This window comes from Myripristis murdjan, chromosome 13 (assembly GCF_902150065.1).
Source record: "Myripristis murdjan chromosome 13, fMyrMur1.1, whole genome shotgun sequence".
Classification (NCBI taxonomy): Eukaryota; Metazoa; Chordata; class Actinopteri; order Holocentriformes; family Holocentridae; genus Myripristis; species Myripristis murdjan.
The window spans coordinates 18,475,059-18,532,558 of record NC_043992.1 but is presented as its reverse complement, the minus strand read 5'-3'; the positions used below and the strand labels follow the sequence as shown (position 1 = coordinate 18,532,558).

Genomic DNA, 57,500 nt, shown 5'->3' with positions numbered 1-57,500 from the left:
CCACGCTCCCTCTCTACCACTACTGACACGAAATGTGGCATTGTATTTTTCTCTTGTCATCTTTAGGTTTCACTTACGCAGTGACATGGTGCCCAGTTGGCACAGGACCGCCCTGTGTCTGCTTTATATTAGCTCTGAGTCACCAGGAGAGCCCTGTTTATATGGCCTAAGACAAGCATGCTTGGGAAGACAGCCAGGAGAAACTTGTTCTTTTTATTATTTTTTTTCGTTTCCCGAAGTTTCTCTTTGGATCTTGTGAGATACACGCTATGTTAGTGTCTGGGGGGAGGTAGCGTAAGCACAAGAGTTGCCACAGTAGGTCATGAGTGTGGAAGGGGTTGGCCTGCGGTTAATATGAGCAAGAGCCTCTTGGCATGTCATCATATGACTTTATTCTTTCTCACATGGTGAGAGCAAGGGGATGTGAACATGTAGAGATTTTTTTTGTTTGTTTTTTTGTGGGAAAAAAAATGCTGTAGCAGTGTCACCATACACACATGATTATACAGCAACCACAGAGCATTTCTATGCAGGTTATATAAATATAGGTAAGGTGTTTTTGTAGGATATTTGGCGTTCATGTAAAAATAAAGTGATAATTTTGTAGTGCGGTTATGAAATGGAAAATTTTTACTGCTGATGTGCTGAATGGGGTTCATAGAAGACAGAGGAATCTATTAATCACATACACTTATGTCCCAAAATTAGACTGCTGACCTTTGTGCTTACAAGCCACCATCTTTCAGTGATTCTGTCAAATCAAAACCAGTTTTTCTTACCTCCCACCAACACATTTACGATTGGTCCTTTAGAGCCTCCTTACACAAGCTCTTGCTAGTTTCACATTCTTGGTGCTTGACTGTCATGATGCATGAAGCTTTGAAGCCAAACTATTTAGGGACAACACATTCATTTCAACCCTGTCTCATAAAATTCCATGAAATGAGCACAAACTCTTAAATACAGATTGCAAGTTGAATCTTGGCAATAGCACAAATTGAATTATGTGACAGATAGTATAAAGTGAATGATGTGATACTGTTTCTGTAGTTCATTACATAAAAAAAGTTCACTCACTGTGGCAACTAAAACAACTTTGGTTAAGGTTAGGGTTAGGTTTATGTAACTGAAAGATTTTGGTTGAGTTTAGGGTAAGGTTTTGATCACGGTTAAATGAGAGACCCTTTTGCTAAAAATTAAGATTTCACTCAGCGGAAAACTTCTTTGCATGGGCTGGGAATTGAACCCAGGTGGTCAAAGTTGAATGCAGATGTATACACCCACCCACCACTCCGATCACAATGCCCTTACTTTCCACCACACTAGCTCAATCTTGTTCATGCAGAGACCATATATTAGGATTTTAAGACATATGTGCTCATGAAATTTCAGGAGACCAGGTTGTTCACTCAATTATATTTACAAGGTCTTTACTGCAGGCATACTTAAAGATAACAACCAAACAACAATGTTCTTGCAGTTCTAGTCCAACAGAAATGTCCTGCCTTTTTCCACATAAAATAACTTCAGCTCAAGAGACTTAACTCAAAAACTTTTTCTGCCCAGGAAATTTGATTGCAACAGACTCTCTACTTTTCTTAGAGTCATAGGCTGGCCTCTTTGGTCCGTCACACCTGCCAAACCTAAAGTCTCTGCAAGACACTTAAGGGAAAAAAATAGCAAGAGTACCAGACTCACAGGAATCCAACCTTGTCCTTTGGACTCCTAGATATATGTGTTTGACCTGATGATGCTAATGCAGCTCAGGTAAACAGGTAGTGTCAGTGTGTCTGCAGTATGGTGTGCATGCTGGGGGTGGAGCAGAGCGGAGCTGACCGTGGTGCTGGACAGGTGAGCTCTGCTTGACATTTGCTGGCCCCTGTCCTTGGTGCTGGAGCCACACAAACCCTCTGGGAAGCCGTGTAAAGCTGCTTACAGCTGAGTTTTTCAGCAACACACTGTTCCATCCTATTGCATGCCTTCTACTTTGAGGTGGATAGAGTATTTAAATATTTTACTCAAGTAGAACCTCAAACTCATTATTCAAGAGACACTTAAAGGAAGTTTCATCCCTCATAGCTTTGCAGGTTTAGGTAGATGTAACCATATGCAATTGGCATCCAACAAATACAAACAATGCACCATTTAACCATTTAATAAGAAGAAGGTGGATAAACACAATATTCATTATCAGAACTGGAAAACACCATTTCCCAAGATCCTCTGTTGCCAGTGGCTGGCAAGGTGTGTACTTGTGTGGCAAGCTCCATAGCGGCAAAGCTATGGAGCTTGGAGATAACACAACACAGCAAAAATGTAACCCAATTTAGGCTGTCCTTTCACTCGACCCTCCATGTGGTCTCTTAGATTGTACTTCTGCAGAATTATGTCATCATATGTCTGACGTGTCAACAGGAACTACAGAAAGTACTGAGCACTGATAGCTGAATTTCAAGTGAAAATGATCTCAGTGTTTTGACTGCTCTAAACCATTCCCTGAACCATGAAGTGATTGTATGCTTTGGCATGATGCTGGTAGATGAGCTGAGAAGGCCTTTATCAGCTAAATGTTTTTTTTTTTTTTCAGCTTAAAGTCCAGAATGTCTAAATGTGTTTGTTCTTGCCAATATAATTGTAAATTTGGTTGTCATGGTGGCTGAAACATCACACCAAGCACCGTTTAGGCCAAGTCCTTGCTACAGTGGCACATGTTTGACCCCATCCTGAATTCTTTCCCCTCTCTCTGCCCAGTCTGTCTGTCTCTACAGTTACTATTTAAAAATGCAAAATGCCCAAAAAAAACTTCAAAAGAAAATAGAACTACAGTCAATTAGAAAAAAATAATAATAATATAACAACTAGAGCAGATGTAAAGGCTTACTTCACACCTCTGCTTGCAGTCGTCAGTGAAGATGCCCTTTTCTGACACGGCCACTTCTCTAAGGACTCTTCTGGTCACAGTGGCCGTCTCCCTAAATGCCAAGGGAGCTGCCCTTCTCACTGGCAAGGCCAGGCAGCCAACAGGCTGATAGGGTAGGGGAATGTTTTCTTCTAGTTGATGCTGTTACAGCCTACAGCTCCAGGCCAACCAAGAATATTTACTGTGCTATTGCAGCAAAATGAGTTCATTCCTGTTGTATACATGTGCTTTTACACAAACGCTGAGTGCTTCTGTCCTTTCCCACAAAACTTTAACCTCTGAAATGCCAAAGGTTGTAACAGCTTACTTCACTCACAGTGGCCTTTGGAGAAGGGGATGGGCTAAAATTCCTCATGGGGACATAATTTTTTGCTAGTTCTATAGTGTCTTTAATCTGGAGATTCTTCCTTGGAGTTTTTCCAAAGGCTTGCAAACTATCACCCCAATTGTTAAGACTGTGTCCAAGTACCTTGTACCTTGTAAACACCATCCAAAATTTGAAAGTCTGAAGTTAAGTAATCTTTATGGAGTGATTGCTATTTCAACTGTGACAGGAAAAGAAGTAACAGAAAAAAAAAAAACAAAAACAAAGTCAAGAGCATTCAGGGCTCCATGAGGCAAATCATTCATTCCCACTGACTCACTGTAAACTGTGGGGCAGCAGGTGCTGAGCTCTTGCTTTTCACAGCCTCCTCATCTGCTTTACTTTTCAGTCAGCCCTATTTGAACTGACCATGTTTTGTTTTTCAGGGTCCAGAAAGCTATCTCAGAGAAATAATAGAGTCATACTATTGCAGAGCTGACCACAATGACCAGGCAGCCAACAGCAAACTAAAGCACCCACAAACTGCTGATGTGAGGAGTGGGTAAAAGGGCAGTTGTGGCAAGAGTACGAAAATATGATATAAGTTTAGTCATTAGGATAAACCCCTTGAGATGAACATGTATAATACAATATCCTACTCAAGGGTATCTGCAAATATATGCAAGCAGAGATTCTCTTATTCTGTTTGATTTTTAGTTGAGAGGAAGTTTAAATAAATCTCTCCCACTTATACTTTTTCATTCAACCTCCTAAATCCCCTTAACCTTTCCTCATTCAGGTTGGTCGGGCGAAATTAACTGCAAGTGTGTAGTCAACCATGAAAAATGCAGGCTGAAGACAGATTAGCATATATGTAGATGGCAGTGGAAAATAAGAACTTAATCAGGGTGACAATGCTCAGTTATGATTTTGGATGGCTGTTTGGCTAATGTCGATAAGGCTACCATTATGTATATTTTAGTATTTCAATTACTGATACGTAACATAATATCCACATCTGGGCAGGTCTGATGCAGATGCAATTCACAATTGGACAGTTTGAGGTGCAACCCTTTGGCAGAGGCTCTGAAATGGATGCAACAGAATTTGTACAAAGTCAAAACAGGGCCAAATGATACAGACAAATTCAAATACTGTACTTTACTGTAATTCAGCATTTAAAACCAGGAAAAGACAACACTAATGTCATATCATGATATCACCATATCCAAAATCCTAGACGATATGCAGTCTAATATCATGATCAATCGATATATTGCCTAGTCCTGTGTCAAAACACAGTAAGAGTGAGATTACTTACAAAAAAGCCACTTAATTATACTGATAGTAATGAAGGTAAATCAGGACTTCCTGCCTTGGGAATGGGAACTTAGTAGTAAAAGCAGGATTTAAAACAAATTCTCCTGTTGGAAAACTCACTAAATGTTTAAAACAATTAGTCTGAAATGTGACCAATTTGACAAAACCTAACTAGAGCAAAACTCAGGTTAGTTTGACCCTCTCCCGGAGTGGCACACAGATTTATTAGCCCAGTCTGACCCAGGATCTCTCTAAAACACCAGTCAGCACTACTGCGCTGTAAATCAGGCTTTGCCCAGCAGGAGCAGAACCACAAATCCAACTGTGTTAAGGGTTAAAGGTCAATGGGGCGGAAGCTCAAAATCAGCCAGCCACTATCAGTATCTTAATCTACTCTGGACATCACTGCTCTCTTTTTAGTTACAGAGCTACTGTTTGATTTTGACAGCTCTGAATATTCAGTATTGGCATAAATGGTAAATATTCAGTGTATTGTAGGAAGCTAGCTCCTTGATTTTTTTCCTCACAGTCGTCTTTGACATATATGTGGGGAGCTAGTCTGCAAACTCTAGGTGTTGGGTAGTAATTTTAGAAATGTATCCTAAATTTCCATGGACCAGCCTCATACTCAAAGGTTATTTCTCCCATGGTTGTTTAGCTGCGGGGGCTCCAAGCCTTAAAGCAGCTAGCTGGCAGAAAAAACACAGTCAGCTTTACTGATAATAGCATGCTATTGGTAAGAATTGAAGTAACTGCTGCTTACTTTGTGTGTTTCTCTTTCCCTACAGTGATTCATTATGCTTATTTCTGAATATCTGTGGAAAGTACCTGCTATAATAAGCAGGGTTTCTGCTGTTTGTTGACATGTTGTAGTTGAAAGTCACGCAAGAGTAGCAATGGTATTGGCCACACAGGAGGGCAAAGCTTTGGAATCAAGAACTGAGGAGCAAATAATGGGAGAAAGAAAGAAAGAAAGAAAGAAAGAAAGAAAGAAAGAAAGAAAGAAAGAAAGAAAGAAAAGAAAAGAAAAGAAAAGAAAATGGCAGAAAGCGAGGGGTTGCGGTGGAGTAAGCTGACCCTTAGTCCTATTTTCTCAGGGAAAGGGTGGGATGGTGTGCTGAGGGCAGCAGTTACATATACTTTGTGTGTGTGTGTGTGTGTGTGTGTGTAGAGAGAGAGAGAGAGAGAGAGAGAGAGAGAGAGAAAGAGAGAAAGAGAATGAGTGTATGTGTGATCACTTTTCTTTCTCTCTTCATCTCTTTATCCACCCACATGCCTCCCATTCAGTTCAGTCAAAGGAAAACAGAACATATCAGCTGTGATTGTCACTGTTGTAATCTAAATGCTCTTTGGACTCATAAATGAGGGAAGATAAAATAAATTTCAGTGTTTTCAATTATGGTTACACATATTTAAAGTATGTTATCTGTCATAAAAATATACTATAAAGGCACCACTACAATAAACGTGGAAAGTCAGTCGTATGTGAGATAACACATAAAGTTCATGTTAAAGGTACCTTACTATGTAAAATCTTCCACTGAATGTAATGTAAGGAGAGGAAAGGACAGTTACAAGAAGAAAGCTAAAGGAAAAAGGTGGTCTGGTGTGCATTTGTGTGTGTATGTGTGTGTGTGTGCATGTGTGTGTGTGTGCGTGTGTGTGTGTGTGTGTGTGTGTAACCCAGACAGCAGGGAGAAAGAGAAGGGGTCTGTTCACTAACGTTGATTGGAAGCAGATGTTGGCGAAAGCCAAGACAGAGAAGAAAATGTTTCGGAAAATTCTCAGGCCTCAGCCTTCCCTTTCTGGGCCCTGGCCCAGGCAGCCAATCACTGCCCAGCGCCCGCTGGTCTGAGGGGTGATTGAAGCATTCCTATTGGTTAAAGATTCAACGTGGGCGTTGGGAGCAGATGTCCTGGGAAAGTTGCTGAATCCCAGTCGTCTCACAGTAAAGAGAAGTGAAAACATTTGCTTGTTCAACTGGACAGTGACCAAAACCTGTTTTAATCCAGCTGTACTCTCTCTCTCTCTCTCTCTCTCTCTCTCTCTCTCTCTCTCTCTCACTCTCTCTCTCTCTCCACAAGAACACATGCATGGCTCTGAATGACACAAATGTGCATATAAACCTATAAATTTCAAATGGAATGTCTTTGAAAGTCATGAAGTTGCCTCACAAGGAGAGAACCTGAAAAAATCTTTCATGAGAAAATGAAGTTGACTTAAATATTCTCTGTCCTTTCTCTGGTCTTTGTTCATCTCATTTGGAGAAGATAATTTAAATGAATGTGGCAGAGAACATCCACACCTTTGCCACCCCTCACCATCCATCTCAACGCCCCTCTTCACCTCTCAGCCCTCCATCCCTCCTCTGCTCCTTTTCACCCCAACCTTCTCTCTCTCCATATTCAACTTTCCATTCCATCTGTCCCTGTCTCTGTCCCCCAACCCCCTCTCCTCTCACCTCTTCTTTTTACCTATCGTCACCATCCTGATTCAGTCACACTCTAGTTCACATGCAGCCTCACCTGCACACAAAGCCCCATCACACTCCTTTATTGTGACAGTCTATTGCCTATTCACAGCAACACCACAGCACAAATCAATCATCTTTCCTAATGGAAAGTCCACATTAACATGAGAGGACACCCCATTTCCGTCCCAGAATGCCAGGTCGACTGGTACCTGAGCTTCAGCCAATGCAGATCTGGCGGCCAGCAGGCACTCTCATTTCAGGTGGGATAGCAAGGTGATGCCGTTAGGTCCAGAGGTGGCTCTGGGAGTCAATGGTGTATTAACTGGGGATGCGACAACAGCAATAAAAATGCAAATTATGAGCCAAAGCAGGGGATGGCCTGGATCTGCCCTTCATAAGCCTAGATAATACAGCCGCCGCACCTGCCAAGACATTTGGTTCAACACATCTCAACCACAACAATGCAATGAATGAGAGGAGGGGGAGAAACAGACGAGGTAAGACTGAATGGGTGGCAAACCTTGAGATCATAAGTGTAAGAAGGATGCATTCTGTCTGTCTAATATTTCATCTGCTCAAAGCTAAATAGCCAATGCAAAGTTTGGCTGGTATTATCTTAAGAAAGTAAGTTAATGTATGCCCTCAATCAAACTGGATCACACCCACAGAAGCTGAAATACACGCATGCTATTTAGCTGCAACAGGGCAAGAAAGGAAGCTTGATTGTTTGGCCAAGACAAGTGATTTTGGGAATGGATATATCCAGAAAATTGAAATCTATCCTTGCTGGTGAATGAGTTTGGTCAGCAGGTCAGTTATATTCATTTCCCAGTGACTTTCTTTGGTTCCACTTAGAATTCATGTATTATTGGAACTTTTCATTGTTGCCATAGTTGCTCAAAGCTGATAACATCCTCAGGCTGCCAGATATTTTGCTTTCTTCAAAAACAGGCAGAGCCAATGTATTATGTGTTGGACTGATATGCTATCAGATGATGGAGAAAATGAAGAGCTGTTTGAGAGAGAGAGGTGAATAGATAGATAGATAGATAGATAGATAGATAGATAGATAGATAAAGATATAGATATAGATATAGCTATGAGGAATGGACAAAAAAGAAAAAAATATGTGTATAGATATGTAAAGTGTATAGATACTTAGATTTTTTTTTTCTTTCATTTATTAGCGGTTTCAGACTGGAGTTTATGTGGTTAATATTATCTAAGATAATGACTAGCTGAATTAACTTCTGGGTGAAATGAAGTGATCCCATATCAGATTTTGATGTTGTCTTGAACATAACCTAATTGTTAAGTCCCTCACCCTAACATTATCTAAACTGATTTTCTCGGACTTAACCTTAACACTAACCTTAACCAACACTGACTGTAACCACTAATCTGAAAAGGGATCAAGTGCTCATGTGAAAAAAACTCATCTGTGAAGAGGGTATAAGGCAACTTCACCTAATACCACTGCATTATAATTACAATAAAATGTACACTATATAATTTTAAAGCACAAGTTAAGTTATTAAACTTGAACAATACCTCACTTAAATTGCAGCTAGTAAATAATTAATCATAGCAGTAATAATAGGTTTCCACCACAGTGGAAAACCAAATACACACAAAGTTGTAATTTTATACATGGAATTTATAGCATGACCTGCTCAATTAAGTTTGGATATTTCATTATGTATACTGAGCCAGAAATAATGGGTCCTGGCCAGTAGCCCTCATGGGTTTGCACCCAAAATCTTTAAGTTTCCTCCTGGCCAGAAGCTGTGGCACTAACCCAAACCAGCTTCTCCTGTCTCTCTATCTCAGTCTCACACTGCAGGATCCATGAGAAGGGTCAGATTTGAGAAAACACCGTGGAAGCAACTGTGTTTATGTTACTCCCTGGACATCACTATTGCCCGGAGTCGATACTGACCCAACCAGACTCTATCATAAAGAACAATGAGATGGAAATGGATCCCCAGGCGATTGTGTCTTAAGTTGAGCCATCAGGGACCTTGGGGACATGTTGGTCATATTTCACAGCCTCCCTGCGTAATGGAACCAGTGAGATGGACTTTCATGCGTCAGAGGGAATCTCTGTCTGTGAGGAAGACTCCGACTTGAATCAGTCTGTGGGGATGTTGTGGAGGGAAAATCCACTTAAAATCAGTTAACTTGCCCTTAGTGAAAAAGAGTTCACAAAAAGGGAAGCCCAAATGACCATCAGAGGTACACTGGGTATAGTAATAAATATTAATAAGATACTGCAAAAAGGAATATGAATAGGAATGCAACCAACAGCATATGTAACCAACAATTTCATCATCACATAAACATGTTAAGTAGAAACATATGTTTAAAATTATGGATTACAGTATCAGGAGGGTGTGCAACATAGCAGTGATAGTGCTGTAAAACTAACTGAGACAACGGGGAAAGACATTAAGAACATATTCAAATATGTATGATAAAATAAGAAACAAAATATCTATATAGGCAAAAAAAAGTTCTGCACCACTTTTTCAGTCTATAATTTCTCCCCTTTATTTATACCCAATAGTGTTGTATCTTATACCGTTGTAAAGCCTGATTCGTCCTCTTTCCAATGAGATACAACTTGTAAGGATCCTGCTTTTCTGGAATGAGTGACACCGGTAATTGTGTGGGAAGCGACCATTTTTTTTTTTTTTTGAGAAAATCCCCTGAAACATGTCCATGGGGGGCTTAGAGAGATAGCACCAAAACAAGGTTCAGTATTTTAGACCTTCTGTTAGTGTTTATTCCCTAAACTTATCACTTTCAAACAAATTAGCAGGAGAATCCATAACATTAAAGATCCAACAAACAGCATGCTTCCACATCACAGTCACATAATACTTAGCCTACATTCTGCATACCATCCTTGACTTCTGTGTCCAAATGATAGTATTTTTTTTTAAAGAAAAACCCCCTGCAATATTTTTTCAATTGATCATTTCTCCCATTTAACAATACCGATTGGTGTTGTCTTTTATACCATTAGAAAACCTGATTAGTCCCCTTTTCAATGAGAAATAAGTTGTAAGGATTGTCAATCGATTGGTATGACCAGGGGCGAGCGGTCATAATAAGCTATAAATGCAGCACATGCCCAAGCCCTTCAATTAAAATCTTTAAAATGTTGGTCTCCTAGTGTGTCCTTTTATAATATATCTTATTTCTATCATTTTGGTTGCAAACCGCTGACTATATACACTTATCTCAATTTGCTAGCGAAATGCTGGAGAGTTGACAGCTTGACGCGCGCATGTGCTCTGTGATACCGAGTATTTACAGTAGTTTTGTAGTGTGTTTCCTGTACGTGGGCTTTTTGAATGGAAAATAAGCTGTCTGCGAATCAGCTTTTCAGAAGACGCACGCGCAACAAGAGTAGCTACGTAGCAAGCTCGCTTGAAATGTTCAGCGGCAACTGCAAGTCATTCACTTGACAGCTAGCTACCGTTAAAGAGCATATTGCAGGTCAAATTTTTTACAAAATTTATACTTAACATTGTGTGAAAATGACCATGTGAAAGGTTAATCCAGGATTTCATATGTTTTACAAGATATTAGGGCACATATTCAGAGGAAAAAGTGGCCGTTTTGAGCAAAACGCCTAAAAACGCTCTTTTTTTCAACATCGCGTCATATGACGTAACAAGAGGGAGTCGGTCTCCTCAGCTCTGCTCCAGCTCAGTGCGCAGCAGTAGGTGGTTTTGAGTCTGAGCGGTCTTGGTCTAATGAGTTGGTCTGTTTTCAGTAGTTTTACATACCATTTATTTATCATCATCATGGTAAATTATTGTGTTTGTGCTGGCTGCACAAACTCCAACCTGTCAAGACGTCAGCTCCACCGTTTTCGAGGAGAGAAACTCAGTGCGACCATAAATGATAGCAAAACACAGTAGATGCTCACACTGAGCCTAAATGAAACAAGTTCACATAAATTAGGTAAATAACATAAATAAACAGGCCCTATTGCGTTTTGCTGTCATTTATGATTGAGCTGAGTTTCTCTCCTCTCCTCCGTTTCACCACGGGGAGAGCTGAGCACTCCGTGTGTCTCCATGGAGCGACGCAGAGCAGAGACAACAACTACACTCGTTACTTTACTGTAAAAGCCTGCTCACACAGGGCAGTCACATTACCTAAAGCGATCGCCCCGGGAATGCACGTCGTCATGTTGAAATACGACAACAGGCATGGTCCAATTGTCAGCATAAATCAATATAGTTCAAATACATTCATCATGTCTTCTTTTTAGCTAAAAGACGTTTTTGTTTCTCTTAATCAGACATGGGATGTTATTTACCTTGACAATTTCAGAGGTAACTTCCTCCTTCTTCAGAAAGCGTCCGACTGACAGCCAGAGCGGCACCTGTCAGATCCGGCAGACCGAGTGCCGCGGACCAGGGGAGCGCGGTGCCGGAGCGGCATGTCCGCTGGTTGCTACTTTAAACCGGGTGGTGGCGCACACCGGCCGGCCCACCTGATGCCAGCCGGCACTGCGCCCACCGGGTCAGGTCTGCCGGATCTGACAGGTGCGCGGCGCACAGAGACTGCCATATATACCTTTCATCATAAATCAACTTTTGTTTATACGCGGCTGCAGCAGCACGACAGCGACAGACGACAAGGCGGGGGCTTTAAAATCAGTTTATCGTTTATCAGGAAGCTGTTTATCTCTCTCTCTCCTGCGGTAACGGTAAAGCACTATACGACGCAGTGTGGAGTTATATGATGCAGTGCGAAATACGACCGATAGAAGCTCATTAGTTTCTTAGGTAAGTATCAATACTCCTGCTGGTATTAGACGATCATTATTAGTTATAGCCTGATACATGATAGCAAACTTTACTGTGCTGTGATGTGAACACAGTGTTAGATAACGCCTGCTAACGTTCATAGATAAATGCATATATATCTACAAGCTAACCCTGGTCACCTGCCCAGTCCTCCGCTGGTTCTCCTCGCAGCACAGCTGAATCTCTCTCTGTCTGTTATTTCTTCTGACTCTGGTCTGTTCCTGGTCTCTTTGACGCCTAACAGGCTCGTAATTATAAGGCTGTGCTCCGTCATATTGATATGAATACACATTCACAGCCTCTCCAGTGTCACAACTAGCATTAAGATCCATTATATTCCTATTGTTCAAACTGACCACACTCCCTCTTCCTACGTCACTTCCGGTTTAGCTTTTTCAGATGCGGAAGTAAAATTCTGCCACAAAAACAACTCCAGAGGTCACTGTAGAATATATATATGCATATTTCAATGAAAATTCAGTTCCCACATCATTTTCCTACACATTTATTCACTGGGGTCTCCAACCTGCAATATGCTCTTTAACGTCATTAGCTGGCTAGCTAGTACGGGAACGTTAACATTAGTTTGTTCTTTCATCTGCATCGTGCCAATCAAAATGGGTGAAAATACAACTTCAGTTGAGTAACCTGGCATGTTTCATCGATTTAGGCTATTGCAGGTGTTATGAAAAAGAGGTGTTCTCTGACATTTATCACTTTGGTGCGTAGCCTGCCTGATGGGCATTTGGGCATGTTTGTGTGTCATTTCATTGACCATGTAGGGTAGCTGGTGACATTGCTGTGTGTTTGCATCACCCTTTGGCACGTCCGAATACTTCCGATCTCATGGTAAATTCCAACATTTTGTTGGTAAAATTGTGAGCATGTTCATGTGTCATTTGCTTGACTCTGTAACTGGTTATCATCCGTCATCATCCATCTGTTCTAATAATTTCCGCTTTCATTTACACTGTAAATTCCAACACATTGTTGTTGGTAACATTGGGGCAAAATGCGCACGCGTGTCTATCAAAATCAAGTTGTCGAGTTGATATAGTGTAGTTAAAAACCATATTATGCGTTTTTATTAATAAATAAATCCCCAAAAAATTTCAAGCTCACGCCCTCACGGGCGGTCACATGAAATTGGGACCACAGCAAGACTACACAAAAACGTCACTGCTCGCCACTGGGTCAGGGTTGCCAGATCCGACTGACAGTTTCCAGCCTAATCAGACCTTAAAATCCGCCCAATTCAATAAAAACCAGCCCAAATCATAACCTCGCCAGGAACCCATGCAAAACCTTAAAACTATTACTTACGCAACAGAAAACCCATCATAAGCATGCAAAGCTTCATATCTGCATTAAATAACCAAATAAAGAATGCACTGAGACAACCAAATACACAAACTGCAAAACGCACCTCTGGCATTGTAGCTTAACCACAATCAAGGAATCAAATACTGCAAAGAAATGTGAGCAACAAAAAATCTGGTAGGCTCTCTCTTTCTCGCACACACACCTCAGACCCAGATTAACAGTGTGGTGCCCTTGGGTGACCACACTTTTTAGATCCCCTCCTCTCACTTCCACTTCCTCAAACGTAAAAAAGTGAAATTTACTATGGATAAAGACCATAGATTTACATGAACTTATTGCTAAAGTACAGTTCTGTTATTGTTCTTTTGTTTTCAGAAACAGAAAGTAAAGGAATGAAAACGTAATAGTGATTTGATATTCAATTAAAAAACACAAACAAAAAGCCATCTTCGTTTTACTGGTCTGAAACGGCAGGCACAAAAATCTAAAGGATTTTTTCCTTTTCCTTCCTTAGTAAAATGGTCTTTGAACATATTTTCTATCATAAATAAACTGTACCATTATTAATGAAATAAACACTGTCTCTCTCTCTTTCTCTCCTCACTGCTCTATACACATCCGTGACATTCAAAGACACGCGGTGCCGTTGTTATGTCTACACAGCAATAAATGATTAAGACAGCGACTTGTCATAGATGCGCTCATGTCAATCAAATTTTCCAAAATAAAACGAGTTTCACAATATTTTAAAAAACCCGCCAAATGTTGACAAAAGCAGCCCAATTTTTAACTACCCGCCCAACGTGATTTTTCCCCCGCCCAACGCAATTAAAAATAGCCCAATTGGGTGGAAAACCGCCCAATCTGGCAACCCTGCACTGGGTATGACCAACATGGCTAAACATGCCCCCCCCGCAACTGAAAACACATTGAATGGGATTTTGCTCTCCTCAAAAAGGGGGGCAGGGGACATGTTTAGCCATGTTGGTCATACCAATCGACTGACAATCCTTACAACTTATTTCTCATTGAAAAGGGGACTAATCAGGCTTTCTAACGGTATAAAAGACAACACCAATCAGTATTGTTAAATGGGAGAAATGATCAACTGAAAAAATATTGCAGGGGATTTTGTCAAAAAAAAAAAAATTGGTCACTCATTCCAGAAATGCAGGGTCCCAATGAGTTGTATCTCATTGGAAAGAGGCCGAATCAGGCTTTACAACGGTATAAGATACAACACTATTGGGTATAAATAAAGGGGAGAAATTATTGACTGAAAAAGCGATGCAGAACTTTTTTTTGCCTTGTTTATATAACAAGAAGGAAAGAAATGAAACATATGAAGAAACCACATGAAATTACAGCATGTATTAAGGATGTGCAAAAAGTGCTTTGTTTCAGTTTTAATTTCCAGACCATCCAGACACTTTTGTTTGACTAATTCCCTCCCCTTTTTCAGACAGCCAGCAACAAGCCACATACAAGTCAAGACTAATGGACAGCCAAGGCACTACAAACAAGAGTCAGTACAATTAACCTAAAACAAATATTTTGTTTTTTGGCATTATTAGGTAGTGAATTAGCTATGCAGCAGGCTATGTAACAAATTAGCACTAATAGTCTCTACTAGAGAGATTAGCTGAGGTTACAAAATAGATGTGTTAACAAGGACCATGATAGGTAGCCAACAAGATGACATTATCTAAACATAAAACTGGTCAGATGTGGCCCCAAAAAAGTACAACACTCAGTTGTCTTAACCTGTATATTTAGAAACCCACTGCTGTCCACAGATATTGTGTACAAGCTTCACTATGGCTACCTGTGGATGTCAACTGAAAGCCAAATTGTAAGTAATATCAAACTGTAAGCTGCATGGAAGTCCCCTTCATTTACATTAGTGATTGCTTTCTTCATGGTTATTTTGCCCTACATACACACACCTTTACACGTTTAGTTAACCTCCACTGGCATGCAAGACTTCACTGACCATTCATGTATGCATGCTCTTGGGGTTGCATGATGACAGAGTTATATAAAGCAAAGCCTATTTTGTGTCTAAGTAAGATAATTAAGACAGGGCTCAACTAAATGTTATTTATATGTACAAAAAGACAGCTCCACTTTCTTTAGCCCAGTCTGCCATGCCTACTTTTGTTTGTTTTCTTCGGATACCCAACCTGCTTGCTGGTGTTACCGTAATAACACCTTATGAAGACAACAGAATCTTCTGAATGTATAAAATACTCAAAGCAGTCCATTACTGCAGTACACCGAGGGAAGGCTCCAGGTAGGACTTATGATTATTTATTGATTTCACCTAATTAATCCACTTCAGAGGTACAGCTCAACATTGGAATGGTGTTCCTATTCTACATCCTCATCCATCTTCCAATCTTCTCTGTCCTGCTAAGACTGCTTGCAGGAGACAGATGTAGTTTGGTAAAACCCTTTAGATAAATATTTAGGTTTGAAATCTGACAGACGATTCTGACTCCAGTGTTGAGAGAGCTGTAAGCTGCTGACAAAAAGAGGTTGTACATTTTGGTGGGAGAGGCAGAAATCTTCTGACATCCTTCTATGATTGTTAGGTGTGACAATTCTCACTTTCTGCACAGACTTTCTCTTTCCTCTAACTCTCTCACCCTCTCTCTCATATATAAATGCTGCTTAGAAGCGGTGGAGACTTTTCTTTGAATGAGACATGAGAGAGAGAGAGAGAGAGAGAGAGAGAGAGAAAGCACAGACAAAATCCCTGTCTGTGCGTGCCAGCTTTGTGTCTGGGTTTGGATGAGAAATAAGCATGAGTGGTATCATAACCGTTTGGATTTGGTTCCAGGTTTGCTGGAACGTGAAGTGTCCAGTCTAGTATTTAAAAACCGTGTTGCTTAGCGATCAGGTCTGGTCTGGATCATGAAGCCAGTCAGCAGGAGGGAGGTGGAACGGGAGAAGAACCACCTGGGTAACCTCGGTCTGCCCTCTGCCAAGAACACCACCAGCAAGTCCAACAGCAAAATGAGCCTGCTTTTGACTGAAGACAGCTCTGTCGAGTCGGCTGTGGGGTTATGTGTATGCATGTGTGGGGTTGTGTGTGAATGTGTGTCTACCCTGTGGTCCTCTATTTATGACAAGACTCATGTTGAGGCACGGTTCTACTCACGTCCACATTAACCACACAAAAACTCAGGGTAATGTTCCTCAGTGCTCTTTTACTTTTTACATTTTACATCATTTAGACTGCTTTGGACGTGATGAACAATTACACTCTTCAGGCTGAATTGTACAATCTCATTTTCGGTGACTACACATTCCTAAAATAGTGCCTGTCTGTGACATGTTCAGTGTTACTGTACAAATTCAGGCAATCCTGCCACTCTCTGAAACTGAAGGCAATGAGGGAAAACAGTGATCTACTGGACCGATGTTTTTGGCCTTATTTCCAGTATGCTGCTGCATCAGGGCCAAACAGCTGTGCTGTTTGGGGCAGCAGGCCATGGCCCTGTATGTTTTCTATCTACAGTGGAATTTATATGAGCCTGGGGTTACAAGCACATGAATGGGCCCCAGTGTGCCGGCTTTGTTTTGACGTCACCCCATCAGTGCACAAGGGACATGCTCATTAAACAGGGACACACCACATCCCAGCATGCATTTCAAAGGGGACCTTTGGAGGGCCAAGCTGTGCCAATTTGAACAAGGGGCATTTTATGTTTGATTAATCTTGTGCTACTTGTGACACTATGAATAACTGACCATTACTGCACCAAATCATCAAATAATTAATATATCAATTTATATGTCCCTGGGTTATGTCTAATTGATCTCATGGATTTTTGGCATATCTGGGTGAGCTTCTTTGAAGCATAAGCAAAGGTGTGAAATAAAAGGAAAGCTTAGCAAACCAATCAAAGCCATAACAAAACATTCATAAAAATCCTACTTATGATCAGATGTGTTCACTGATTTAATATTTTACTCCAAGTGCTGCATCATAAACAACTGATGTGATCTACATGAATTAATGTCACTTCATTGTCAATGATTTTCTTTCCCTGTAGGAATAAAAACAGCCTTATTTTGAGTGATTATATAAAATTAATGCTGCTGCTACTACTAAATATTAACTTGTGTTCCTGAACCACAATGACACAACAAACACAAAAAGATTATCAAATCTTTGTTCACATATATTTTTATAACATAACATTTTGAAGTACATTAAGTACATTTTAGAAATAGAAGCTACAGTTTATAAAACTTTCCAGCAGAAATCATTGATGGGCCAGCATCAGCCTTTTTTCCTCTAGCAGACAGTTCTATTTTTATATATAAAAAAAGAAAAAAATCGCTACATTTATTTTGTCCTGCGCTACCTTTTTAATTCCCATGAAAGCACCAGCTGTCTGCGTCTCTTGACTTTTATAAAATATAAATTATTGAAAAATATTCAAATGTTTGTGAACTAAATACATTAAAAATGATCTCATTAACAAAAATACAGAGACACTATAAAATATACAAAAAAAAAAAAAAAAAAAACAACATCCAAAACAAAACGGTTTTCCTACTGAATCCATTCTGAGATATGCATATGCCACAAACTATCGGTGGTTATATACTGTATTTGACCAAGTAAAGTTCACTAGTAAGACCTGCAATAAACAGTAATCTATGACATGTATCAGTATCTCTAGCTTTTTTTTCTCCTGTCAAAACTTGTTTTCAAATTCTTAGCAGTTTAGGTTACAGAATGTTTCACTTTCATCACATTAAGCCAACAGTACAACATTTTGACCTTTGGAAAAAACAAAACCAAAAAAAGAAAAAGAAAAACAAAACTGGCGTCTGCGGAACTGTCGAGAACTACAAATATGTCTGAATATCTTTGAAGCTTTCTCTAACATAAAACATTCTTAAAACATCTGATAAAAAATAACCTGAAGATTACAAAAAACAAAACAAAACAAAACAAAACAGTGTTTTGAATCCTTGCCTTCAATGTGCATATAAAAGTGGAAGTACAGACTAATTGAGTGGCTGAAGATCCTTCAGTTCCCTATGCAGGATGACCAGCATAGGTGGGTTTGCAAGTCAATGCTTAATGATGAACAGACCAAGCATGTTACCAACTAAACATCATGAACATGTACAATATCTCTTCTCTGCAATGAGTGGGAAACTTGGGCCAGCAAAGGCATGTTTCTTTGTCCTCAAGCTGTGTGCTTTCCAACATATTAACAAAAAGATGAAAGCAAAGTCAACACTTTCCACAGAAAAAATGTGAGAGAATTCTGGTCCCTGTCTTCCAATGTTGTGGACAGTGCCCAAAGAACCGTGGCCGAAGACCTCACATGGGTTTTGGTTATTATTCCTGCTTTGTCTCTTGCTTATTTGTTTAATCTGGGTCTCAATAAAGCATTATGAAATACAATCTGTACAAATAGACATTTCAAAAGCTATTCTCATCCATATGGGTAACATTCAGCCACTGTAAACAATAACATTTGTATTCTAAGATGATATTTCTTGACTTTGGCTTTTCCCATAAGGCCAGTGTAAAGCCACTGTTCCCACTGTTAACTTGGGAGGAAACTGTTGCCATTTTTGCTCAAAATATAACCAGTGAATCTATATATATGTACTTTGAGCAAGCTGCACAAATATGAGTAGAATCATACATAAGACTCTGAGTTACTCGTTACACTCAATGAACCAAGCATTATCTTGTCTATAGATAAGTAATGTACAAACTTAACAAAAGTAAATACAGATGTCTACTACTAGGTTTGGTTATGTCTTTTCATTTGTGACAACGTTGCAGATGAATGCTGTACGCATCCCTGATTGCGGTGGCAAATAAAACCCTCAATGTCCAAACCCACGTACTGCAAACCAACAAGCCACTAAAATCACAAACGTATCGTTTTCTGTCACTCGACAGGACGCCACAGCCGATCATCTACCTGCAGCATCCACAGATTCCTTTAGCTCAACCTGCACCACATCTAGTTTCTCTCTAAATTCTATTTCTTTCTATTCTTTATCCCTTTTCCTGAACTGTACCTTCAAACTTCCTCCAACCAGTATGTACTGCATAACAAATGAAGATAAATCTCTGATGACATTCTTATGTATATGTAAAATCAGTCCCTCAACTACTTCACTTGTGATTTTACTGTATGGACAACAGACAGAACACTATTCAAACACTTGTAAAGCAAACTAAAGAGAACGGTTGGGACACACCTCAAGTGATAAATTGTACTTTTCTTTTTTTTTTTTGATCTGCACATCAGATAAGTCATGCCAAATACTCCTGAAATTCCCTACATAGATTGTCTACATTTTGCTAATACTGGTGTTAAGTAATGTATGCAAAAAAAAAAAATTAAAAAAAGCATCAGTTTCAGTCACAATACATGTCTCTAAGAAGCTGGCAAATATGTGCGCAAAGGTGAAAGCGTCAGTTTCTAAAGCAACGGCTACTTTCAGTTGTCTGCCTCTCAGACACTATTGGTATGAGTAAGTAACAGGTCCTCTAAGCCTACGAGTGCATGGCCAGTGTCTATAGTGTTGTTTGATAACCAAATCAGCAAATTTCAGTTAAAGGTTAACCGAGGAGAACAGATGAACTTAAAGCATTTAACTTTTGGTTTCACCTTCAATACCTTCATTCATGACAAAACAAACAAACAAATGAAAAAAAAAAAAAAAAAAAAAAAAAAAGAACACCAAAGCTGATCTTTCCACTGTATGCCCTTTAGGCTTACACTGGAGTTTTCAACAATGACAATATAATACTGGCACAAGCATATGCTTCTCAGATAACAGATTTAAAAAGAAAAGAAAAAAAAAAAAAACATCAACAATAATTTTTGGTCCAAGCTGAGACTTCTACCATTGCCTAATGTGTGCAGCAAGGCAGAGAAACATTGAGCATGTAAGTATGACATGATATCCTCCACAGTTCATTTTTTTTAATATTTTGGCAACAGTTTTCATTTCTACAACTTTCCGCTCATTCTCTGTTCACCCTACAATGAATCACTCTATTTTCCTCTTTCTCTCTCTGTTCGCTCATACCATTCGTCTCGGCGTCCATCCCTCCCCCTATGCTACTTAGACAGAATGGAACCTGTACTCTACCAGATAGCGCTCTGTCTGCCTTGAGCTGCTAAGTAATACCTGTATATATAACACTCCCATACACACACACACACACACACACACACACACACGTACACACACATCCACCTCCAATACAACAGAGTATGATACACACTTTAGGCATGTGTCTTCTTTTAAAACACAGTCTGACAGGCAAGAGCTCAAAAATGACAAAGACCACAGTTAGTCATTAAAAATGTTTTGGTCCCCCAAAAAAATGGTCCCCCACTCTACCAACAGTTAAGACCACTTTACGAGCCCCAGTCCACACGGCTCCTTAACTTTCGTCCTCACTTCCTTTCTCGTTTCTGTTTTCACTCGTCCGTATCAGGCTTAACGTCCAACATTGCATGCAGCTCCTCAGGAGTGTACCCCAGCAGGCTTTTCAAGTCACAGACAAAGCGGTAGACGTAACGCTTCCCCGATGTCTTGTGGATGATGTTCTTGTCATAGTAGTAGCGCAGGCCACGGCTTAGCTTCTCATAGTTCATCTTGGGCTTGTTTTTCCTTTTGCCCCACCTCCGGGCAACCTAATACAACACAGAGAAAACAGCATCTGGTCAGAAAAAAATTACCTCCATCTTAAGTCATCTGGTCTCATATTGTGTGCTGCAATCTTGTTTTTCTTCAAAAAAGTGAAAAAAAAAATCTGTCATTGGGTTGAGATAATTCCACTTGCATCTAATGCTAATCTGGTTTTGAGAATTTTGTTGAATCAAGTATTATTTAGTGGGCTGATCTGCCTTCTTCTGCCTTGTTTGAACATATTTACATTTGCTCCCACTTATTCCCATTGTTTTTCACTTGGTTTGAGAAAAACAAGATTTTCACACTGACTATGAAACTAATATCGATGTAGACAGTACAGACTGATTGAGATGCAACTTTCTTTTAGCAGTGTAAGGTGTGAAACAATTGAACAGTTCGATTTCAAATGGAGATACCACTTGAAATTCAACACCCTCCCACTAAGAAATATTACCAGAGGAAAACAAGGCATGCAAAGGTCTTGACAAGGTAAAAAGACATCTAGCTCATCTGGCTAACTACTTAGGACCTCCCAGCACATGCACCGGCAGCCCGTGGGGTTGTGACCTCTCACCTCATCTGGGTCAGAAAGCTTGAACTCCCAACCGTCGCCTGTCCAGCTGATGAAGGACTGGCAGGACTTGTCAGTCAGGAGTTCCAGAAGGAACTGCCACAGCTGGATGGGGCCGCTGCCTGCAGAACACATGACAGAGGGAGAGGACATTTGCATTAAAACCAAAGCGATTCACAACATGAGAGCAGGTAGGGTTTCAGCAAAACACATGGTGGTAGATACAGACTACCATGGGGGCTGAACCTGTGACCTTATGATTATGGAACTATCAGTCTCACCACCCAATACACAATCCAGAAATGAGGGGAATATGCAACCCAGAGGTTAAATGAATGCTGAAACTCACTCCTGCATGACAGATGGAGATACAGAAGAGGTGCAAGAGGTACAGAGGAGTTTGTGAGACACATTGGAAAAAAGTCAAATCTAGGTACAGTTAATGTACTGCAGGGATACGAGGACAGAGAGGATGTTATAAAAGTGAAAGGTCAAAAGGAGGAATACATGGGAAGAGTGTATACTTTGACTATGGATAAAAGCTCTAAATCTCCATGCCAGTTATTCACTTAGGTCTGAAGAGAGACAAAGTAAACCTGTTAATCTGGGTCAGACTGAAACACAGCAGTGGAACCAAATGTCCTCCTAAATACAACAGTCCCATTCATCATGTGTTCCCTTGTCTGCCAGTTGCCCTGTGCAGTATGTGAATCTAGAGTCTACAGAGCCTGTGTCTGTATGACTTCCATACTGATGAAATCACTGGTTTAAAATAAGAGGGGCTGCCTTCAGACTTCAGCAACAGTGTGTGTGTGTGTGCGTGTGTCTGTGTGTGTGTGTGTGTCTGTGTGTGCGTGTACCATTGCCCTTGCAACATCCATCCACAGCAAACAATTTAAAATAAGCACAGCAGAGAGCAGTTGCTACATCATCTACATCATTCTGAAATTTATTTAAACATAAAGAGCAATAAATCAAACTGGCAACTGAATTTAAAGTGCAGACAAATAAATTAAAGCTAATTACAGTTAAACTAGTCTAACATGTTATTACACTGCATGAAGAGTTTCTAACATTTAGTGGAAAAAGGAGGGAAAGCAATACAAAGAAAAAAAAAGGTTGGTTTGTCTCTGAACTAGATTCACTGCGGTACACTTTGATCTTGTGGCTTTCAGTATATACACAAACCCACCCAGTCTTTAGTAGGCTTGCGTGTTGAAATCACACCTGCCTATGCAACATGCCGCCTTAGCAAAACTGAAGCTAAGCAAAAGACGCCACTCTCAAATACCTCAGAAAATGTAGCGTGCCCTCATACAAAACAAACAAAAGCTTTCAGGGAAACGCATGTGTAGGCTGTACGCTTGAAACGGAGAACTACATTTCTGCTCCCTCTCCGCTTAAGCTAACAGTATAGCAAAAGGTATATGACAAGAGGCACCCCGACTTTAGCAAAAAACAAGTGGCTCTGCAACACTGGGTCTCTTTCAGACGGAAAGCTTTGACTCACATTCCAAAAAGTCTGCTACTGTAACAGTGAGCCCACATAAGGGCGATACAGTGCCCGTTTACCAGCCCCCGAGCTCTCACGCCAGAATGTATGCAACCCTTCCACAAAAGAAAAAAAAAAGTTTCCAAAAATATGTTAAGAGCCTCCATGCACAATGGGCCTCATTGAAAAAGTGTACAGTGTGGCAAAAGGGTGGGGGGGTGGGGGGCATGCACTCAGAGGCCGTGTTAACGATTTGCCCCATGCCTTGCTAAATGACTTTTAAGAAATTGTAGCTATAGCAAAAAGTAGGATGAGGCTATTGAGAATGGAAATATAATGAAATATCCACTTCTGTGTGGACTTGTATGTGAGAAACTAAAGATTAGAAGACAAAAATCAATAAACCAACAAAGTAAGCATGTTGTCAGACCGCCTGTTGCTAATCTAGACGGAGGTGAGGATGGCGGCCGGCTATGAGAAACTTCAGAGATGACAACTGAAGTGTCACTTATCTCACAGCACGCTTATCAGACTCCTGCTACAGGCGTCTGCCTGTCACCCTGTGACTGGGACAGGAAACCAAGCAGAGGAGGCTGTCATGGTATCAAACATCAATTTGGGATGTTACATAAACCTGTTTCTTTATTTGAGGTTCAGTTTTTAGGCTGAGGTTTTCTCTCTTTTGCGCTCTCTCTCTCTCTCTGTTTTTCCACTCTTGCAATGTTGCACATACGCAGAGCAAGAAAATATGCATCTGTCTTTGAAGGGTAATATGGCTGAGTGAGCTTTCTTTCTCTGGCACACAACAACTAAAATCAGTGGTAGTGAGCAGGCATTTTTCTCTTTCAGGAAAATTAAGGTCTTTAAGTCTACCCTTTTTTTTCTCTCCCCTTTTCCCATTTCTGTTAAAAGCTCAAAGGAAGCATGCTCTCTCCAGTGATAATACATCATTATGCATTAGGCTGGAAACACTCATCAGGCTTTCATACATGAGCCCTCTTTTGAGTCATCTGCCCCGTCATGGTGACTGATAAGGGTCAGACTTCGGATTCATGGCAGTACATAGAGTTAGCCCCATCAGGATGTCAGCGCTGGTATATATGTACCTGCACAGCTTGGCAGGCTATAGATTTGCAAAGGAAAAGGAGGCACGCAAGGATATTTCCATGTACTTAAGAATACTTACGAATGAAATTTTCAAATTTAAAACTGAAATTTCAGGCTAAGAAAATTTCACAGAATTCTTCATCATGGCCAGATCTCAATGAGTGGAAATATTTCTTGTGTTTAGAGTTCATGTCGGATATCTACATAATACTACTTGGATACTTGGATCAGTTATCATACCTTATAAATGACTGTCAATTCATGACTTTATATATATATATATATATATATATATATGTCTCATTCTATGTATGTTACAACACATCAATGACTTTGCCATGAATGACCAAATATGTGTCTTTTGAAGTGACTGGAAGTGACAACCTTGCAGATCAGGAATTAACTTGTGCGTGCCAACTCTGTGTAAGTCACTGTGTGATGACATCTGTGCTATGTGTTCTTTACGATGCTGAGAAATTTGCTTGGAATTCCCCTATTACCATTCTGACAGCCTTGCAGCCTTGTGACGGCAATTTAAACAAGGGTAAAAAAAAAAAAAAAAAAAAAAAAATGGCCCTGAGAGGCAATACAACGTAAAAACTATTTCTATTCATTTGTTCTCAGTGTCCTCTTTTGAAAAGGCAGTGCATGTAAGCAGCAGTCATTTGGCGTTGGACTTGCCCTCCACCTGACTCGAACCAAACCCTCTCCACTCAGCTGCACCACAAGACCACAAAGGCTGAAATATTTACTCTTATGTAACGCACGACTTGAAAAGAATCCGGTTCAAGAGCAAAAGTGTGAATATTTAAAACTGGAAAAGAGTTTACATTATGCGTCTATCATATAGTATCAGTAGCGTTACATATAGTGATATTCTGCCTGGTTCTATAGGTTCAGGTTTACAGACGCACCATTTGGGGGTTAATGTCAGCTTCACCGAATCTGGTAAACTGTCACAAATAGAAACAGCAGGAGTTATTTTTTCATGCGCCCTTTTCAAACCAAAACCCAGACTCTAAAATAGTGCTTTTTTTAGGACACTTTATCAGTGTCTTCACATCTCACTGAACATAGAGAACATACATCAACCTGCTCTTTCAGCATGTTCGAGTATAAAGAGGCCTCACTAGATGAAGAGATCATTTTACTCTGGTGTTATGTGCAGGGGCAGGCATGATTTCTGTGTTGCACCAGCGTTGCTAAGACGACCTGGAAAAAAAATAGGCTGAGATGCGGGCTGCAGATAACAAGGGGGTAGATGAGAAATGAAGACAGAACAAAGGAGGAGAAAAAAGAAGCTACGAGCAAAATCTATTTTGTTTCCTGTAATGTGCATGACTCGGGCCGCCTGGGTGAAAGGTGTTCATTTTGGTGTTCGTTTTTTTTTTTTTTTTTTTTGTGTGTGTGTGTGTGTGTTGAGTGTAAGAGCACAGCACTGAAGTCCTCCCCCACTGGGTCTTTTGCAGAGCAGCGTGTGCTACACCTGCATTGTGTAATATTTGTTTTGGACCTGCTGTTATAAACAAAATCCTGTATCCAATTGTGAAATTATTGTCACATTTGATTATGAATGCAAAAACATTCAGAGGTTATGTTATTGAGGCATGTAAGTATATATCTTTTGCCAAGGTACATGACAATTCAGTTTTCTGAAACTGTCTATGTATTATATGTAAACAGGTACAGTAGGTATACATAAACACATTATTACAAGTAGCACTTTCCCAATCATAGATCCATCTATTAGGCAACAGCTAATTCCTCAAGAAATACATGAGTGACAATCCCCCAATCTGTCTGATCAGATTAAAGGGGAATTCCAATGTTATTTAGAGTTGTAGCTCATTTACTGCCACCTACATCTAGTATACATTTCCTGAAATTATTTTGGAATACATCCAGCATGTATTTACTTGTGTGTGTGTGTGTGTGTGTGTGTGTGTGTGTGTTTGTTTGTTTGTTTTTTTGTCATTTTCTCATCATAGTTTCTAGCTCAGGCAATTTTCAATTCTGTGGAAGTCAGCGAAATGACTTCTTCTGAAAACAGGAAAACAAGCCTTGATAACTCCAACGATGCTGATTGTGTGCAGACAAACCCAGCAGTAATGTAAAGGAAGGGGCAACCTAGCTGACTGCAATAAACAAAAAACTGCAATAAGCCAAAAAAAACAAAACAAAAAAAACCAAAACAAAACAAACAAACAAAAAAAGAAAAACAACAACAACAACAAAAAAAACACCAGCATTAGTAACCTTTAAAGCATGAATCCTGGAAAAGAAAACAAGCATGTCTTGGGGCAAGACACATATGGAGTCTTTTAACCGCTCACGCCTTTCTGTGGTTGTGGAAGTGGCATGAATCACAAGGTGCTGCTGGGCAACGACATAAAGTCACTCACTTATGTATTTATTTATTTATTTATCTATCTATCTGTTCCTCTGCCACCTCTGGAGTGGATTTAGTTGGCTGGGATATGTACAGTTTAAGGTCTAGCTCACTGTGTGTTACACACAAAAAAGTGTTAATATCAAAATCACTGGATAGTTATTTTTAAAAGGAGCCAGGAGTTTGCTTTTCATCTGACTAAAGAGCGGGGCTTCTTGCTGATCCATGGTATATATTTAGGTATTCGTATCACTGTATTTACTGCTGGACATCTCACCTGTGTATCCGGCGAGCGCAGCAGCTGGGATGACAGGTTTGTCCTTGCTGAGGTCTGAGCGCTCCCTCACGTAGTCTTTGAAGGTGCCCTTGGGCTTGTGGCCATGCAGGGCACTGGGGTAGTCCTCGGAGTCGAAGCTATCATAAGAGGGTACCCGCTGTAGGCTGCTGAATGAGGACTGGCTGCTCCAAGACTGAGTCAGCCGGTCACAGCTCTCAAAGCTCTCAATGCTCTCAAAGGAGTCCTGGCCACCCAGTTTTCCTAAGCAGGAGGGAAGGATGGATGCAAGGAGGTCAGGAGGGAATAGGGATGGGAAGATGGACAATGAAAAAAGGTAGAGAAATGAAGAAAGGAAACCGTTACAATGAATACAACTCTGAAGAGTGATTTGAAAGAGCCATGTCAGTTACTAAAAACTCTCTATTTCTGTGGAGCTGCAGCAATGTGTCACTGTTATAGTGTTGCAACTACAAATTACTCGTAGCCTGTAGAGACATACTGTAAATATATGGGAATGTCTGAGAACATGATGTCTTTTAAGCTTTCTTTAAAAAAGCAAGAGTATTCATGACAGTAACATACAAAATACAAGGCATTAACTATAAATAATCTTCCTTCTCACTACGCTTTATAGTGTTATATGCTACCAGATCGCTCTCCATTTCACACTTCATTTCATTTGTTCAACTGCCATTTGGATTTGGCTCTAAATGGGAGATGATCACACAAATCGTCTTGCTATTTTTGGCCTTGGGAAAGATAAGAGGAGTCCTTCAATTGAGCGTCATTAACAAATGACAGATAATACAGCACCTCATTTGATGCTGAAATTATCAGCTGCTGAAATTGAAGCCACATGTGGATATCGGTGGTGCCACAAATACTTTCCCACGTTGGAAGAGCACAATGGTAAGCTCAAAAGCTGGGAATTTATTATGCACATGGATTGGGCCTCGTACCTTGCAGGCGAACGCTGAAGACGCTTGTAGGAGGCCTGCGTCGTGCAACATTATGGTACATGCTATTCATTTGAACAGCTGGGGGTTTGTGAGAAGAAAATCCTAGCTTTATGGCTATAAACGTAAACCACGCTGCTAATTCCTTTCTAAACTATCACTGGGAAAGAAAACAACACCGTGCATTTGGCAAAGCAAATAGTTTCATGAGAAAGCCCCACGCTAGTTGACACCTCTATGCCCTTACCCAGAACCTCAAGGCTGTGTCGAGGAAAACAGGCCAAGAGTGAAAAAAAGAAAAAAAAAAAGGCTCGTTCTCGAAGGTTACGCCACTTGAGCTCTTTTACATAGAGGACAGATGGCTAGAAGAAAATACGCTGTGGCTTTGTTCGTGTTTCACTCTGACAAAAACAATCGAGCTCTCTTTTTTTCCCAACACAGTGAAGAGTGTATGAGGCGGGTTTGCTTGAACCACAAACCGACGAGAGGGCTTGCTTTTCTTCTCTCCTAATACACACACACTGATGTGGCATGACAAGATTTTAAGTAGCATCAGCACAATCACATACAGACACACACATCCAAAGAGACCCTTTTATGTCCAAAAACAGACAAACAGATGCATACACAAACAATTGCATGCACGCACACACACAGCCAGACACATTCAAGCACTTAATCCACAAATAATACTTGTTTAATGCAAAAGAAATATAGTCTGGCTTCCTAGCAGCTCCGACAAGACACCACTGTTTCTCTAAAACCTAATTTTCCACAGTAGTGTGTGCCACCTCACCTCGGCTGATGCGTCCCACACACATGTTGTCATGGGACACCACTTCCTGCTTGACAGAGAAGTAGTCTCCCTGCAGGGGGTTGAGGGGTGTGTCCCGCAGGATGACATTAGGGTATTCACTCTCATATTTAAGTGTCAGCAAATCCTCTGAGCTGATGGGGTGAAGCGTCTGGTAAGACTCTGTGATGAAGCCGGGCTCTGAGTATTCAGATGGAGGGACACACTGAGCATGCTCAATGCCATAGCCTTGGGAAACCAAGGGAAACAAGTGTGAAGGAAAAACGGAAGAGGAAAGCAGGGAACAAGGCAGAGGAAGACATAAAACAAAACTTAAGAAGATGAAGGCCACGGAATTTTTGATGATGCAATATGTTGCCACTCCTTAAGATCAAACGATCTTGTAAGAACTTCTGCATTTATCCATCTTGTGCTGAACTTTTACACAAAGACCACTGCATGAATAGTCCATAACATAACACTTGAGTGTATTACAAACATTTTTTTTTTTTTTTTGACATTTCAGGGACTATGGGTAGTTGAAATCCACATATATATAACCTCAGGAAATCTTACTATGATGCCAGATTGGTACCAATGACACAGGGCTAATAATCACCTAATAGTGAACTTGAAAAACTAATACTGGCATAAATCTATTTTGGCATAACTTAAGCGGATATTGTTACACAGACTGCTCTATGTTGGCGGCTTTCACTAAGAAGAATCATCAAAGAAAGCTCTCTATCCATTGCAATAAGAGACACTAATTTTTATGACTCTAAATCTGAAGGCGCTCTTACTCACAATGCTGACCCACTCCTCTCATGACAGCTCCTCTCATAATAACAACTTTGCATTGACATAAACATATTAGGCATTAAGCTGATGCTCTTATGCAGAGTAGCTTACAATCAGTGCAATGAGTACTTACTGACAAAGTAGTCTGAGGTATAACGGGATTCCTGGAAGTTGGAGGTTAGTCCATTGACGGGGTAATGCTTTGTGTCTTCTTCATGAAAAATAGATAGGAACGAGTGTCAGTGACCTCGTCATTGATTTCATGTATCATGTATCTGCATCCAGCATTATCAAAAATTAATGACCTGCGCTAAATTGTGTCTTCCTGTTTGGCTCCTGTTACTATAGAAAATACCAACCGCGTTCTAAATTGGCCCACACTGTGACATTACACTACAGGGTGAAGTGTTTCAGTAATAACCTACAGCAGGTGAGGTACACACAAAGATGCATGATTAAACTCAACATGAGAGTGTTAAGGTGACTATGTGCAAGTCTGGCTCACGATCTTTGTCACAAGCCATAACATTGCCCTGTTTATCCCACCCCTGTACATTATCTAACAAAGCCAAGAAACACAAGAAACAACCAATTTGAAACATATTAGTTTACATCACTGTCATCAGAGCAACATGAGCTTACCTTTCTGAAGCATCTCTAAATGTTCCCAAAGGATGTCACCCACAAAGTCAGGTGCTAAGTCCAGGAAGCGCTCCTTCCCCAGCGCGCACAGATTGGCCCCATTCATGCAGAATTTATGGAAGTCCACGTTCTTCAAACTGAACTCATTCACTGTCCACGTTAGCCACTCAGCCACATGGCTTTCTGTCCACTGTCTGGGATCTAAACAGGATCATAATTGGTGATTGTTACATTCAGTGTTTACATATGTATGCCATTTGGTGGTAAAATGAGTGTGTTTATTTTTGCAATGCATAGTTCCAGTGGGAATCAAACCTCAGGCCACAGCAATCTAACTGTGATGCTGTACATGCTGAGATGCATATATTTATTCACAAGGTTATTTGATTTTTAAGTTGTCGCTTCCGTAGATCAACATACAACCTGTCCGCATGCTTTGTCAGTTTTTGTTTTTCTTACAGTTGTTTGTAACTAATGAGAATCTCCTGCTAGATGCATGTCTAATACACTGGGAGCAGTAGAAAGTAGAAGACGAAAACAAATCTTCAGTGAAACCACCAACATTCACACTTATGCATGTTCACACCATATCTGTGATGAATGTATCTGCCCATAAAAAGCTATTAAATGCAAGCAGTGCGCAAAAGGTGGATGCAAGCATAGTGACAGTACAGACAAGCTAAAACCAGGGTTTTTCTAGATATAATGATACTACATACACAAATAATGAAACCCCTGCTATTTCCAAACAGCCCAAGGAGGCTCTGCGGTCAGCCTCGATTTAAGAGCATAACTCATTATTTTCCCTGTCTGTCTCTGCGTCTACATTCTCTGGATCCTGCAGTCAGGCAGTCTGCCTGCACTAAAATGTATGTAATGTCAGGCCATTTCTGAAATAAGTGGGTGTTTCCTGGCTGTCAGTGAATCATCCTAACAGATGCCTTCAATAGATATTATACAGCAGGCTGTAATGTGAAATGATCTAATGAATGAGTAACGTGGCAACTGAGGGTTGCTCCGAGGACTCTTGCTTTACAACTGGGAAAGCTGGGATGGGAAGTAATTTGCCCAACAAAGCAGCCAATGGGGACTGACTCAAACTAGTAGATAACAGTCTTACCTTTGGGAATACCCAGCCGCTGCTGTTCCTTTGTGAAGCCACTGAAGGTAGCCTTTAGGGCCTGGGACATCATCTCTTTACTTCCTGGAGTGAGCAGAGGCACATCTCCACACTCCAGATCTGTCATCACAAATGAGAGACAAAGAGAGAAAGAGTCTTTATTATCTACCATGTACATGTCTAATACATATTACATATTACTGTTACTGATATTATTTCAAATTTAATTTTCATCAGCTACCATTACTAATATGCTATTGATATATACTGCTCTTATTATTATTGACAACCAATCACTTTATTTCCTGCATTGTATTTCATGCTGATAAATCTTACTGGAAGGGAAATGTGAGAGACAGACAGCGAGACAGAGAGGGGGAAAAAAGGCCTGTTATTTCTTGTGATGCCGCTATGCACACACACACACGCATACACACACACGCACGCACGCACGCATGCACGCACACACAATTAACACAGCTGTATATACCATATACCCTGACGAAGGCTCTCTGAGTCGAAATGCATTCGTTTATCCATGATTTTTTACTTTACATTAGCAACACTATTGTTCCTAACACAGTGCTGCACTCCCTATTTTTTCCTTCATCAACACAGTTGTATCCGACCGTGATCAACAACTTGGCACAACAATTACATCCCGTCTAGACAGACACCGTCTCGGTATCAAGTCCAATCTATTTAAACAGCAGCTGTCGCACTGTCGGATCCAATCTATTTAAATGCAGTGGTGATTCTGCATGTGCACCGTTTCCTCACACAAGAATGTCTCTTTGTGAGGAAGCGGGTGCATGTTTCCACAAATGGACACGCTTCCTTGAGCTATGTGACTGTAAATAATTCTTAGTATTTGTTTTAACCCACATTTGTTGCCTAAAGAGAATGGTTTACTGGATCAGAACAGGTCGGAAAATGCGAGGTAAGCCATCAATCTACGATACATTGAATGAAAGTGACTTTCAAATTCTTTTTTATGGTTGTTTACACTTCATTGTTATCTGTGGTATTGTTCTATGTAGCAAATCCCGCTCATCTGGTTCTCTAACTGGGTTAAAACAAACACAAAGTATTATTTGCCAATACTATTTGACCTGGGTCTAGAATCAAAACACTCCCCGCACATACGCCCTGGGTGGGAAAGTAGCGCCTGGTGCCCATCAGTGACACCATGACCTCTTCCAGCCCCCCGACAATGTCGCCCCTACACAGTGGACCCACTGTCACCAGACCCAGCATGAGGTCAAATACTAGGTGGGGTCAAGGGTCAAGGGATGAGGTGATGATGTCACTAAGATTGTTGGTGGGTGGTTTCTCGAGTTGGGGGTGGGCTGTCTTGAGATTCCCAAGCACACACTGAGCTCACTGTTCTGTGCTCACAGCCAGTGGGCACCCAGTGGGAAACAGAGCTCCCTTTGATTTGCCTTTAAACAGTGCCTTATGACTCGCGCTCATCTAATTAGATTGACCAGGCTACAGAAGTGTGGGTTAGGGGGCACATCAGTGGAGATGATAAGGGGAGGAGGGGAAAGCCCCCTGAGCTACTAAACTAGAATAGATTCCTAAAAAACTATGCTGTGCAAGGCTCAGAAAATTGCATGTAAATAGAAACAAAGAAGGCCCTATGGACTCTCAATTAACTGATGCTCCTTTTTTCACTGCATTTGGCCACACTGATTTACAAAACAAAGACAGGCATAAATCATAATCTATTAGAGTCGACAATATGACATGATGACATCATCTTGTCTAATTGTCTTGGTGGGCAAAGTATATGGGGTAAAACTTTAACAGACCACAACAGGGCATCTTGGGGGCTTGGCGCGCTGAGACTCTTATCACAAACTCACAAAATCATGAGTTCATATCAGACTTAAGATCTCCACTGCATTTCTTCCCCACTCTCTCTCCCATCTTTCTTGTCATTCTCCACTGCACATTAATTAAAGCAGAACTATCATTAAAAAACAGGTCACAAGAGGCTCGGCCTGGAGGCAACGTGGTGATGAGGAAAAGTTGTGTCACCGCTTCTCTTGCAGCGCCACTCGTTGAGCCCAGATGTTCTGGCATCTCTGCTGGCTGGTGGTTTGATCTGCCAGCAGTACAGTGGGGCGACATACAGTTCATGCCTGTTTTCACCACTCACTGACGTCTCGACCTCGTCTGGAATGCACAGCAGCTGTCCCTTCTTCGCCCATGTAACCGATGTCTGGCTGTTTGCAAAATTAGGCCTCTCAGTGTCTTTTTTTCTGTCTTGTGCACTCTTTTTTTATCTTCTTCTCTCTAAAGAGTGAGACCAGGCAACAGACCAGAGAGCGAGAGCGAGAGAGAGGGCAGACAAGAACTCTTTGCTTTTCCTTGTGATTGAATTAGGCCTATAATAATCTCTCTCCCTCATCCACTGCACTCTCTCATTATAGATTATGTCTTGACTGTACATTAATGCATCACAATTATTATTTTAAGAGTTTGGTAATTCAAACTGGGTCTCAAATAGTGATTTGATTATGCCAAGCAGTTTCGGTAAAAAGTAGGAATGAAACTCTGTGCTGTTTGTTGTCGTTAAGGCATATTAACAAGTTATTCATCCTGCTCAACACTGAATACAAGATAGTGGAGCTCAGAATAAACTCCATTTTACAGTCTACCATAAGATCTCATTTAAACTACTGTCATGCTGTCAATAGTTGAGCATAGAGTGCTTATAAATAAACACTGCAGTTTCATAATGAAAATAAGACCTGAACAAGCTGTCTGGTGTACACTTTGCCTCTGACAGCAGGGCTGCCTTGGCCTCTACTGAACTCATTTGTCTTTTAAGTAGTGTTCGATAGTGTAAAATCTTCAGTGTTGCAAATGGTTGCAAACTGAGATGGGGCTGGGGCTCAGACAGTCTGGGCTTTGATGTGAGGGCAAAGGCAAAATGTGGCGGTTTATTTAATATGGATCGGGTGGAGTTTGTCTGCACTTTCGAACTGTTTGCGCCCCTCCTGCACCACTGCTTTCATCAGCTCTGCCCCAGCCTGTACTTGCCCACACAGACTTGAACCTGCTTTGGCACTAAATCCACCATCAAAGACACTCTACACCCCCTGGCCTGAGAGCTCACACAAGGCTCTAAAAAATCTAAAAGGAGAAATATATGAGCCCTGCTTATACAGCGAATGCAACTATGATATGTAATTTGTATAATTCTGCTTGTTTGCTTGTTTGCTTGTTTTCATTTGCATCCTCTTGTTCAGTTTTGCCTGTTTGTTTGTTCTGTAAAGATCTTTGTGACAAACTTTGTCTGTCTTTGGTCTGAAACCATTTACTGCTCTGTTTTTTGACAAGGCATTTTAACAACAAGAAAATTGCCTTGTAATTTTGAACAATTAGATGACAGTTCTGTTTCTGTTTCTGTTTCTACGAAGACAAACAGCGACCTCAACCAAACATCCCAATGTACTTTCTTGATATTTTAGCACTGATCTGTTATGTGTTTCCGAAAACTGAAATAACTGAAGAGTTGAACATTTATAAATGTGTGAAGTAGATGACATTACTATGTAAAATGGCCTAATGGTAATTTTACCTGTAGTGCAAAGAGTAGTCATATCTCCATGGTGAATGATCCATATGAAAGTTATCTGTGGGAGAGCTAATGTACAGTGAGCATCCATTAGTGAGAGAGGTTAGCTCAAATCTAGACAATCTCTAGTAAATGATGAAGTCCTGATAGGATTTCAATGCCTGGGAGTCCCATTAGCTACAGCACGGTCAGTATGTACTGAGAGCTCCAGCATCCGCAAGCCATCACCTTCCACATTAGTGTGGGTCTGTCCGCAAAATGAGTCCCATCCATTTAGCTCGTGGAAAGTGGGAGTGGGTGTAAATCACAAAGATTATAGCATCCACATCTCACTAACAAGGCTGAGAGTAAAAACAGTGTCTTTCCTCTGCAATTCATGTCTGTCCTCTAAATGCTCCATAGGTCTTTTACCATGGTCAATCCCGATGAACATTTTCATCTTATCATTTTTATTGTGTTCATCAATTTTATCTATCAGTATTATTTGTAGATGTTATTCTTTCTGTGTATTGCATTATTATTTGTTTGTATGTTACTGTGTTTTATGTACCACAAGCTGCTCCTAATGGGATTAATTATGTTGTTTGTATTGAATTGTGTTATACTGTATTGCAGTGAAAAGCATGAATTAAAACCTTTTTTTTTTTCCTGTTAATGTTCAGCGGGAATAATCAATCTATCTATTCTAAGAACCACTGATGACGTGAGACTGATGTGTAGTCTGGATGTACAGTAAAAGGTATTGATCAGCTACTCCCCTCTAGCCATCTTATGAGTAATGGACACGAGTGGTGGGTTGAGTGCGACGATGATATTTTGCCCCTGGGAAAATTCTCGCTGAGAAACTGCGTGCCCTCACTGCCCTGCCCTTGCAACCATCTGCATATGCAACAAACCTTCGGTACGGTGAAGGTCCAGCACCTAAGGCATCTAAGCGATGGACACACACACACGCACACATACATACATACATACATACGCACACACACACACACACACACACACACACACACACACACACACACACACACACACACACATACATAGATACATGCATACACACATGAACCAAATTAGCAGGAGTCTTCGCCTGTGCGCCAGAGCGAGGGTGTGAAATTGGGATTTTTGCGGCCAGGACCGAGGTCTGCAGGACCGTTGGGGCTGGGACAGGCAGGGCTGGGTAGGGCAGGACAGGGCTGGGTAAGTTAGCAAGGGAGCGTCTCGGGTGGGTGAGGGGTGACTGAGTAGGGGGATGAGTCATTGGCCTGTAATATGAGCCCATCACAGGACAAGAGAACAAGCGGGTGGGTGGGAAGGGGGGTTTAGACAGAGAGAGCGAGGGAAAGAGAGTGATACAAATGAATGGGAGCTCTCATAAAGCTCCCTCTCTTCTCCCTGTCTCTGGTGTGACATCACAGTGGGATCGGTGCCATCTCCCAGCCTCTGGCAGAGACTTGGTTCATTCATAAACCCTGAACTGCTGCCTCCGCTCAGCATGATGCAATGATACAAGCAAAGCAGGCAACCAGACCCAACAAATAGGAGACAATATGCTTTCTATCAGGCGATGCAGCTATAAATAGTCCTTGGGTGTGGATGTGTGTGTGTGGGTGTCAGGAAAAGTGAGTGGGTTTGTGATTAAAGTGAGGATGGCATCTAAGGGGCTATTCAAAGCTGGGGAGGGGGTGTGGGGGGGGGTTGAAAAGTGAAATACTTTTGGGTCATAAAGTACTGATTTATTTGTCTGAATGTGCATAGATCTGGCAATTCATGTCTCTCTCTCTACCTCTCTGTCCAGCAGAGTACATGGATAGGGCTTTATTTATCAATGCAACATTCCATTTCCTGTGGCTAAGTTGCAGCTTCCTGTGGGAAAGTGAGGTGAGTTGTGGGTTGAGGTGAGGGTCAGTCATTTCATATCCACCACTAAGGCATCATACTCTTGCTGAATATCCCTGCATGCATATAGGGACATATCAGTGGGTTCACAGCAAGGTGTGTGGAAAAGGGGACACGGTCTTGGCTAGTTGCCAGGCAGTGATAATTGGCCCTTTAAGCCAGACCAGTCTACCCGCAACGAACCAGAGATGACGGTGGTATCTGAGGGAGCCTTTGATGGAGATCCCTATCTGGCCCCCTGGTCTGAGAACGCAGGGTCATAAACCCGGCCAACATGAAGGGGAACCATTCAGCGCCACTGGGTGATAAAGTGGTGGCTGGGGGCTGCAGTGAAGGAGGAGGAGGAGGGGGTGGCAGTCTGGTCTTGAGAGGGCTGCTTGTTCAGCCAGCCGCTTCGCTGTTTAGATTTCCATCTCAATGCCAAGGACCAGGAATAGAAGTCATGTCCGTGCTCAAATCGGACTAAAAACACCAGACCAGAGCAGACCAGAACCGAGCCTGCTCCAGACCAACAGAGAATTCAGTGGAAGACATCTCAACACACAGGCCAGGCCTACCCCAGCGTCCTACACAACAGTGCTGAAACACTAGCTTTATTCTTAGACCTCCACCACTGTCTTTTGGCCGCCCTCTCAAAGTGCAAGCCTGTGGTGGTGTAAGTGGCTGCATGAGGGAAGGCCACTGCTGCTGACAACCGTCTTTGGCCATGAAATCAAAGAGTTCTCCATGATCATCACCACCACAGACACACAGGCTACTGAAGTAGACACTAAGTGAGACTAATGCCCCATAGCTGCCTTTTCTTTTTTCTTTCTGCCACTCTCTCCATCTCTGAAATCATATTAGCTTATGATGTGAAAGTGCATTAACTCTTCTATATTGTTTATGCCAAAGTCTCAGCTCTTGATACGAGCATTACCTCTAAGTTTGAACTGTTCTCCGGCCATGCCATCACAAACAGACATTAAATGTATTTTTGCTAAAAGCCTGGTGGAAATTCCCTCCTTTCTGGAGAAACGAGGGAAAAAAGAAAGCAAAGTGCTTCTAGAAGAATTTAGCTCTTTACTGCTGACTGAAACTCCCCCGCATGTTTCTCTGTAATTTTTGACAGTGCACACAATGTTTTTTTTAGGTATGCCTTAACTAGTGAAGATTGAGCAACAATAATGCACTTCTGACAGCTGCCCATTACACAACATACTAGTTCCCTACCAATTCAAATCTGCGGATAAAGAAGGCAGACAAAGAATATGGCTAAAGTGCTTAAACCAGGCGTACAGTAAAACATGTTAAAATACACTAAAGCATACTGTATTGGAGAGCGCAGGTGGTGTTAGCTTAGCCATGTGTATGATAGCTGCCCTCCCGGGCTCCATCCTTGTTGTAAACAGATAGGGGATGCTCTGGAGGAACTGTTTAGGCGTTAAACCAAACACACGACATATCTGACAAACAGTTTACTCTCTCGCGCATTTTTTCCACAAAACACGGTGCCTGCACTATTTTTCAGGCCAAACTGCTACATTCCACAATGAGCAGGTTCTAGAAATGAGTATGAATTATGTGAGATAGAATAAAGCCAAGGATTCACACACACGGATGGGCATGTTTATTCATTAAACTATACACTCTGTTTTTTTGACACTATAAGCATGTAAATCTTGTAATCCCTGGATCTAATTATGCATCATACATCTAAACGCTTGCTGCTTGTTTGAAGGCAAGCTATGGGTGACAGATGGATATTTGATAAATAAATTCCCTCCAGACCGCAGTGTTTTCATGTTGCATGCCTCACATTCCACCTCTGTTTTACAATCGCTAATATGCTTCTCACAGCTTTTTTGTTTTCCTCTAATGTGACCAAAAATTACTTGCGGTCCAAGTGGCGAAATGGTTTCAGCTCAAGATGATGAATTACCACTCTATTTTAAGCTTAGTGTACTGCATTTTTAGACGTGATGCTGATAGGAGCATAAAACATACATACAACATCTGGCTACATCTCTCTAACATTTTCTTATCTTAATCGAAGATATGCGTTTACTTTTCTGTATCGATGAGTAACACCTCAACGTTGGGTTAAATGTGCTGATCAAATGATGTAATCATGAATTGCTAACTGTGGAAAAATACAATTCAGCTATTTTGGAATAGAGCACAGAGCTTTCCCAATATGCGTATACAGATGCAAGTGTGTACACTCACTCACTCACTCACTCACTCACTCAGATTGTCCGTGACTCACTTCATCAAAGAATGACTGGACTTCAGTGTCCAGTGTGCTGCTACATTTAATAAGTGAATGTTCATGATGAAAGCAATGACCCTATCTTGAAAAATTCCTGCTCATTTACTCAACATTTGTCATTCTTGCCCATAAAACAAACATCGGTCTGAGGCAGCACGGAGAGCCTCTGTCATGGACATTCATGTGAAGCCAATAGATAATACCCCACCAGCATTCTACCGTTACTGAAAGTGAACGGTGCCCAAGCCAATTTCAATTATGTGCTGGGACCTCTGGCCTACAGCAGATACCTAAAGTAACTGTAGTCAGCAAAAGTCTACTCAGCGCACACTGGAATTTTTTTAGATACAGGGGAGGTGGCCAGGCAAGGCAGGAAAAGTTAAGGAATCCAGCTGTTCTTTCTCTCATAGCTCCGACACCCTTAACTCTTTAACTGAGTAGGCTACAATTCCTAGACCTCCCCTATGGCAGCCAGAACACATGTGCCTCCCATTTGAACTGTGCGTCACCGAGGCGCAGCTCATCATGAGCGCCACTGAGTCGCACCTACACAGTGGAGCCGGCCTCTCAACCAAAGACACTCATCCTTATTGTTCTTTGCTTTGGTAGCCAAATCTGCCAAAACTGTCAATATAACTCTGATGCAGTACAGGTGACATGTATAAATTCTGCGGCTGTGGGACTTTTTGTTCACCTGATTACAAAAGCAGCATGTGATGCGTGCTGACTTGGAAAACAGGTGGTCCGCAGCAAAAGCACACAAAAGGGGAAAAAATGGGAAGAAAATCAGGACCATGCACTGAGCAAAATGACTGACCTGGCCTCGTTCTGAGTGGCTGAACAGCAGCGGCGAAACAAACCCGCAGTCTTTCAGGGCAGTAGACTGATTCTTAAAGCAGGCGTGTTTCTAAACTAGCCCGGTTTCCGTTCCATTATAGGAAACACAGCTCCCAAATGTGGAACCATAAAACACAAACAGCAACAGAGCAAGGAGACCAAAATAGTTGTAATGCACTCAGGACGATGTTGAGATGCGTAGGTGGGTGTGGAGCCATTTTGGAGCAGCATGGAGCCCATCAGGGTTCACAGGCACACTAGCAATGTGGAGGAACAGGGTGTTAGGGTTAGGCCTGTGGTAGCAGAAACTAGTTAGCCAGCCAACCAGTCAACCAGACACACAGTCGGACAGCCAGTGGCGTGTGGTGCAGCAGGCGTCTGCCACTATGACTCAGAGATTACAAGCAAGGAATGGCTGTCGATGAGACAGAGGGCACACACCAAGAAGACGCTACGCACCACATCAAGGACCAAGGTGACGTGAGAGAAACTCATGTGGTCAACAGAAAAGATGGAAACAGAGGAAGAAAGAGGAATGGAGGGGGAGGAAAACAGAAGGAGGAATGGAGTGGGTGGGTAAATGAGTGAGGAGAAGAGAAAAAAAAAATCAAGCTTGTTAATGCCTTATTTCCCAAAGCCTGGAGCATATTTTCCTTTGTTTTGGTTGCCGTCTTTCTGTGGAATGTGGGTAAAATGAGGAGCTGTAGCAGACTGATTGCTGTGAAAGGCGCTCTAATCATTCTAATCTCTAATTATTTTTGCACATAGCTGGGACTATTCACCACCGTCATATGGGTCACACCTTGAAATTCTCTCTCTGTCAATCTCTCCCTCTCTGGCACTCTGTCTGTCTCTGCCTCTCTCTCTTTATTCTTGCCTTCTCTTTTTCACTCTATCTCTTCATCTCTCCCTCGCCAATTCTCTCTCTCTCTCTCTCTCTCTCTCTCTTTCTCTTTCTCTCTCCCTCTCTCTGTCTCTCCATATGCTTACTATTTAGCACAGTGCTGTATCTGGTGCAAACACGCCTTGTTTTATGACTAAGCTTTATAAGGCAAAATTAAGGCATGTAGTCACCAGGGAAGCATCCAAATAGGACCCACGCAGCATAATGGCTTTCTGTTTATATGGGCAACACGGCAGACAAGGGGATGAATGAAGGACAAATGAATGAAACACTGCCTGAATGGGGGGATAACCCATTTGATGTAACACAGTGACATCGCTTGAGCTGTGTGGGAAGGAAAGACGAGGTCATTGTGGAAGGGCATAGATATCCACTTCACTACAACCAGCCCAGCCTATTGAGCAGTCTATACAGCAGCGGGATGTGTGGGGCCCATTGAGGCACATTGGTATCTGCTCCCTTCTGGGTGCAACCACAGCCTGGCATGTAGACACAGCCTAGTCAAACACCAACTAATGACATATGGGCAATGCACTAAACACTGGACCGACTGACAAGGTTTTGATCTGGTAAACCAGATCGTCCTCACTTTGACACAGCGCATATCGGATAAAAAACGGACCTGTTTGCTCCGTTTGGCCCGATGCATCGTCGGCCCACATCAGAGGAGGCTGGATCACCCAAATGGTGTTTGCACAGCTGCCAGGCAGCCATGCGCACTCAAACATGGGCATATATTACACAGCGCTACTGAAGGAGTGCTGACACCAACAAACCAGAGCAAAAAAAAAAACAAAAACTGAAGCTTATGTAACACTCTTGATCCTGACAGAAACTACACCTTACCTCACCATATCAGTGTGAGGGCACCTTGGGAGAGAAATGTGATCGAAGCCCTCTGAGAGTTATTTGTGTGGCGTGGCCTTTGAGAGCATGTGTGGCATGAGTGCTAAGAGGTGCTCTCAGTGCAAGAATCAGGCATACCAGTTATAACAAGTAACAGCGTTTTAATCAGATAAAAGTGAACCTCCCTCTCCCTATCTCTCCTACTCTCCTTCTTTGCTTCCATGCATCCCACTCAGCAGGGCATGCACACAAACATTCCTGTCAGTCACTGAACCCTGACCTTCAGGCCTGACGAACATAGAGGGAACCTGAAAGAGGGACAACTCACTCAAGGCTGAAACAGACAACTCCTTGTACTGTAAATGATTGACAACAAATAAACTGATCTAAACTCTTGGCTAAACAAAAACCATGATACTTGAATTTTAATAGCTCAGAATTGTAACAACAGCAACAGAGAAGGAAAAAGCATGAACTGCTGATATTTTTATCTGCCTTGAAAATGGACAACATTTGGCAATCGAACACCTCCCATCTTGAGAAACTTTTTACCTTATCATTGCAACTTCTCTCTATTGAACGGACAGTTTTGGTATGGCTATGTTTCACTTTACATAACAAGCTGCCATGGTGTGTGTTATAGTGAAACACTACCAACCGCACTGTGTGTCATGAGTTAACTACTGTAGCACGCTGAACAGAAGAACTAAAGTTTGGTGGAATGTTAGAAGCCTTGTTTGGGTGCACCTTTAACCCTGGCGGTGTGTGAGCGCTTTAAAAGGAATTACCTCAGTTGGAGAGAAAGAGAAGGCCTTGGGTAAGCTGACACTAACCTCCCTCACAAAGGAAAACAAACAATACAGTGAGGTGGGCTTCAAACCTCTTCAAACCTTGAGCCTCTTGTCATTGGTAGTGTGTGTGTCTGTGGAGGGAGGTTGCAGGACATAACCTCAAAAAAAATCAACATCTATAGCTCCTATAATGCCAAATCTCTATGCTGGTTGAAAACCGAGTACCCATGTCCACTAGGAGAGGTGCTACCTTCCATGGAGTAGGAATCATCAAAAGCATCCTGGCTTTGTGCTTAACCCTTGCAGCAAGTTCCAGACAAAGAGCATGTCATGTTGCTGAACGCCTTGTATGCCAGGAAAACAGAGGAACGCATCACTGTTCCTTCTTTTGGGGATCAAAAGAAGAAAAGGAGGCCTAGGATTATGTGCAGAGCACTTATCTTGTAAGCACAGGACACCTAGGAGTGAACAAACAAGTGTGTGCAAGTGAGTGAGTGAGATGGAGGAAAGGTGTGTTTGTGCGAAGTTGTGAGTTGTTCCTTGGCAGCCTTTGCTTGACCCAAGTGCACCCAGCAGTCAGTTTAAGCAGGAGCTAGCATTACGAAATGGTTTTGCAAGATAGTGCTATGCTTTGGCAACTTAACTGCAGCTGTCAGCACTTTTTGTGCGAGTTTGTGAGGTGAATGTGTGTGTATGTGCGTGTCTGTGTGTGTGTATGTGTGTGTGTGTGTGTGTGTGTGTGTATCTGTCGGTCTTCTGCAGGTATTGTCCATGAGGAAAAGGTAGTTAAAGTGTCACAACCCCCGTGTTAGTCTTGTAGCAGGTCAGCACTTAAAGTTGGAATCATATTTCCATGATGCATAAATACTTTGCCAGTATGATAAGTGGATCAACACCCCACATGCTGCAAGCATAGGGGCTGGTCTATACGGTAATTAGAAAAGTTGCTATATGCAAGTCAGCCAAACATGCCACTAAGTGTAAAATCAGTTTGTGTAAATATAGGGTCACAAAAAAGGGAAGTGAAACCACAGCAGGGTTTAAACCCAGACGCAAACACAGCTCATGTGGGCTTCCCTCTCTGTGCCCTGGACAACCCCTGGAGCAAGCCAAGTCTTCCAGGCAGCGGGGTCACAGAGGCAAGCCTCAGCTCTGCAGATTCATCACCTCAGCCTGCCTCTCCTTCTCTATGGAAACTCAGTTTAAACCACCAAAGAGGAGGAGGGGGAGGTGGAGATAGAAAGGAGGGAGGGAGGGAGAGAAAAAGGTGAGAGTGTGTGTGTGTGTGTGTGTCTGTGTGTGTGTTGGGGGGGTGACTAGGCACCACTGGCCGTCTCCCATGCTGGCTAGGCAGAATGCTCTTGCTCTGACTCTCCCAATACGTGACTGACTATATGGGTCAGAGATGGGTACTTCAGATCTGGGACAGAGAGGAGATGGCAAAGAGGTGCCCAGCGAGATCAAGGCAACATGAAACAAAGAAGCAGACCGTCTGTATACCAAACCCACAAAGCAAGCATAGACCCTACTCTGTCTATTTCAATGACACACATGCACAAAGCAAAAGAACTGCTTCATCTGACAGCTGTTCTTAACACACATACATGTAGGTGTAAACATATGGATGCAAATAAGACAGACGAGTTGTACATGACACATGTAACACAATGTTTGAAAGAGTGTAAAAACATGCTAAAAAACTCACACATGAAAAATGTCATGTTATGTTTTGTTTCCTTTCACAACTTGCAGTATGATGGAGAATTCGTTAAGCCACCTGGTGCGTAAAATGTAAAACACTGGAGCCTGTAACAACTTTTTCACAAACTATAGGCTTTGTTCCTTTCTAAATGGTAAAGGAAAATAGGCCAAAGCCTGATTCATTCAACAATAAAGCAATACAACATTGGATTATAGCCATGACTGTATATCTTCCGGCGTTATTGCATTTTTCTCAAGTGTCATGCGTACTGTCCACTATTGAGCAACTAACATTATCCTCACGCCGGTCTGCTTTCAAGACGCTTTATCCCGGTCTCTGTGTGTAATTGCCCGGGCATTCTCACCGGCGCATAGCCAGCTTTCATTACAAACAAGTGGGTAAACTAGTCAGCGAAATGAGCCAGAACACCGGCTAGTTACAACCATACGAGGGAATAATTGCGCGTACTGCCACTCGTGTTAACTGTCAAGATTTTACAAAACAGTTTCATTACTCACCGTCCATTTTTTCAGCCTTTATGATTGTTAATGTCGGTTTCATATCGACAGCTGCCGTCATGATCATCAGATCAGTGTGATTCAATAACGCCGCGTCCCTCTCTTTATTCTAACAGCTCCAAGAAAACAATGTATGGGTAAATCTTGTCTTCCTTCTGCGCAGCAATTAAATGAATTCGTTTTTTCCCTCTCTCACTCAATACCTATCCTATTTGCTATCCTACAAACTTATGTCACTGTCTGTTTCTCTCTCTCTCTCTCTCCCTCTCTCTCTCCCCCCGGTGCATACACACTCTCTCTTTTCCTCGTTCTTTCTTTCTCACTCACTCTCTCACTCCTTCCGATCCCCTCTATCTTGGTCTGGGCGTTGCAAGCCCCAAAGTGCGACGACAGCTTGAAGGGGGCGGTGTTTAGGACTGACTGCGAGTTGATTCACAATTCAATTACAGCCCCCTCTTTCACCCCCACCGCCACCAACCCGACGTCATCAATGTGTCCGCATGTTCCCGCAAATTACTGGCGTTTTATTGGGGTGAGAAATACTTTGGAAGAGATAGGACTGCTGATAGCCTTCACCATAAAAACCCAACGCGCGCCTAAAATACTACAGTGTACTATAAAAAATATGACAGCACGGAGTTAAAATGTAGCTACTGTGGGTCAAACAAATCATAATCCACACAATCCTCTATAGTGGGTAATAAGACAAGAGAACAATGTCCATAAAGTACAATGAGGTCACTATTGAGAAGTATCTCTGTAGTGTAAATCCCTATAGGATTACTATGAGAATATTAAGACAAGTTTATTTTTTATAGCACATTTCAACAACAATGTAATTCAATGGGCTTTACATAAAACATAACACACCATAAAAAGACATTTAAATACAATTTAAAAAAAAAGCTAAAAAGGCAAATAAAACAGGAGTAAAAGTTACAGTGCAGTGTACATTGTTAATCAAAAACTTAAGGTAATTAAGGTGAAACCATAAGTAGTAAAATTTTAAAAAAGTACAAAAATTTAATTGAATGGCACAGATGTTGCGCTAAACACCACAGACGTATTATGAGAAAAAGTAAAGGAATAGTATGGTGATATTTTCTCAGGGCAAATAAATAAGAAACCAAGGTAAGCACTAATAAATTAATCATCTTTGGAGATGTTTTTGGATCCTAAAATATGTATACAACTATATGCCAGGAGGCCAGCCTCTTTATGTCTGAAGAACTGTGAGACCGTGTGCTATAAGAGGACTGTCTGGACTGTCTGCGTCCAATTCTGCAGGCCCAAGTGTCCTCATAACTTGTAACCCGCCCTCATAAACACCTCAGAGTATTTCCTGCTCACCTTGTACTGATCAATAAAAAACAACCATGTTTTTTTTTTTCTTTTACACAGCTGCCTCTCTGGCCTCTGAAACCAATGGCGTCTTGGCGAAAATGCACAGGGTTAAATGGAAAGACTCTTCTTAAATGCAGAGTAGCACATATTGTAATGTAACACAGTTTGAAAAAAAAAAAAGTCAGCTATACAAATGTCAAAGCTAAGCGGATTGGCTCTCCTGTCACCAAGCCATCAATGACAATACAATTTGAACAGGGCTAACTGCCTGTTCATATTCTCCTTTTGCATTTCCTTTTTTTTTTTTTAATAACACTGCTGTCCTTTCTCATCTACAGTTATGAAGAATAGTGACCATGCTTTGCTGAAAATTGAATCAAGATTTTGTTCTGCCAATGCAAAAGGACAAAATGAAAGAAAAAGATTGAGCTCCTTGCCCACAGTAAGGCATCACTCTGAGACAACCACGGCCATCAAGGAAAAACCTTCCATGGCAACAGATAATAACACATTATAACAGTAATTCTCACCTTAGGTTCAGTGGCACCTACTACTTTTAGCAGAAGTGAGAAATGTCTGCTCCAGGTAGAAACACTGAAAGGATAAGACAGACTTTGGTTCCTCTTCACATTAATGCAAATGCTTTCATGCTTTCTTTCATTTAAATTAATGAGTCAGTGTAAAGGGTTTAATCTAAGGCATAAGCCCTTAGTTTCCACGTATCCAACCACATCCAAAGTAACCTTGTTAGCGTAAGTCAATACGATGCATCCTACTATGCAAGTCAATATGATACTTCAGCATGTACCATTCACATGTATTTCCAAATGGAATGATCTGGATGGAGGCTGGGGAGCCAGGGATATTGATCACATATGGATTTTCAAACCGGTGGTACTTCACCGGCTCCATTAGCAGCCCTGGATCAGGTTTCACTGGCTGGATAGGGGCCTTGGTGGAAACGTCTGAGAGGAGTGCTGGTAGGTTTTGCGGTAAAAGGAGCTGCCTCACAAGAGGCAAATTGGGGTGGGGTGGGGTGGGTATGGGGGCGGGGGGTGGATGGAGGAGAAGAATGGAAGGGTACTAGATGGGAACAGGAGCTCTCACTTCATTTCAGTCACTCAGTCAGTCACTCTCCCACTCTTTCTGACTGGTACTCTTTGTTTTCTGTTAATGAACTCCCTGGTATCTGTTCTTAAAAGGACAGCCTGGGTCCTTTTGTGCCTAAGGGCAGTCATTAGGGCTTAATGGTGTTGCTGACTAGCATCAGGGCTGGAGCTGCCAGTCGCAGTAGCACTTTTCAGTTTGGGATTTTATGTGCCGATCTCTGCACTTCCTTAGTGGCGATTTTTTTTAAAAATAGCTTTAAAAAAGCATTTATGGCTGTATAAATGGATTCATGATGCAGCTGTTCTGATAAAAATGGATTGTTTTGGTGACACTGAAAAAAGTGATTCAATAGGCAACTTTTTGGTAAACTGATTATAAACAGTACAAGGCAAGTTGCATTACCATTGTTGCTTTAAGAACATCATGCTCCCAAAAAACTTTTGAATACATTCAAGTTATTTGTCTCATTTTGATAAAAGCCATCGATGCTGCCCCAAAACTGCCTATATGTATCACCATGCTGCAGAGAAACATCTTTCATGAACTGCTCAGTAACCCGATGGGGCCTTGAAATGAGAGAAGTTAGTTTTACAGAAACACAAACATTATCTAACCACTGATATGGTTGACCAGTAATCTTGAGTAACATCTCGATGGCGGCTAAAGCAGCTGTTTGTGTCCAAGTTTTGCACAATTGCCATGGAACAAAATGAACCCAGCAAACAGCTATTGTTCCCAATCCAAATCGCACTGTTTCCTTTCTTCACACATGGATTGTCCATTATCTTAGAGCAGCCAGCCACTATATGTACCAGTACATCTGAGGAGCCATGTCCTATATCAGACAGCACATGAGCTTTGGTATCAGTGTCTTTTTCCTTCACCTGGCAAATGCTGTTGCCATGGTTTTGACAGTTAGCAGGGTTCACTCATTTGCCTTGCAGTTTAGCACACATAGCTAGATGAAGCAGCTCTTTCTCTGTCTCTCTGGCACATCTGTGTTGTCTGCTTGTCTGTAATCCTTAGATGTAACCGTTGCACCTGCTACTTTTCACAGAGTTAACTGAAAGGTTATTCTATTTAGAGCAATCCATACAGCTGTCAAGTGATATTTAGTTTTTGTCTGACATTGCTACATTTGTAACAAAAGGCAGAAGGGTTTTTGGATGCTTTGAATACAAAATGTTTGAACACTATACATTTCTTCCCACATTTGAAAGAAACATCATGAATATAACATCCTGTGAACAGTTTCTAGAATGGCAGCGTACCACCAGCTCCTAGCAAAGACAAATTGAATGTGTATAATATCTGAGACAATGAATATGGCCTAACTGGTTTGGCATGCGGTGTGAATAGGCATCATTTAGCATGTAATCAATCAGTCACTCACTGAGACACACATGCTCACAGATGTATTGGACACACACACACACACACACACACACACACTGAGCAGACAGTGAAACAGTTAAACAGTGGGGTCCTTGTGGCCTCAAGTCTAGTAGCTCAGTCACAGCTCTGTCTATAATGGATGCTGTCTGAAGGTGCCACAGGCTGGATGCACTCCTGTTGAGATCACAGGATTAGCTGGGACAGCAGCAGTGTGTGTGTGTGTGTGTGTGTGTGTGTGCGTGTGTGCGTGCGCGCGCGCATGTGTGTAGCTCTGTATGTGCGTTTAAGTGCACCAGGATAGTAGCAGGGCCTCCCTGAACAAAGGCTCAGCTCTTTTCTGAACAATTAGCTTCGCTAAAAAGGACATCTCTTCCTCCATTAGCGGCACCACGTGCCCCCCATCACTCTATTGTGCAGATAATTCAATTATCCCCACCCCCCCTCTGAGTCTCTCTGCCTCCCAGACCTCCCTCCCTTCGTCTTGCCTCTCTCTTTCCCTCCCTCCTCTCAGCTACTACCAAGCTCGCAGATAAAGTTCCACTCCTCCCAAGAGCTGAGCGGAAAAAAACACCAAATTTGTCCCTCAGCAAGTTATATGATATAGTCAGCGGTATCATACAAAAGAAGGGTATGCTCTAGAAAATAAAATTTGAACTAGTTTTTACTACAAAAAAATATGACTCATCCGGATCAAAATGTATTCTTCTGTTTGAGCTAGGAGGGGTTTCCATGATCACACTTGATTCAACTGTACATTGAGACAAAGTTGGAGGTATTCTCTCTGTGACCATAATTGGGATACAGTCAGTGTAGTTAACAGTGAGTGGATATTACTAACCTACCAATATAAACATAAAACATTAGGAGGTCTGACTCAGGACCTGTTAAAACTCCACCTATCCCAATGAGCTGGCATCGGTTGCATCATCAGCTGTCAGTGATTGCATGTATTTCAGAACTGCATGTTCTCCAACTGAAGTGGCTTGTAATTAGTCATCGGGTTATCAAGAGGAACTTACTGAGCACACTTCCTAGAAATAACGCAGTCAGAGGCTTCTGCGTGCAAACGGACACAGAAGTACTGATTATGCCCCCTGCAGTCAGAGGTGGAAAGAATACTGAAATATTTCACTCAGTATTTATCTAGAAAAGCAAATAGCATACTAAAAGAAAACTATCTTCCACATTTACTTTTTGAGTTACGTCAGCAAAGTTTAATGGGGCGTCAAATCCATAGTGAATGTTGGACGGTAAAATGCCAGATCTCAGATGCCTGTGAGACAGACTTCTAAAAATACTTCAAAATCCGCTCAAGTGCACAAGCTCAAGTGGTGGTAAACTGTTCATTTCAACCTGTGCGCAGGTCTCATTTAACATCACAGTAAGCAGTCACAGTCTGGCTGTGCGACGTAGGGCCATAGCTGCGGTGTAGTCCATTCCTCCAGAGTTGTCTGTCGCTTTTCCGTCTTTCCCCTCTTGTTTTGTTTTATTGTTGGAGGGGGAAGTGTGCGCTGGCCTGATTAGCATCACTGTTTCCTCCTTTCCCATAACCCCCCGGACCCCCGCAGGCTGCCTGTTTACTTTTAGAAATAAAAAATGGGCCTGCGCTCGTGAGGACGTGCCCCTCATCAGAGTCGAAGCCCCCACCCCCGAAACCCCCACATCTCAGCTCCTCCTCCCCTCATCTCTTCTCCTCCCGCCAACGCCAGTCTCAGACCTGTGACTTATCCCTCCCCTTATCCGCCTTCCCTCTTCTCAATGTATTCCCCCCACTCTCCTTTTCTCTACACCCTCCTTCCCCTCCTCTTCCAACTGTCCAGCTGTCAAATCACATCAAATAAAACACAGGCCAATGGTCCCTGAGTGCCAGATCACAGCTGTGTTTGCGTGTACTAAATGGGAGTACATGTTTAAATGTACAGTGAACTCACGAGTGCCTGGGAGTGGATGTGCATGTGTGTGTGTGTGTGTGTGTGTGTGCTGATACTTTACTGAATGGGAGGATGCTGTAATACAATACACACCAGAGTGTGGGGTGTGAATTTAATGAATGAACATGTGGAGTGTGCATCACTGCAGGATGTTGGGCGAACATGCATGGAGCGTGTATGTGTGAGAGAGTGTGTGTGTCTGTGTCTGTGTCTGTGTGTGTGTGTGTGTGTGTGTGTGTGTGATGTGTGCAATTTCTGTGCCTGGATTTCAATAAGACTGTGTGTACGCACACAGAAACACACACTCTCTCTGTCTCCCTCTCTTTCTCACACACACCCACACAGACACAAGCACAGTGAATCTCCACAATGGGCGTTTACAACAAGCCCTGTGGTGTGAGTCTTGGATAGTGGAGACTAGAGCTGGGATAGCGTAAACATCACCATGGCATGGCTGTTGTCAGGAAGTAGTGTGTGTGACATTGGGCCCTGGGCCAAACATGCGATGGTCCTTTAACGTCCAAAATCCCCGCCTCACATCTGCTTTGTATTCTTTCTCTATCACACAAGCACATTTCACTTTAACAGCACTCAATTAATTCTGAAAGTAAGAAAAAAAACAGTGTTCAACAGTGACATGCTGTATAGCATAGCCTCTTTGAAACTCTGAAACTCTATGAGTACTACAGCAGACTTAAAGGTGCACTATGCAAAACTGTCAGGAGGTGATTTAAGTGACAACATTTAGATTCAACTGATATAAAAAAAAATGAAACAAGAGCATAATTTATCAATGAGCCAGGCCAATACTGAGAACCATGTAAACTCAGTAAACCATCAAATTATGTCCATAATTCTGGATGAATGGGCAAAAACTCCCACAGACACACTCCAAAATCTTGTAGAAAGCCTTCTCAGAAGGGTGGAGGCTGCTATAGGTGCAAAGGGGGGACCAACTCCGTGTTAACACCTATGGATTTAGAATGGGATGTCAGAAAAGCTCCTGTAATGTAATCTCCGGTGTAATGTGGAGGTGGCCCAATACTTTTGTCCATATAGTGTAGGAATCTCATTTTGAATGTCATTTTCAGTCCAGTTTCAATGATGATTTGAGAAGGGATTGTCATTTGTTAATCCTGTATTTGTTTTTGTGTTTCTGACTGTAATGTTTTAATTACTGAGGACAGTTTTATTCTGCGTACCTGAATCACCATGAACAAGTTTTTTATACTCGAAGAGATGCCCTCTTAATTGTGATCTAATGATGTAATCTACAGATGATTCTACCAGCTGAGTAATAATTTTATATACGATTGGAGCTATATAGCTGTTTTACTTCATTTGACTGAGCACAATTTTAAGGATTTTCAGGCTGATTAAATTGAATTCAGAATTCAGAGTAATATATGTATATATATATATATATATAGCCTATATATATATATATATACATAGCCTATATATATATATATATATACATAGCCTATATATATATATATATACATAGCCTATATATATATATATATATATATATATATATATATATACATAGCCTATATATATATATATATATATATATATATATACATACATAGCCTATATATATATATATATATATTACTCATGAGCCAAAACATGACCTTAATTAATCTATGCTGTCACTGCTGTGTTAAAAAAAAAAAAGAAAGAAAGATAGAATGGCATGCACATGTGAGTTTGTTCAAAGCAAACTCCTTCAAGGTGCAGAATCAATTACAATAGCACACATACAGCTATAACTTGGTGGCACAGACATGAAATTTGTATTTCTTTTTCTAATAGCACAAACTGAATGGTCTCAAACCACATGTGAAATACTTGAGGGAGGCCATGTTTTATATTTATTTGAGAGAAATGAGTCAAGCAACGGCTGCAGGGTGTGGAGACTATGTAAAAGGTTTCTGAGCTGGTTTTGAGATTAGTGTAGACTCAAAACCTCATTATCTGGTAGCACAAAAACTACCTCAGTGGCACCAGTCAACCAGTACATGATGCCACAAAGCAGAGCTAAATGAATGACAAAATCTACAGGTGGCTAGGATGACCTCAAACTTGTGGTCTGCATAGTTAAGTATTTTGGAGAAGGAAGAGAAAAAAAAAAAGGGTCAACACTCGGTCATTTTTTTCCACTCAGCAATGTTTATGTCAATGGTTTAGCGCTGGGACCAATGAAAGGAGGGCTCCAAAGGAGTGTGTCTCTGGCAACAAACATCAGCAAATCCCATCAAATCCCGACTCTCTCTCACACATACACACATATACATGCATACACACACACACGCACACTTGGGCCCCCTCCATATCCCCTGGGACCAAACCAGAGGCTTGGGAAAAAGATGGCCGCCCTTTGGCCCCCTGCCTTCCCCCTGCATCCAACCCAGGGAGGTGACGGAAGAAAGCTTGTGCCCCCAGCACCCCTACCCTACTCCCGTGGCGTGCGTCCCAGTCAGCCAGCATCAATCACTTTTGAGGACGGGGAGAGGCCACAGTCCAGCACAGGCAAATGCACTGGAAGGAATGTTCCAGTTTAAAATAAAACTCATTTGAGAAAAAAAGGGAAAGAACAAAAAGAGAGGATTGGACACAGAAAAATGCAGGGCATTTGGCTGTCCCCAGAAGAGGCGGAGAGTGAGAGAGAGAGAGAGAGAGAGAGAGAGAGAGAGAGAGAGAGAGAGGAAGGGAGAGAGAGAGGGAGAGAGAGAGGGAGAGATCTGGTAAAGGCATTGCCCTCAGGGTCAGCATCACCAACATCCCTTGAAAAGCAAAGCCACAATACCAGACCAAGAAGGGACTGCTATGTGCATTTGTGCTTGTGCTTGTGTGTGTGTGTGTGTGTGTGTGTGTGTGTGTGTGTGTGTGTGTGTGTGTGTGCTTGCCCATTCTTAAAAGCTAAATGAGGGAGCCTAAATGTGGGTGCCCAGATTGTGGATGTGGATGTGTTGAGTGTGAGTCACTGTCCACTTATCATTACAGATCGCACAAAGTCCTTTGTTTGCTCTGAGTTGTGTATTCACATAGAACAATCTTTTGGCTCCAGGGCTGTTTCTGTTTTTGTCTCAGTGCACAGTGTTAAACATTTTAAACAAAGGAAAATTTCAAAGAATGTAGGCTGTGTGTCAAGTCTTTCACATGGTTGAGATTGACCGGTTTAATCAAAATTGGCATCAACAATGTGTGTTACATGTCATCTGTCTGGTGCCTAATGTAGTTGGTGTGAGCACTGAACATGCATTGTATCTTTCCTTCATGTTTAAAACAAGATTCTCTCAGGTCCATGTCTTACCTGTGGGGCAGAAGTCATGTCCGTTGGGTACCTCCTGTAGGGGGATATCCTGGGGGAAGAGGGGCTGGGATGGATAGTACTGCTGCTGTGGGTGGACCACCCCTGGGAGCTGCGTCTGAGGGCCTACTGCTACGCCTCCACTCTGCCTCTGGAGACACACCACATACAGTATGATGGACAGCATGAGTCAGCTAAAATGAACTAGGAGGAACTGACTAGGTAAATCTGCTCAAGGGTGTTATTTAATCGGCAGGTTTTTGCCCCATTAAAGTTTTTTAAAGATTACTTCAGCCATATAAGGACCCATTAGTGTAACATGAGTGTTAATTTTAGTGTATATTTTATGAATTACTTATTTGAAATGTCAATTAGAACTTCATAACTCTGATGCAATGAGCTGCAGCAGCATGTATGGACATTTGCCTGTGTCCTTCCTGAACTGAGGGGCAAAGACAGATGCATCCCATTCTGAAAACTAATAATATCAGCCACCTTTTAGCTGAGGGAGGGCCTAGTTAATAGCAGGGGAGTGATATGTTGTCACAATAGTAACTGAGAGGATATCCTTCGCTCTGATTACATTATGTCACTGATGCGGCACAGCAAGTATCACCAAAGATCCCGCAGCATAAGAATATATGTACAAGAACTGAAGTTGTTGTCCAATCTGAAGAATATGATTCAAGCATATCATTGCTTCACTGCTTTCACTGAGCCATATATTGCATCCACTGAATTCAAATTATTTGCTCCAAACTGCTTCAATTCCAGTCACTCATGCTTGCATTATTTTAACAGGAGGGCTGGTGCTACCTGCTAGTCAGTGTCCAGATGTTCCTGTGTTTGCATATAACTAACACGTTTTGGGGATTTATCATAATACCAATGAAAAAGAAAGTGCTACCAGCAGGAGTGTTTTTTCAGCATCTTTATTAGAGCAGCTACTCTTTGTGAGCATTTGGTGGCTGCTTTCCATGGGTAAGTAAGACGGCGACAAACGGGAAAAAGACACCATGTGTGACCACAGTCTGACAGTGGCTTCAGTAGACAATGTAACCTTGAATGATGAAAACTATTTTTTTCTTTGTTTTCCGTACAGATAACCCTCATGGCTAAATTTGACTCATTCAGTTTATCTTTGCCGTGTTGTTTTATCCTGCTTATCACAAAAATGTTCACATAAGAGTTTGCACCAAGGGGGAAGTCTAAAGTCAGCATTTGAGCAGGGAGCCGGGAGAGATATGACATTCTGTGTGGAGACAACAGATAATAGGAAGGCAGATAGCTGATTGGCCGTTTTTAGCATATCAAAAACTCATTTGAAAACAATCATAAATCTCAATAGATATTGTGGGGCATATCTGTTTAAAAAATGATGTGAACAGGGGCTCAACATTTCTCTCAGAGCAGTCCACCTAACAGGATAAACGGTCAACAGATTAAAGTTTGAAATGTAGGAGAATGTATTGTTTGTCAAATACTTTTGACAATGATATTAAAGTAGACTGTGTTTTGGTCAAGTTGCCTAAATTGAAATAGTTGTTGTTTTTCCTATTGCTTTTTGTAAAATCCTATTTGAACCAGATCTCATTTAACTGAAACTAAAATACATCCTTTAAGGTAATCAAGTAAGGAATTATCTCAAAGGACCCCAAACTGTGGCTGACTATCCTCACAGGTTACTGTCATAGGGATACTGGACTTGTACCTAAAATGTACGCTGTTCTCTGCCTATGCCTACACATGGTACCAAATGGTTAAACTGGAAAAGATTTTTTTTTTTTTTTTTTTTTTTTTTTTTTGATAAGAGGTCATGATGTCATTCATGTTTCCTCTGACAGTCAAAAGGCTGTCAAACCAGTCCAGTCTCAGGAAATTTTGTTAAACGAGCATGTTTTTAAATGCAACAGTGATGAGAATTATTATTTTTTTTAATTACACAGGATTGCACAGAAAATACACATGAAGTTAATCTTAAAATAAAGGGGCATGAAAGAAACAGTATGGAGGTTGGGGTGGTGAAAGTGTGTTTACACTTGCCTTCAACTCTGATGAGTCAGGTTCAATCCCCAGCTCATGAAAAAAAGTTTTTTTTCCCCTTGAATATTTTTTCCCTTTAACAGTGATCAAATCATCATGCTACCCTTAACCAATGTTGTTTTACATGCCTAAATTTAATTGTCAGCTAACATTTCACATGATCAACACTTGAAAACTGAAAGTCCCATTTGTGGTAAATTACACAATCATGTCACAGTGGAAGAATGTATTCTTTACATTATTCGTATCCACAACAAGTGCAGTGCTGAGGGCAGAGAGAGGGGTGTTAGAATATGCCTGAGAGACAGACTGGCTGGCTGACTGACCGCTCAACTGACTTAGTGACAGACAGACTGACTGCCGATCTGATAAGAGGCCCCTGTTTAAGCACTGCCACGTTTATCAGTAGCCAGCCAGCTTTATGGATGGCTAACATGACCAGGGGATCAGGGAGGCCTATTTATGAGGTTCTCTAGAGGCCACACGGGCCGCCATCTCCTATCAGTACAGTCAACAAGGGAGAAGAGTGAGATAGGCATGGAGGGAGCCACATGGATGATTTATGGATTATTATAGACTGATTGTGAGGACAACATGCACACCCTGTTGCAATCACCACATTCTTTGATCAGCTCATCCTAAATCTAGAATTCTCAAAGGCTCAATACTGTAGAACTAAGTAACAATATAAATACGTTACATGTTTATGTAAATTGATTGAAACTTTCTACCTCCAAAAAAAAACCTTTTTTTTCAAGACTGGAGATGATCAACCACAATGTCAATACAGTACAAATCATACCATAGTCAAATCAGTATAAACATTTTACTTTGCTTAGGTCTGTGCCCTCTTGATTAGTGTATACCATAATTTATTTGTTGATTTTCTTGATTTTTAGAATTTATTTGACTGGGTAATCCACTTTAATACAAAGTTCTTTAGAAGTGTCAGAGTTAGCCAACAAGTTTGAATCTGCTGACTCTGGCCAGATGTCATTAATGACTACCTAGAATAAAAAGCAAAATATTATAAACAGACAGCACATAAACATGACTAGGTGAATAAAGCAGATAGTGAAGCAGACATAGGAATGCTCATTGGAGCAATCACATTACCCATAAACAACAGAAATGGAAAAAAGATACAGGGCAACATTCACAAAGCCCACAGATGTTGATTAGTTACATACAAACTAACAGCAAATACTTAGACGCATAGGTAACTATGGCATAGTGGTGCCAATCTGTCAAGAGGGCAACAGAGAGAAATGCCTAAATTTGATTCTGGTAAATTTGATCACACCACTAACCAACAAGACAAAGAAAGTGTCAACTTCTCTGATATCTACTGGCTAAAGGTTCCACTCAGATTAAAAAAACAACACTTGTACTTAAGGTGTGTTCAGACCAAATGCAGTCAGGGACGGTTTTTGCTATGGGCAGTGTGGGCAACCACCCAGGGCGCAATCTACTTGGGGGCGCATGAGAAAAAAAAAATCACCAGTTAGTCTACAGTATTGACCCGCACATGCCGCGGCCGACCGCGGCACCGGTGCTGCGGCCGGCCCACCTGATGCCGACTGATGGTGCCGCGGGGGCGGGGTGGAGTAGTAACATGAAAGGGCGCAAGCCAGTAATTTCGCCTAGAGCGGCAACATAGGCGGAACCGCCACTGAATGCAATTACATACAAAATCAATGCAAAGTCATGACTAGATGCAAAATTTGTCGCAGGCAACACGAATAATGTGAATTTCCATGTCGCGAATGACACAAATTTTGTGTGTTCACATCATTCGCATATCTAGTCCAAATCCAAGACCCTCTTGGCACTATGAGTGATCTGACTTAAAACAAAAATTCACATCTTATTCATTATTACAGCAAAAGACATTTCCAAATGAAAAATAACAAACATTACTCTCATTTTAAAATCTTGAGATATCTACAAAATTAGAAATTATAGACCCATCACCATTCTTTCAATATTTCCCAAGGTTGCTTAAA

At 41.5% G+C, this 57,500-nt stretch overlaps 1 protein-coding gene and 1 long non-coding RNA gene across 2 annotated transcripts in view; both read right to left on the bottom strand.

Annotated features, from left to right (window-relative positions):
- Positions 1-17,346: 17,346 nt before the first annotated feature.
- ets1 (v-ets avian erythroblastosis virus E26 oncogene homolog 1) lies at positions 17,347-44,717 on the bottom strand. Its single transcript, XM_030067599.1, has 8 exons — positions 44,353-44,717; positions 31,016-31,135; positions 29,896-30,096; positions 29,387-29,464; positions 28,456-28,701; positions 26,704-26,964; positions 21,442-21,560; positions 17,347-20,869 (listed from the first exon to the last, which is right to left on the bottom strand). Exons 1-8 carry the CDS (start codon positions 44,417-44,419, stop codon positions 20,654-20,656), a joined length of 1,308 nt encoding a protein of 435 aa, XP_029923459.1. The 5' UTR covers positions 44,420-44,717; the 3' UTR covers positions 17,347-20,653.
- Positions 44,718-53,467: 8,750 nt separating this feature from the next.
- LOC115370555 (uncharacterized) overlaps positions 53,468-57,500 on the bottom strand; it is an 8,262-nt gene continuing 4,229 nt past the window's right edge. Inside the window, exon 3 of the long non-coding RNA XR_003929256.1 lies at positions 53,468-53,602. This is a non-coding gene — a long non-coding RNA (uncharacterized LOC115370555). The remainder of the gene's footprint in view (positions 53,603-57,500) is intronic.

Excerpts from the sequence above, each read along its gene's own strand:
- ets1 (XM_030067599.1), bottom strand. The coding sequence starts at position 44,419 with ATGATCATGACGGCAGCTGTCGATATGAAACCGACATTAACAATCATA. Across the intron at positions 30,097-31,015 it reads GCGGCTGGGTATTCCCAAAG|ATCCCAGACAGTGGACAGAA; the intron begins GTAAGACTGTTA and ends GATCCTGTTTAG. Across the intron at positions 26,965-28,455 it reads TGTGGGACGCATCAGCCGAG|GAAAACTGGGTGGCCAGGAC; the intron begins GTGAGGTGGCAC and ends CCTCCTGCTTAG.